This window comes from Blennius ocellaris, assembly GCF_963422515.1.
Source record: "Blennius ocellaris genome assembly, chromosome: 11".
NCBI classification, from domain to species: Eukaryota; Metazoa; Chordata; class Actinopteri; order Blenniiformes; family Blenniidae; genus Blennius; species Blennius ocellaris.
This window is the reverse complement of record NC_137660.1, coordinates 17,262,655-17,334,743: the sequence shown is the minus strand read 5'-3', so window position 1 is coordinate 17,334,743 and position 72,089 is coordinate 17,262,655. Positions and strand designations below refer to the sequence as shown.

General features: G+C 39.3%; 2 protein-coding genes across 3 annotated transcripts in view; both read left to right on the top strand.

Annotated features, from left to right (window-relative positions):
• The first annotated feature begins 16,637 nt into the window (after nucleotides 1-16,637).
• Nucleotides 16,638-41,330, top strand: sema3ab (sema domain, immunoglobulin domain (Ig), short basic domain, secreted, (semaphorin) 3Ab). The gene is made up of 17 exons (XM_080505070.1): nucleotides 16,638-17,145; nucleotides 25,693-25,853; nucleotides 26,293-26,355; nucleotides 29,052-29,171; nucleotides 30,950-31,040; nucleotides 31,776-31,895; nucleotides 32,761-32,903; nucleotides 34,534-34,648; nucleotides 34,745-34,814; nucleotides 34,917-35,061; nucleotides 35,163-35,382; nucleotides 35,526-35,617; nucleotides 35,709-35,750; nucleotides 36,304-36,461; nucleotides 37,588-37,655; nucleotides 38,569-38,714; nucleotides 38,903-41,330. Exons 1-17 carry the CDS (start codon nucleotides 17,028-17,030, stop codon nucleotides 39,434-39,436), a joined length of 2,406 nt encoding a protein of 801 aa, XP_080361196.1. The 5' UTR covers nucleotides 16,638-17,027; the 3' UTR covers nucleotides 39,437-41,330.
• Nucleotides 41,331-56,447: 15,117 nt separating this feature from the next.
• Nucleotides 56,448-72,089, top strand: part of sema3e (sema domain, immunoglobulin domain (Ig), short basic domain, secreted, (semaphorin) 3E) — a 21,375-nt gene continuing 5,733 nt past the window's right edge. The window contains exons 1-10 of one of the 2 annotated variants that reach the window (XM_080505066.1): nucleotides 56,448-57,423; nucleotides 66,885-67,045; nucleotides 67,369-67,428; nucleotides 67,710-67,829; nucleotides 69,519-69,612; nucleotides 69,814-69,930; nucleotides 70,732-70,874; nucleotides 70,968-71,082; nucleotides 71,876-71,945; nucleotides 72,024-72,089. The exon at nucleotides 72,024-72,089 is cut by the window's right edge and continues 79 nt beyond it. In XM_080505066.1, the coding sequence (XP_080361192.1) occupies nucleotides 57,291-57,423; nucleotides 66,885-67,045; nucleotides 67,369-67,428; nucleotides 67,710-67,829; nucleotides 69,519-69,612; nucleotides 69,814-69,930; nucleotides 70,732-70,874; nucleotides 70,968-71,082; nucleotides 71,876-71,945; nucleotides 72,024-72,089 (1,079 nt within the window). In that variant the 5' untranslated portion in view covers nucleotides 56,448-57,290. Of the gene's footprint in view, nucleotides 57,424-66,884; nucleotides 67,082-67,368; nucleotides 67,429-67,709; nucleotides 67,830-69,518; nucleotides 69,613-69,813; nucleotides 69,931-70,731; nucleotides 70,875-70,967; nucleotides 71,083-71,875; nucleotides 71,946-72,023 lie in introns of both variants that reach the window. The other variant, XM_080505065.1, reaches the window with a different exon arrangement.

Genomic DNA, 72,089 nt, shown 5'->3' with positions numbered 1-72,089 from the left:
ATCACGATACTTCCCCCTGTCTGTGTGTTTACATTGATCCTCTTAGCCTCTAATTAAAAGCTATGTTCAGCAATGTGTCTACACAAGTGAGTGGCTCTAAAGTATTTTAGGACTTATTTATTGCCATGTTGCACTGTGGTTCATAGTTAAACTTGCTGACAGCAGCTCAGGCTGGTCCAAATACTGTAACCCAAATGCACACGCTGTTCACCCCGCTGTAGAGAGATGCACACAGCTGCCCTGTCCCCGGGAGACACAGAGAGAGGATGAAGAGAGGCAGACTCCAGTCTCAACAAGACCACTAAGTACTGCATGTTCACACAGTTAAATGCAATTACAAACCACAATCAAGAGTCAAAGATGAAAAACAGAACCAAGACCTTGACAGACTTTCAGATTCCCTGTTACCTCAAAAGGCACATGCATGGACTGAACAAAGAAAACCATTATTAGTGTCCTCGCTCCTGCAAAGACGCAGATTGCTTTCTGGGATCCACAAAGTGCTGAATCTCAAGAAAATTGGGCCAGCTTGAACTGAAAAAGCATTGTCTCCTGGCATTTGGTCTAAATTTTCCCTACATGGTCAGCTGTTGCAAAGTCAGAACCATGCACATGGTTTCTGTTTCTCTGGGCACATTGCAGTAGAATAATATCCCATTAGGTATAGCTGACTGTTACCACATGAGGTTTAGGGAGGTTAGTATAACTTGTTTGCTACTGTGCAACCAGATCCTGTAAAATTTCAATGACTTCTAAAAATGTGGAGATGGATATGATTGGGCAACATGCAAGACATAAACTGTTACATTACAATGTGTTTTGAGGTTTTTGAACATAAAAAGTTCATCTGCAAATGCACCTCATTTGACAAACAGAAGGCATGGAGGCACTTATGCTATTTCCTCTTATTATAGCCTCTTTCCACATGGTGATGGGGTCAGTGAGCAGAGGGCTAATTGAGCCTTATGATAGTACTATTTAAATGTGCTACAAGTTTACTCCCACTGCAGTCTATCACCAGCAGGAATGCCAAGTCCTATGAGACCATTAGTTTTATCATGAAACGGGGAATTGTTGAATGTCTGTTGGCTGTCTGGCATTTTTTTTTAAACCAGAGACACTTTTGTTTTCCACTAAAAATGTGTTACCTCTTTAGGAAGTTTTGCCTTCACAGAACGTAATGACTTACGTTTAGAGTTTGACACTCAAGGCCTGTTTTCACATTATTCTGCTGCAGGTCAAAAGCTGTTCAGAGCTCACATGAAGTGTGAATTACAGGTATTTGTCTGCATGCAACACTCAGGACAAAGCCACTATTTGTAGTCTAAAATGTAACTTCAACAAGTAGAAGACATTTTAAAACAATGCATGAACAATGAAAATTTATTTTAGCTCACAATGCTACTTTAGTAATAGATCACATCCATTTTTTGAAAGACCAGGGTTTTATTGAAGGATCGTTAAGTTTTGACAATAATGTGATTCATTTGAGTTCATAAAGAATGTTATTTAATACATGATGAAACCAGTTTTAAGAGTGAAACTAACATGTGTGACTTACCGTACTAAGTCACACATTAGCTGATATAGTATTTGTGCTATTGAGAATCAATTTATATGTTTTATTTGAATAGAATTACCTCAAATATTATCAACAACTCATCTGGATTTTCTTTATTATCCAAGTGATCCAGAGCAAATATTGTTTCATGTAACAGAGTTTAGCAGAAATGCTTCAGGCAAAGCAAAGGAGGTGAAACACAGCAGTTTGTCTGATTATGAAAAATTCACAGCAGAAGGACCATTTTCATAAATTCTCAAAACTCCTGAGCTACACCCTGCTGTTTTTAATTTCCAACAAATATGAAGAAATGACAAAGTTGCAAAATATGATCACTTAGCCAATTAGGTATAAGGACCCACGAGGGCACACTCACAGTTAAAGTTCCCATATGTTTTTTTCTTTCTTAAAGATAAAAACAATACTTCTCAAATTATGTTTTATCATGCCACTCATAAAATTTGTTAATCACAATCACAGCCTTCTTTTAAGTACTATGTATCACTTTTACAATTCCCCAAATGTTATTAGTGGGGCAATGAAATGTTTCTTTATTAAATAAAGCCAATTCATATTTTTGAATATTTGCTAAACATTTTTTAGTGTTAAATAAAGTAAATATTCATCCATCTCATAACCTTCTTTATCCAATTTACGAATGCATACACTGGAACCAACCTCAACTGGGTTTGTGTGAAGGCCGGTTATGCCAAGGACATGCGAGAGACAGACCATCTAACACACTGCCACACTTTACATCTATGGGACATTTTACGGTTACAAATTAACCTCAAAAACATGATTTTGGAGTTTGGAAGGAAGGAGTTCTTGGACAAATCCCATACACAGGAAGAAGAAACATGTAAGCTTTAAACAGAAAGGTCCAAAATGGACTTCTCATCGAGGGGTGAAGGTGTGGCCCAGAGGCAAATGTTTCCAAGATACTGTATTCTTGAACATCATCCATCATCTACAATGGCTCCGGTTTGAATCAGGAGAAGCCTCTGATGTAAAAAAAAACAAAAAAACAATTTGTGGTCGAATCAATGCTGTGGATCGAAAGGTCGACGGTTGGTGACCCCAGAAGGACTGTGTGCAATGACACTGTATGGAGAAACTATTGCTGACACAATACATTCATCATTGCAGATTACTTCTAAAATAATGTTAAAGATACCAATAGGGATCCTTTAAAATCCAGAAGGAATCAGTTTTCTAGTTAGCTTTAAAAAGATGTGACTAGTGGACTCCCAAATTAATGTTTTGAGGCATCCCTTGCTGCTCTTAAGCTATATTCAACACATCTAATGGCTTTATTGTAACTAAAGTGTTTTCCGGGGACATTAAAATGACCCAAAATGTGAGTATATAATACCAGGGCAATGATATGATTCTATAATAAATTACAGAGGATTAGTTACATGCTGCGGATGCTAATTTTCAATAAATGTGTTTCATGAATCCATCTGATCAAAAATGTGTTCTTCGAGTCAGTCTGGTGAGCAAAAACACCAGACAGGTTGAGTTGTTGACATGTTAATAACAAAGGACCCTTTTTTGTATCCTGTAATACTGCCTTCGATAGATATTGGATCTTCAAACGTGACCTTCTTTTTAACTCAAATCATTGAAACAAATTATTCTAACTGTCTCCGTCTCTGACCTACTGACAGTTAATATCTCCAAGGTTATCCTAAAAAAAGCTCCTTAACCTCACACCAGCTCAGATTTCCTTTAAGTCACTTCCCAACTAATGGATCTGCCACAAACTGTGAGCAGCATACTTTTTTTTTTTTTACTGCAGCCTTTCATCTTGAAAACAACACCTGATTGATTTAGTAAAAACATGCTTGTTCAATTTAGTGATCCCTATCTTCACGAAACTAGACTCCTCAGACTTCTCCTTTTAATGCCAGTCTATTTCTCCTTTATGTCCTACATTTATTCACTGCGAAGATCTTTCTTTTTTGACCCCCTGGTTGTAAATTCCTTCATCCACCTCTTGGCCTGGTGCTCACTTTTTTTCCCCTCTTAGCCTTTCCATCTCCCAGTTCTTCCATCCTCCTGGTGCTGACATAGATGAGAGACTGGCTAATTCATGCTCACTAACCCATCAGGTGAACTCCTCTGCTTCACTGGATGCTTCGGTTTGCAAACTGTGACAAAGTCTCAGCTTTACCTTTTTTCTGTAGGCACAACCAGCGTGGAGGAACATGGGATGAAGGCATGCTCATGCCCATATTATCTTTTCACCACTGCCCAAATGCGCACACTGACTCATGCAGACAGGCATGGACATGCTCTGACAGATATTCATTGAACAAACCTCGAAATCCATCATGTTTTGACTGCTTGTCTAAATAAATGTAAAGTCATCTTGCGATATTGAAGGACAAAGGCTTATTCAATTAACTTATTATTAAAAAATGTTTTGGCACAAGTTGCTCTAAGGCAAAGGGTTCTAAGATACAGTCTGCTTCAGTCACACAAAGATCTCCTAATTAGCTAAATAAGGCATTAATTTTAGTGGGGCGTTATTAAGATAAAGTTAATGAAGTTTAAACTAATTAAGACATGATGAATTGACATGTCGGTTACACCCATTAACACGTTATCTATTGCTTCCGACTTATCTGCTTTTACTGCAGAGCGCCGCCTGCAAATTAGACATTAAAGTGTCATCCAGCTGGTTTATCTCTTGAGATTGACATTAGCAGCCAGTCTGAGCGAAGTTAATTTTCTTTTGCAGAGCTCAGGGATTTTGCAGATCACAATCGGTAGTACTTTGAGTGACATTGCGTAACACCTTCCTGAAAGAGGAGATATGACTGTATAGCTAATTTCTTATAGCAATTTTAGAACAGTAAGTTATGACAGCAAACACAAGGTAATGCATAGAACGCTAGAATTTCCAAATATTTGAGCAATCCCATTCAAGTAGACACTGTGGAATAAACAAACAATCTGTCCACCTTTTCGGGTGCTGGAGACAATCCCAGCTGACTGTGAGAGAAGACAAACAGAGAGATAGTAAGTGGCACAACTGACCTCAGATGTATATGTTTGGACTGTGAAATAATGAGTACCCATGCACACAGAGGTAGAACATGCAAAATCCACACAAAAAGCCTGTGTTGTTGACACAGCATCCCAATCCCAGCATTGAACTGTAGGGATGTACTGCTGTGTCAACACCACCAAGCAACCATAACTGTAATCCAGTACTGATCATTTTAGTATCGTTTTAGTAATACAAACTACTTAAGGAAGCTTTATCGTCATTGCAATTGGAAATCACAACAAAATTCAGTTGGTACGAAAAAGCAGCAAGGTAAAAACTTGCACAGTAACAGAATAGTAAAAAAAAATTAACTCAGTAAACAAAATATAATGCTGTGGGGAATTCTGGATTCTGGAAATATCATTAGCAAAATTAAATGTTTAGATATGTGAGTTGTCATATGGATTTAATTTGTTTAAAGTTTAAATAACTTTTTGTTATACTGTGTCTAAAGCACCAAGCAGCAAGCTGAGCCCTGCTGTTTCAGGTTTATTTATACAATTCAGTCAGTGTCAATAGAAGCAACAAATAAAGGTGATGCCTGTATTGTGACTGAACAACACCGTGTGAAGAAATGCACATTTTAATAGTGTCATTGTTGGCGCTAACGTGGCTTCAATAATGATATAAAAAAAAGCGTATACCTAGCTCAACTCGTCTTCCAAGCTAACATGCTGCTACTTGGCAGTGCAATGTGTTGGCCAATAAAATGTGAACAAGCACTTGTAGCCAATATTTTGAACAGTAGTTACGCAGCAGCATTGGAATCCATTTTCTATTTTTTTTGTTTTTTTAATTTGTTGGTTGTTTTTTTTTAACTGTTTTTCTCAGCCGCTGTTAAGCTTGGTAAGTCAAGGGAAACCTGGCTGGGTGAGCAGAAGCAGAGCACAACCATTGTAAATGTAGCTAATAAACAAAATACAAAAATAAAGAGGAATTTGAAAGATTAAAACTTTATTTTATCAAAACGTCCACAGAGGCACAGAGTCAGGTACACTTGGTTTTTAAAACACTGCTTAAGTGAACCCTTAATGTTCACTCCTCCGACTTATATTGTTCACCTTTACTTCCAATTGAAGTGAAGGGTGAATGGAGGGGGACGACTGTGAGTGTGAGCGGCAGCAGTCAAAGGTCAAGTGTGTCACAGAGAGCTCTGAGAATCGCCTTCCAGTCAAGTTAACTGGAACTGGCTCAAGCATGCAACCCTGAACTGGATAAAGTGGTAAATGAGATGGATGGATGGACACATTCCCACCACTTACATTGAAACCTGTGAACAATATGGAATAAAAGATCAAAACTCCAAATTATAGGTTTTACAAGCTCTATTTATGTTGACAACAATATTTTAGTTTTTTTTTGTAAATGTTGGGAATGTGTATACCATAAGCTTTACTTTAGATTTTCTTAGTGTCTTCTAGAGCCAAAACAACAAATATACAATGCCGCAGCAGGACACACCAGATACCACAGACATTCTGAGCCCAGGATTATAACACACTGTTGTGTAGTTGGTTAATGACACAGTTTAACAGTGTGGCTATCATTGTCTTCTCAATTATGCTTTGTTATAATAATAAATAAATATAAACAAGGCCTCATTAACAGACAGTTAGACCCATGTTTACAACACTCAGAGTAGCTTTTAATCAACCTACCATAACGACAAAAACAACTTCATCCCCTTATACAATGTTTCCTAATTAGACACATGAAAGATGCAGAACATTGTGTCATGATTGGAGATGGCAGCCTGGGCCTGTCACCCTGTGTGATCACGGCCAGCAGTGCGGCGCTATTGGATGTCAACGCCAAAGAGCTAAAAGCAAGGCGCTATACTGACTGCCCTTTTCAGGAGGGTTTTGCTGAGTTTCTTTGTTTGTGTTTGTATACAATGAGGATGTGTCCACTCACTGTAACAGTGGCTGCCTTCATCTTTGTCCTCCGATGGGTCACTTAAGATTGTACATCTATAGTAGCCACGGTGAGGCACCCAAGCAGAACAACATGGGGTTTGGATGAGAATGAGATAAAGGCATTATGGAGAGGAAGGGATAAATGAGATTTTAGACTTGGAGAGTATATGCTCTGTTGTGCTTGATGCCTTGGCAAACACTGGTTCCTGACTAATGTGGCGTGATTCACTGGGTACTGAAAGCAGGACCAAGGGTTTTTTCCTGGGCATAAATATCTAGGTTGGAGCTTAATTGGAGAGCTGAACCCTTTTCCTTGCAAATGTTCACTAAAGAGGATGCTGTACACTTCACTTTTCTCCTCCATTCTCATATGTAATGACCTTCCAAATGCCTCTTTACTCCTCTCTGAGTATTGACTTTGCCTCAGTGTCGAGTGCTTGTTATCAGTGCTGTAATCAGAGATCGAGAGATGGATATGTGATGTTTCACTGCTCCCTCCAGGTAACAGCATTTCTCACTTAGCTGTGACAAGCTCAGTAGTTACTGATACTTCAGTGACGTTGGGGGGGGTCTAATATCATACAGCAATATGGCTTTCTCTCTCTCACTGTATCTGAATGTTTGTAAGGGCTCACCCGACCTAATGTGGAGAAGAAGCTCTCCACAATCAGGGAGGGAGTGAATAACTTACTGGAATGCCGGCTGTCTTAGAAGTGAAACAAAGCATCGGGCTCTTTCATGATGACTTGTTTTTGTCTGCAGGGCACTGGTTCCGATAAATTCTTTTCATGAAATTTGATCAGCAGGCAACATGTTTTTGTATATATAGTCATTAAAAATAAATCAAATGATGAGATGTTGTAAGGTTTGATTGCGGTATAGTGTCATGGAATGGAATGTTATTTCTAAATGCTATGTGTGACATCATAAAAAAAAACATATTTATGAGGAGGATGTTTAAATAGCTTGTTAAATTTTTATAGTTGCACCTGGAAGACTGTAGTCAAAGTATCCATGTCCTGCAGGACATTTTTACATGGTTCCAGATAAAGGCAAGATGGAGCGAAACACCAAATCAGTTTTGTTGAGTTAATTTATTGTTTATATCTATGCATTTATTTAGATTAATAATGAAAAATACAGTTGAGAGGATTGTACCTTAGTGAACTGAGAGTCAACACCTGGACTGACAGGGCAAGATGAACGTCGACCGGCAACAGGTTGGAATGAGGGGCCATTTCCTCTCATATAATTAGTGCAGAATTGGTGCTGTTTTATCAACCTCCCTGAGGCTTTTCAGGAGTTTGCCACTTGTCTGAGCTGCAGCAGGACACAGGTAGTCGGTGTGAGAATAATATAGAAAAAGCAAAGGGACGGAGGACTGATGAAGACAGTGAGAGGAGACAGATTGTTTTACTGAAGAAGTGTGATAGGAACTGAAGAATAACTCACTTTGGTAAACCCATTGTTGTTAGAGCACCTCATTATATGTTAGAATTTTTGAACATTTATGCTGGAGAATAAACTGGTGTCTTTTTTATGTGTTTATATTCCATAAAATGACCATTGATGAGCTCTAAAAATCTTTTTTTAAATCTGCAATTGATGGAAGTCATTGATTGATTTTGAGCGATTTATTTTGTGAGGTAAAATTGTCTATAAAACCCATTAAAACGTTTTTTTTTATTCTATTTTCTGAATTATCAATATATAGGCTATCTTTAATATTTTTAATTCGAACTGAAACTGAAAATGACTCAAGCGTCATTAAAATGAACTTTTTATCCTGTTTGTTTTCCTTTTTTTCCTCATTCAGGTATCATCAGATATATTCTTTAATCTGATTTCAACTGATGTCTTCACTGATTTTGAGCCATTTATTTAACACCACAAAACTCATACAATGTGATGATTTTCAGGACTTGTTCTCACAACCCACCTCTTCCCCCTGTTGTCTTTCTAACCTGAACCACCAGTGATTTAAAGCTAGTATATCTTATACAGTAAGGCCAATCAAGTCCAAGGCTGTAGGAGAATCATGAGGTTTAAGTCAGAGCCAAGGTTCTCATTGAAAATATAAATCAGAGTAAAGTGACAGAGGCTCATAGATCCATTCAGTTTGACCTCCGCTCAACACTATAAACCTCATTAAAAGAGAAATCTCTGATGGATCTATCAAGGTCCTCCCTGGCATGGACTCTATTGCTATTGACAAGGTCAGCTAATCTGTTGTCAAATGTCACAACGGACAATGTTAATGACATCAATCGGTGCTGATGAAGTGCAGCTTCAGGGTTCTGTTGGGGAAAACAACTGGACAGAAACAATGCACACAAGCATCATTTGAATGTACAGCATGTAAGCGAAACACGTCAATGCTTGCTTGTATAATAACTAGTATGGAATACTTATCTGTAAGATATTGCCAAGGTATTGATGGTGCTTTCATGTGGCTGGAAACCCGGGAATTTACAAGTCAGGAAAGTCTAATTTCAGAGTGAGGGGTGTTGTCATGGCAACAAGAGTTAAACAACTAGTTGGCCTGCACACAATCTTCAGAAAATGGTAATGTTGTCAACACCCTTCAAAACCAGCACACAGTAAAATTGATAGTTGTAAGGTTGATAGATTTCTGCCCTTTAATTTATGCATTTTGAATTATTGCTGTTTTCATTTGCAGCCACTAAATGAAATCTCATAATATCTGGTTATTACATAGGGCATAATTAAGATTTGGCAATGATGTTGTGTTGAATGATTTCAAATATACTTCTGAGAACTCTCCCAAACTTTCCACTTTTACAGTAAAATGTTACATATTTGACATCATGAAAGTTTTTTCCACTCTCACAAGTTAAAACATTCCCATTATTCAGTTATTCATGAATACATCATTCACATAAATGTATTTAGGTGGGTTTATCATGTAGTAATATTTCATTTGAAAAGACCTACATTTGGTTCAATTCAAAATATACACACTTATGTTCACACATGTATCAAGTTGCCTCCAGAAATCAATGTTTGCACAAGCTTAAACTATCAGTGTTGTCATCTAGAGCTAAACAGAGATATCTGGCACGTATATAATGAAATAACTTACTCCTCCATGCAGTTAGTCACTTATTTTCCATACCGGCAACATACTTGCACAGAAAAGCCCCTGTCAGAAGGTTTGAACAAGGATTATTCTTGTTATGAGGTGGCAGTGCTCCTCACTATGCACCTTGTCATCCTCTGATAATAGTTTTCTTTTTCTTTTTGGATTCAACACACTTGAGCTCCAGACTTAGAACAGAAGTCGATCTCCTTTCTGTTCAGGGGTCATTTACAGTCTATTGTTCTCTAGTGGCCTGTATAATCACCTTTTGTTTAAAGTGTGAAGGGCAAAGAAAAGCTTGAAAAACATTATAAACAGTCTGGTCTATTAAGAAACACCATACATGGAGGAAATGAGTGCACTTAAACATGAACAAAATTAATGTTTTGAAGAAAAAGCTGTGCAATTTCATTAATATGCAAATCCAAAAGGACACGTCCAAGTGCAAAACCTGTGAAATATCCAAAAGCTATGTATTTGGGTTGTATATCTCAACTTTGAATTGCATTGCATCTAATAATGTTTAAAATAGCTTTGACCCTAATGCTCCTTCAATAGCAATAAGGTAGTGAGCTTTCACTGTTGCACCAGTCTTCTCTCGGCTTGTTCCTCGAATCTCACTGTAATGTTATTTTTGCTACTACTATTGAAAATAAGGCTGGAATGGACCCATTTGTGGGCTGGTTGCTTGACACCCATGACTTCTGGGCTATGTTCTAACCTTGAATGACACATTCTCCAGCTGACTCCTCTCTTTTCTGATGAAAGCCTCAGCAGGAGTATAATCCTGTGTTTCATACTGGATTGTGATCAAATCTAACCTTTCACCACCTAAACCTCATTATACCACGACAACGGGAGAAATAATTGAGCATGTCTCTGATGCAAAGATGTATCTTGAGATTGAAAGCAGATAACTGTCATTTAACAACCCCCCCCCCCCCTTTTTGTGCCTTGTGAATCAAAAACCATTACAGGATTTTGAATGTTGATTATTATTCCTACACTGTATGAGTTGGCTGAGTTGAGTGAGTGGGGGAAGATGCCTCAGTCCTATGAGTATCAGCAGGTTGGAACTTTTTTAAACCAGAGGAACAGAAGTGCCTGTGTGTTTCGCCAACCACATCGCTACTGGCACTACCCGCAATGAGTGGGGAAAAAGAAGTTTGAGTCCACCAAATATTTGCCTAGAAGAAGTTATTGTTATGTCTACTTCCACAAGGTATACCATTACATGCTGGGCTACGGCTTAGTGCCTTATGGTTCCTTTTCTTTCATTCTTCCCTAAACTTTTCCTATTCACACCTGGAGCTGCATGGAGCTTACTGTGTTAACAACCATCACTGTGACAGAGACCAAGAAGTGAAGTGTATGTTTGTGTCGGTTCAGGTTGAAGCGTGGAGGAAGTGAGTTTTGCGATGTCTAGACTGCTGTCACTCTGAGCAAAATCAATAAACAGCATCAGTGATGAGCATCAGCTTGACTGTCTCCTCCCCACCATACAAACATGCACACACATTGTGAATCATTCTCTTGTCTGTCTTTCCATTTCACATTTGCTAATGATAAAAGTGAGACTCCACTTTCACACATCAGCTTTGTTAAGTTAGGTGTCTTTATTCACAACTGATTTATATGTTTGTAAGGTAAGTCTGCAAAGACAGCTGGTTTCATTTATCTGACAGAAGTAAAATTTATTGATGAACTAAAATAGACCAGAAAACATCCATCCATCCATCCATCTTCTTTACTGCTTTATACTGTGGAGGGTCGGGGGACAGGGTACACCCTGGACAGGTCGCCAGTCCATCGACCCAAAAAAATGCGTTACTAAAATATTCCAGGTTCAGAAAATGCAGATGTGTTTGATTTTGGATGATATAGATGTTTTCCAATTTCCCTTTCGATTATTATATGTAATTTTTCCCCCCACAAAGTTCTTTCTGGTTGAAGGGAAAACATTGCATTTATGATTATTCTAATTCTGTTTGATAAATCTACAGACGTCCGAACGTTTTGTTCTTAGAAACGCATTTTTGTGTTTGGATCAGTCCTGATAATCATCAGCCAGCTACTGATTCGGTCGAACAGTTTACACTTTCCCAGCTGAGCTAAGCTAAAACTTGCAGTAAGGTGATTTTTTTTTTTTCAACCTGAAAAAGCAAACGCACACTAATATTATTCTCTAGATAATGCAGTAATAGATGGCTGAGACTGAATTTTTGGTACACTTAGGCCACAATATGTGCCTGATTTGTATCTCCAAACTTTAGGAAGTGAACACAGCTCATAACAGAAGTAACAAATTACAATGAAAAGAGGATCCCTGGAAGTCCAAGTCTGTTTAGGAAATTAAATGTGTCTGCCAAGTGGAGCTGCACAGTTTCACCCAGTGGCTAAGTGGAAATGTTGTGATGTTAAACACCTCTGCATATCTTCATGTATCAATAATATCTCTGAGAATGTTGTACTTAGAAGTAGAAACGTCTTTGGGATTTCTTTCTGCAATGCTGGAAATTAAGAAAATCCTCAAAACTCTACCAGGTCCAGGGGCTTTGTACTGCATGTGACCCTAAAAAGTGAACAAATAAAAAGGATCATGTTACGGTAAAGCTGTGTGGCACCAAAACTCCTGCTCAAAAATGTTACGAGACTCCCTATGACTTATATAACATCCACTCCACTCTGTTAACCTACATAATGGGCAATCTTACACACAATGTGGTGACAATATATACCATGTTTTGTCCACCAATTTGGTTTTCCTGAATTTTCTGAAGCTCATACCTCATGATGTGTTCATACATGTTTCAGAAGTGTGACCAGTTTCTGCATAGTGAGGGTGTCTTAGCTCTGAACCTTTACCATTGTCTGTGTAATCAGTGGGTGTAGGTGCATGTGAGTCAAGGGGAGGCTGTGTGTTTTTGTTTTACCCTCTGGACCTGAGATGCAGGTAGCTTAAAGGCTGAAATATTGATGGATGATGATAAATTTATGTTGCTGGTGAACCAGTGAAGCACATCCAAACAGACACTGTATCTACTGATCCTAGTGTTAATGCTCAGCTGACAATTGGTATAGCATTATAGAAAACCATTCTTTTGGCTGAGCGGGAGTTCAGATTAATGTTATTATGTGAAGGAATCCAGGAAAAATTTGATGTTGATAAAACCTGTACTTTCTTTTAAAAAAAAGATATGTTAAATGCACACATTTAAATGTGCCTTAGTGAACTGTGTTTGCAACAATTATGGTGTGGTTTCTTCCATTTTGAAGATTATACGCTGCTACCAGTAATTTATTCATAGCCCAGAGTTTTTTTCTCTCTCAATTTTTCATCCATATTTCATCAAGAAAGAGTAAATCACCAACAGCATGTGGTTTATTCACTCATGAATAGTGCATTGCATGTCTATTTATGCCATAATGAGGTTGCTTACATGGAAGGAGTTTTTCCACATTTTGTATGATGACTGACAAGTATAACTGTACTGACCCAACTGGTGATCTAAACAGTACCGCTGGTGAACGATGTTGTTCAGGTCGGACATGTTATTCCTAAATATTTTATTCCCAAATAGTCATTGGGTGAACTGGTGAGGGCTTGAGCTGACCCCACTCCCTCAGAAGCTCTTGCGATCAGATTTTCTCTTCGAAACTAAACTGCTGGCTCACACAGCTGGCTTCCATCACTGCATGTTTGTGTCTGTGTTTTATGCCTATAATAACCACAACGTTAATACATCAGGCCTGTCAAATGGAGCAACCCAATATGTATGGCAGTGGGGCAAAGTGCGTCACCGCATGTCCTCATCTCATCTGGGGCATGGACTTATGAAGAATATCACACTACATATTGTATTTCATTGTGTTTTATTATTATGACAATTGGGGGAACTGAAAATAAAAAGAATATAAATAAATGAATCATCTCCAAAAATGTGTAGTGTCTTTTTTTTTCTTCAAAAATGTAAACTTATTTATTTTCCCAAAATAGTACTTTTCCCATGTCCCTTTATCGTTGAGTGCCTGCTGTGAAGCTAATCTTAATTCTACCCTTGTGGGTGGAGACGGGGTGGACCATGGCTGGGATTGTAAAGAGTAGGTGGGTGGCACATGTGGTTAATTTGCTTGTGTTGGACTTGTGGTCCATTTTGCTGAGCCAAATCCTTTCATTTGGGAGACTGCATTCCCAAGTTTGTAGAGAGTCAGTGGGGGCCAGAGGGATGAACCAGAAAGGAGAAAAATGGACCAACTATTGAGAATAATGTTGGAGATGTTTTTGTGGGTGTAGAAAGATAGGCAACGAGAAAGCAAATGGGGGTTAATGTATGTACTGAGGCAGAATGGGGGGGGGGGGGGGGGGGGGGGGGTAATTTTCTGAAAAAAGCAAAATAGGTTTCAGTGTGGTGAGGTATGAGGGCTGGGGGTGTAATCTATAAGTGTGAGGTGGGCTGAGGTGGTGAGTGTTATTTCAGTAAGTGAACATTGAAGCGGGTGCATTTGAGTGTGTGGGGGGGGGTTCCAGGTTTCAAGGGGGTATTGACTGATTTCCTTTACTGCTGTCCCTACTTTACAGGCCTCATCAGTCCCACTTCCAAACATACTATACCTCTCCACAAGTTAAAGACACCCCCCTCTCCTGCTTTACTCACAGCCATATGAGATGATGAATTCTGAGATGGTCATAGCACTGTGGGCTCTCTGTCGAAGTGAATGGAAGAGTTTAGACCATGCTGAATTGGTACTTCAGAGAGGGGCCTTCTCCTTGAACCCACGACTCCTTTCGGCTTTGGAAAACCTATGCGTAGTCAACAACAGGACACTCTCTCTGTTAAAAAAAAGTGTTATCTGGGACTTTTCTAGGATACTGCTTGGAGGAAGAGGGCATAGAATTAAACAATTTGACAATGTTTGGAAAAAATATTTTTGATAGAAATCCATCAGTATACCTTACATAGATGTAACTCAATTAGATATACAAATAAGAAAACACCAAAGCATGTGATAAACAAACAGCCCCCTATCACTGAACAAGAAAGCTGAATTGCCAAAAGAAGTGTGGAGTAACACTCTTAAGAGGATCATTCACTGCTAATTCATCTCAAACAATCAGCCTTTCTGGTCTTAGATATGGCAGATTGGGTTACATGATCCTTGGAATAAAGAACTAGTACGTCAACATTGCCAATCCCTGCATGGCAAAGAAAAGGATCTTCCTGTTCCAGTTCCTAATCCTGTCTATTTGTGAGGCACAGACTTTGGCGTGACACTTGTTCCCCATAGACTTCAATGTTCTCACTGGAACGTCCAAGCGCCAGTTTACATTAGCATAACCGTGAGGCCCATCCCTCCACTACAGGATTAGTTCAGCTCTCCTCCCACTGTCTGATGGCTCTTTATCCAGATGGATACAGCCTGTTAGAGGTCTTAACCACACCATTGGCACTAAAGTCATTATCATTCACCACGAGAAGGAATCAGCTTACTGAGGGTCTGCTGTTTAGAGGGAGATTGACATCTCATTTGGGATGGCAAAAGCAGAAAAGACAGGGAACTCCCCTCCAGACTCTAAACGAGTAAAATGCCCAATCAATCCATCATTGTCTGCAAGTGACTATTAAAGATGGCTAACTGCGTCTTTAATGGTTTGGATTGCAGTAACTTTGGAAATTATAAAATACATTGTAAGTTACACAAAGGTTTTCCTTTTCTTTTGCAGTTCAGTCTTGACACGGAGTGTGTTTTTAATCTCCATCTACAGTCGCGACACTCTTGGTATCTCATTCTGGGAATGATGATATCTATTGCTTATCACTGAAACTTTACACAGAATACAATTGGTCACACTTTTGCCGAGAATGCAGTTTTGCTTGGAAAATAAGCTTGAAAAAAAAAAAAAAAAAAACTTCCTGGAAGATTTGTGTTCACTCATGTGATTGTTGAAACAAAAGTGGCGCTTTCACCAAACAGAATATTTTGATCTGTGTTTGTCTGCCCATTCAAACCATGAGCTTCTGCGGTGTGATGACGTCTGCATCCCTAATCGCTTAGACCTAAGTAGAGATACATTCCTGATGCTTTACAATTGAAGCATGTGTTGATGGTACAATGTCTTGTTGCAGTTTCATAATGTAGATTTTTATTTCCCCAGTAAGACAACGTCAGTTTGTAGGGATACGGGTATTTCTTGCTTACAGTGGATTAAAATAAGTGCATTTATAAGGAATCATCAGCTATTTTGTCTTTCAGTCAAACATTACAAACAGGGGATTCCATTGATTTCCCCCTAAAAAACACTTATGCAACAGCAATCAATGTCATATTTATGGCAATTGTGATGTTCTTTTTTCCTTTTTCTTTTTTTGCAATGGAAAAGCAATGGGAAAAAAACTAGAGTAACTCAGAAAATTTCCTTGCCAATGATTTTCCTTAAAATGTTCCAATCTCATATTCAGCTGTGTTTTCCTGTTTCAACACTCTTTCTAACCTTTCGCCTTGCCCTAACCCTCTCTCCTATACAACTCACAGTTTTCTTTTCTCTCATGTTTTCTCTGCTCACTTTCACTACTCCCGCCTACACTGCACTCGCTTTATTTCTCAATCTCTCTCTCTCTCTCTGCCCCCCCCCCTCTCTCTCTCTCTCTCTCTCTCTCTCTCTCTCTCTCTGTGTGTGTGACTATGCTGTCTGCCTCAGCTGTTCTCAGTTGCACTGTGTGCCTTGTGCTGTGGGGACAGGGTTGCGCTGAGTGGGGCTGAACTAGTTCAGAGGAGAGTTAAGTAGAGACAGAGAGGTAGATAGAGACACAGAGTGGAAGAGGTGGGGAAAGAAAGAGCGTGAGTGAATATTGTGCTCACAAGGCAGACTGGACTCCCAGCTGAAACAAACGGGACCTGTTTTCTTTCCTTTAGCCAAAGGTAGAGACTCAGTGATGATATAGATAGCCTCTGAACATGCTGGAAAGCTGCTGGATATGAAATTATGGCAGTTCTACCAGGACTTCCTTGCACTTCATAGCATATAGAGGCAAACTCTTCCATGTGTTTAGTTTGTTGAGTTTGCCATTGATTCTTTGGTGTGGGAGGATCACTTGCAGTGACATTGACCCATAACCCCAACTCTGCTTTGCAGGTTCTGTCTCCCGTTGAGTTGGACTCTAATTTTTCCTTTTGAACCCTGGAAAAGAAAAGGGTTTTTGATCTGACAGGGGACAAGACCTGCTGTGAACCACCTTGGACAGACCCAGCAGCATTTTTTTTTTTTTTTTTGGTGAGCTTGGAAAACAGGAACATTTCTACTGCCAGTGTTTCTACTGAACCTGATCCGAGACTATCCGCACCGGAGTCATATATTTAAAGGATCTCTATAGCTCCTCTTGGCCCAGGACCATGGGTTTTCTCTGTGGTAGCATTATGCTGCTGTGTGGGGTGGCTCTGCTCAGGACGGAGGGCAGCGGAGTTCAACAGACCAAGAACAACGTTCCCCGGCTAAAACTCTCCTATAAAGGTGCGTTTCTGAGTTTGAATTCAGGCTTTATCTTGTTTTAAGTTTTTAGCTTTTGTCTAAGTATCATCTCTCCTTTCACAAGCAGGTTTAAGTGTCAGAACCATTATTTCTTTTTATATTGATGAAATTATTGTTGGAAAAGCTATGCATCTTGAAGTTTTAGTACTTGTGTGATTTTAAAGTTACCAATGATCATTTTTCTATGAGTATTTGGAAATTACCAATGATGTGACTTGAGTCTCAACAAGTAAATAAATTCTTTACGACATTGTTAAACTTTATGGCATATCAAGTTTATATCTCGGAGGACGCCAGGGTGATGCATCATTGCGCAGCATGGTTTCTTTCAGGTTAGAAACTAAACTAGTCACTGATACTATACATCATTCTCAGAATATTCAGACAATTTTAATTTTGAGTATTTACATTAAGGTATATTGACTTTACTGGGAAATTAAAATTGTTGTATTGTAATGGAACCACTGTGGTAGTATTAGAAATGTAGGTGCAGAAATGTATAAATCAGAAAGGACTAAAAAGCATGGTATATTGGGCACAATTAATTCTATCTGGTGATATACCCACAGGAATAGAGGCAGTTTAATGGAATTAGTCGAAAAATCTTAATTTGGCTTAATGTGGAAAGTGTTTTGAAATAATGTAACACAACTGTAAATATGAGACCATTTCTGATGCCTTTCCTCCTCCTGTCTCTTCCTTCATTTTTTGATGGACTGCTGTTGTCAGATTTGCAAGGAGATGTAGAGTCAGATTTGGACACCCAAGCCGCTCAGCATCATTTATATGTCTCTCCCTTTTTTTTTTTTTTCTTTCTCCTCTGGATGTCATTTTTCCACTTCGTTCTCTCCTGCATGGTAATTATACTCAGGATGAATGGTGCAGGTCTGTTTCAGCAGATGGCTCTCCTAAAGTGAAATGCTTCTTGCTCAGCACTGGGGGATCCATAATTACACACACACACACACACACACACACACACACACACACACACACACACACACACACACACACACATAAATGCATGGCCATCTGTAGATAGCAAATGATACCTGTGAGGATATCAGTCTTTTAAAACCACATGCTGTCGGTTTTGGGAAACACGCCCATACAGTGATATCTCTATCAGAAGTTAAGCCTCCAGGTAGCAGTTTAGACAGCTTGGTTATTTGGCTGCATTCACCGCTTACAATATTTTCATTAGTTCTCATTTGGATAATGGCTGATGGCAACATCATTTGGAAATGTCAATTAATAAGTTATATCCCAAACATACTAGGGAGGTATAATTTTTATGCCTGCAATGTGGTGGAAATATTATTCACACGATATTGCAGAATCTCAAATATTATCCACTGTTGGTCCCATTAGGCAATTGACAGGGGATTATTGCATTATGAATCATTTATATTGTCGTATAAATTATTTATTACCCCTGTGAAGGTGAAGTAGATTTACTCATGAAGGAAATCAGATGCTTAACTGTGGTGAGTTACAGAGTAACACCTGCATAGTTTAAGGAGTTGTCCAGAGATGATGAAACAATGTGTGATCAGTAACTCATGGGACTACGCAGCGAATGAACTGTGACCCACTGGGATCCCCACAAATACTTCGACCTTATTGCTAGATGAGCCGACAGATTCCAAGGCTCTGCATAGTTCTACCTTTTCTTTTTTTTTTACTCTACTACAGACTTCAATCACAGGAGCACAGCAGGGCAATGTTTACCTCGAATGTGTTAACCTGTGCAGCAGCTTACTCCAACATGAACTCCCCAGAGAAAAACCAATAGACTCTTCACTGAGCAACCCACACACACTTCAGGGGGACATTACATTGACATTACATTACATTCTCTCCATAATTGCTTGAAAGTGATAAGCCACGACTTCTTGCTTTACCCTCAATCTCACCTTAATGTAAAACTGTATAACATGGGATAACTTTTAAATAATTGGGATTTAGGTCCCCACAACAACAATTTAACACACACACACACACACACACACACACACACACACACACACACACACACACACACACACACACACACACACACACACACACACACACACACACACACACACACACAATTGAACCTCTCAAGATTCCAACAGATCTTTGAAAGTGACGGCTGAGGAGCAGGAGGGCAGTGGAGTAGGGGGAACGATAACAGTGGTACCCCATGGCTACATAAACAAGAGCTAAGATCCAACTGTATCAACAACTAAGTGTCTGGGTGTTGATGAGGAAATAGGTGGAGGCCCTGGACTTACACCGCACAGCCTCATGACTGCTTCACATTTGTTATTTATTTGGCATAAACTGGAATGAGATCGACTCGCATCCCCTGGATAAACAGGTTCTCTCGGGAGTGAACATGGACCCATATGGTTCTCAAGTTTATGGGTCACAACAAGCAGAGCACGTGCTGTTGCTGTCCAGAGCAGAAAAGAGAAGGTACTTGAGTTTTATAGGATGTGGATGTACTGCCAAAACTACTCCTTTTCTCTGACCTGTCCACCCCTTTCCTCAGCGAAGCCAAGACCTTGCACAAAAGCACATACACATATTCACAGACATATTCACAGTAGCACAACCTAAGTAACACTTCTGAATACCAAGAAGGAAAAAAGAAAGAACAAGGAAATTATTATAGAAATCAGTAGGTTTCACTGGCTACATAATACTTTTTAGTAGTACGTCATATTTCATCCTCTTTGTGTTCCAGTGTCATTCTCGTAACGACTGTCTAAAATATAAGTTACAGGTGGAGAGTGGAGAAGTTCTCATGAAAACCTTTAATCCATAAGCACGTTAAGAATCTCCAGAGAGGAGTTGGGTTTCGGGGTGTTTACAGTATAAACTTTGAATGGTCATGGGAAGGTACCCTCTACACTCGGGTAGATGTATGTTTTTAAGGTTTATCAAGTTCTGAATACTGTTGACTGATCAAACTCCAGTTCTTATTCTACATGTTTCTGAAGAAACCCTAAAAATAATCATCATGTCAGTGACCTTAAACATAATCACTGACAGCAAAGCCAAAAGATAAATTGACATTGTTGTCTTCTCACACAGCAACTTTTCAACACAGTTGGCCCATCACACACTTAATGAACTGGAATTAACACAAACTATAAGGAGACAAATGCTTCAACAAAATATACATTAAATACAATTTACCTATGGATTTATTAAACATGAGTTATCATAATAATACTAATAATAGATTCACAGTTAAGTTTATTTTTATTTTTGCTATAAAGTCATACAAATACTGAAATGTTCATGTACTTTATGTTTTTTATACATACATTAAAAAAAACAAGTCTATTTTGTTTTATCCTTTTTTCATTCAGTCATGCAAATGAAAGGTCTAATATCTCAAAATAGAAAAAAAGATTTTTTTAAACAGAGGCCATAATCCATCGAGCCATCCATCCACCCATGGTGTTAACATAGTTAACTTGTTATTAGCATGGAGTGTTTGTACAAAACCATTAACCTTTACACACTTTGAGATGTACCTGCATTTTTATATTGTGTGTATGTGTTGCTAAAGATTTTGAGAAGCTTTTGAGTCTTAAAAAGGTAGACCTATTTGGAATGTGCCTGTGATTGAGGCAAACACAGATAAGTAAGGTTGATTAGCAATATGAACACGAACTTGCGGAGGTGTTTGCTCGTAAATCTGCTTGACACTGAACAAATTACTTGACAGAGGCTTTGTGTCATTTTCCCTCAGGCACGGTTGAATCAACAGCTGTATACCCTTCAAAAGATGCAGCGATATGTTCGGTTTTGTCAGTGTGCAATCACACACTCGGCCATGTGAACGGTGAAGGGCAGCTCAGCTATTGAACTCGAGCCAAACATCAGTGTTCCCATATACTGTACTGCCACGCGTGGGTTATTATTGCAAAGTGTATGTGCTTTTTCTCAGGAAGCACTTAGATAACACTCCCTGTGCCCTCCAGTTGAGAAAGAGAAAGAGAAAGAGGGAGAAAATGTAGGGTAAAAGAGTTTATTTTTATCAGTCTCACATGGGACTGTTGATTCTTTGCATCCATTCCATCTGCCCCTTTATCTCTCTCCTTCCGTTGTTTTTGTATGTTGCGTTCACTTTCTCCCTCTCACTCTCTCTCGCTCTCTCTCTCTTCTCTCCTTGCCCCTCACTCTTCTGAGAATGGTTGGTGAATTTGGCTTTTACTGAACTAAGGTTAAGGAGGTAGGGGATTGTGAAAACAGTGTAAATAAAAATAGAAACTAGTGGCTACATCTGATCAAATAAGGTTGGATGGCTTTTTGGCAGAGTCATGTTGGAGAGTGAAACTGAAAAATAATCAAATATGGCAAGGCAGCAGCTGACACCAGTCACAGGCCACACATTTCCCCTTACACCTGTTTGTCTGTCTGTCTGTCTGTCTGCATGTCTGCCTTTCTGCCTGTCTGCCTGTCTGTGTGTCTGTGTGTCTGGGTGTCTGTGTGTCTGTGTGTCTGTGTGTCTGTCTGTCTCAGGCCTCTGTCTGGTTTGTTTGCAGGAAACCAGAACAAAGTCAGCCAGATTAAAATGCCTTAATTAGCAATAATAATTGTACTGACACACTGGTACAGTTACAGGTATTGAGTCGCATGATGAACATTAAAAAAAAAGAAACAAACAAAAAAATTCAACCCCAACGATAATGTAGCGCCACTTGATGTATGCATATATCAGTCAGCTATATTTAACCAGAGGGGATACCAGTTCAGACATGTATAGGCCACTGCCTCTGGTGCTGTGCGGAAACATCCTGTTTCTTTCCAATAACATCAACACAGCTTGCTCCAAAAACACACACACACACACACACACACACACACACACACACACACACACACACACACACACACACACACACACACACACACACACACACACACACACACACACACACACACACACACACACACACACACACACACACACAAAACACATGCACCTACACACAAACACAGTGTTCCTCAAATATTTCGTCAGTGTCAGTGCAAAGCAGTGCTACTGACCAATACATATTTACTGGCCATATTTAGAAGATATCTATGAGGGGGTATGTGAGTGCAATACCAGTGTCCCATCTACAAGGAAGTGGGCAACATGTTTGATCCTTGCCTATGAAAACACAGGTCCACACATAATACCCGTAGAGAGTGTGTCTCTAGATGATTGGCTTTTAATAACTGAAATCTAGTCTCCAATGAATGGTCTGTGTTACCATGGTCACTGCTCTCATAAACAATTTTTGCTGGAGTTTTGTGTGTGTGTGTGTGTGTGTGGTGTGTGTGTGTGTGTGTGTGTGTGTGTGTGTGTGTGTGTGTGTGTGTGTGTGTGTGTGTGTGTGTGTGTGTGTGTGTGTGTGTGTGTGTGTGGGTGTGTGGGTGCGTGCGTGCGTGCGTGCGTGCGTGCGTCCGTTATAGAGCTGTAATTCTCTTTTTGTCCGACATGGATGTGGTTTCTGAATGCCTCTGCAGTTTCCCCACACTTACCCAACAAATTATGTTTTATGAAACACGTGTCTTAATCTATTGGCAATTATTTTTGTGAGAGGAAGTACATTAAGTATATAAAACACAGACGCACTTATTAGTTAGGTTATAATTGATTTTATTTGAATTATAAACCACTATGTGTTACTTTATTAACTAATTCTGATTGCTTTGCTGTTTGTCAGTTTGTTGGAAACATTTCCCACAGTATTCAGCACCATTTGTGATTCCCTTTTATATTGAAGCTCTGTAAAAACAGGCACATGGCTTCTTTATCTTCATTGTTCACTCCCACACATACGAATCCAGCCGTGGTGCAGGTGAAAAGGGGTCAGGGGCAGCAGGCGCATTGCTATTGTACTGTCAGTGCTGAGCATGCAGTGGATCTACTAATGATTGATCACTATAGTTACAGAGGAAGTTCACCTTCACTTTCAAAACTTAAATTCAAGTTTCAACCTCTTTCTGTTCTTAGAAAAGAAATGTATTATGAGACCCCCAGTGCTCCAGTTAAGAAATCAGTCAAGCAGACACTTAATACAATTTAAATCTATAAGAGTCTGGAAGTACTTATTTAATCGTTATTTTCAGTTGTGCGATGCACTCATGGATAAAACCACTCTGGTTTGAATGGCTGCTTTATGTCTTAACCACCTTTCTGGTCTGGAAACATTCCCATTATGCATGTGAATGCTTGAGACCAGATCTGTTTTCTTCCTCAGTGCATCAAGTACAATTCAATATCCTTGTGTGCTTAATGTGGCAGGTTTTAGGTTTTCAATAGACTTCTGATAGAGGGATTCAGGGAGTTGCATGGCTGGGTCACACAGTTTTATACTTCAGGACCATTATATTGTCTTTACATCAACATGAACGCACAGGAAATCAATTAAATCACCAAGACCATAACAATGACAGAGGGTGCTTCCATTGTTTGTGACCATCCTGTTTGTGTCCTGCATGTGTAGACGGTAGTGGAATATTTTTTTAACTCAATACCAATGACAAATTAAGGAAAATAAAACCAAGTTTATACTTTGGATCAGTTTTTCTTTCTCTCGAGCTGCTGTTTGCATAGCTTGCAAAATTTAAATTAATTGATATGACACCATGTTTTTTTTAAATATTTCAGTTCATGTCAACATTTTATCGTTTTGATGACTTGTGTATATCATTAAGTTTTCTTCTAAATTAACATTGGTAATGGAAGAAAATAATATATTATAGAACACAATAATCATGCAAATTTTAGATAAGTGTTATTTGTGTAGTATTTATTATATAAACACCATGATTTTTTTTTACCCTTTGGCTTATGAAAGCATCTCCTATGAACACTGGTTAGTAAACCTGATTAATGCATTTATTAAAAAATAAGAAATTAAATAAAATGGCTGAAACATACACAGCACAAAATGTAACTTCACATGACAACATCCATTTTAAAAAACAGACCTCTTGAGTCTGCCTTTTTTGTCAATAACTCATTATATTGGAGGATATAATGCTCATTACTGTAAGGGCTATATTTTGGTCAATTTTGAGAGATTTCGTCATATATCTGTCATCTAATACTGATTTTAAAATCTTGAAGTATATAAATACTTTCAAGAAGACCTAATGGTTGGATTTCCTTGTATATTTTAGTGGGTTCCTTATAAATCTCAGGTAAGCTGACTCAATACAGTCCCTTTATTCGAACACAACTGAGTAACACAATAACAAGCGGATTCACATTTATCAATCAAAATTATTAAAAATGTTGTTTGTGTAAGGTTATAGTTAAATGTTTAAAACAATAAGCACCACACAAGTATTTCCGAGATTTTAATCTTCATTATATGATACGTGCATGACAAAATACAACTTTTGTGCAGCTCAACAAATGTACTCACTTTAGCTACCAGAGTTAAATCACTCATTGTTAGCAACTTACGTTGTAAAAAACAAAAAACCAACAAAAAAACAGGAGACTTGATGATTGCGAAAGTCAAATGTTGTCTATTCTCTGATGTTCTTTTCTCTTTTACCCGTTCTCATCTTGCTTGTGTCTTCTCACTCTCTCGGGTTCTGACATACTTGAGAGAGGGGCATTTTCCCTGCTAAAACATTCATGACTGTTTTTTGTTTTTTGTTCTCTCACTGGACAGAGAGCGAGCAAGAGAGAGAGAGAGAGAGAGAGAGAGTGAGAGAGAGGGAGAGAATCAAAGAAACCATGTCTCCACTGTTCCATAACTCTTTGCTCCTTTGTGTGGGTGGTCAATAGGAGGGGGTCATAGTGTGGTTACACTTTGTTGGCGAGTACAAACTGTGAGAAGAGGAGAGAATTATTGTGTATGCATGTTTGTGTGTTTCTACACGTTACACGAAAGGTGTTATACTACCATAATGCCACCTTTAGAGGTCGTTACGGTAATTAGATCCTCATTGTCTGTGACAAGTTGAGCTTTCTGCTGGGAAAGCAAATGTCACTACTTTGCCAGACTTGGCGGGTCATTGTATAAAGTTGTGGTGCAGGAGCTTTAGAAGCAGCACAATGTGATAGTTGATGTAGTTGAGTGTATTTCTGCAGTTTGGAATTTCCAATATTAGCAGATCGTCTAATTCCCTTCAAGTTGTACTTTGCAGTAAATTTGCAGAGCTCAGCAATTTCAAGCTGTTAGAAAATATAATATTTGAGTGGTGGGAAACATTGAAATGTATCCATAAAAAGGTTGTAACGGGGAGCCAAGTACAAGTTAAGCAAAGTGTTATCCTTTATTCCATTCAGTACACTACTTAAGGCACACAGCGGGATAGCTGACTCAAAGCAAGAGCACAGAAGCCCTGCGTGAATTGAAGAGGTGAACTTGTGGTCACAGAGGCAGTCCCTGAATATTTAATCAAACAATAGAAATAAAATTGGACTTGATGGATTCTATTGGACTTGCATGCAACCTTTTATTTTGATATGTACATTATGCTAATTGCTCTTCAACTTTCCATATATATCTGCAGAAATGTTGGAGTCTAACAACCTTGTGACATTCGAAGGCCTGCCTAATAGCTCGGCTTACCACACTTTCCTGCTGGATGAGGAGAAAGGAAGACTGGTGGTGGGAGCCAAAGACCATATCTTCTCCTTCAATCTCCTCAATATCAGCAAAGACTTTACACAGGTAAAATAAATGATTTGCAGCATGTGTGTCCAGTGGGTCCGTCCCTTCAGACTCCAGGTGTGTTTGCATATTCGACCGACTTATTACCTTCCTTGTGTCTGTGCATCTCCTTCCGAACTGCCACACATTAGCTCAGGTATCTGGGGACTTTTCTTTCTGTTTCTTCAGAAAAGTGGCTCATGAATGTTTTAGACCAGGGCTGTCTCACATGATCACACGCTGTGCCAGGCATGTTAGATGCTCTCTGCACACCTGGATGAATAATGGAGTAAACTGAAACAAAGTGAAGAACAAATCGCAATGTGACCCCTTCGACTCATGTATACACATCCAAGTACACCAGCTGCAGTTCTATTGACTGACTGAAATTCACTCTATGTAATAGGTACTCTGGGTGATACTGTTTTGACATACACCGGCCCTTTGATTGATATTGCAGATTCCTTGGACAGCATCTCCCACCAGAAGAGATGAATGCAAGTGGGCAGGAAAAGATATTTCGGTAAGAGCTAAAAAGATCCACCTTTCAAGTGAATGTCAGTATTTTAGCCCCCCCTTCTCTTATACAGTGAACAATCTGCAACCGTGCAGGTCTAAGAACTAATCTCTTTTATAGCTGCACCAGGCTTTAACATGCTGTTCATATGTAAGACTGTTTAATCGTGGACAATATGAGGGGTTTCTTTCTCTCTTTTTCAGTGTGTTTATACTTCTGCGTTGAAAATCTGTCATGTGGACAGCACATGGCCTACATCATCATAGGTCTGATCATAATCTCAGTGCCATGATTGAGACTCACATTTGACCTTAATCACATATGAAGCCTCCAGGCACTCGACTTAATAGAGGGAAGCACAGAACATGACAGGGTTTACTTTCTGACTTATTGCATTACATTACAGTATGAATAGTACCTTATTCTATAGACTCAGCTGCATTAGGATTTCTATACCCTGAGGTCTTTATGTTTCTGCAATAATATTGAAATTAATTTGTGACTCATTTTGGGAACTTTTGTTTAACCGAACCTCTCAAATCAGGGGTGGAGATACATGTTGAGAAGCATGTTCTCATTGTGTCTACATAGGTTTGCTCTGGATACTCTTGCTTGCACACTTATGGTCCAAAGATGTGTCTCTTAAGTCAGGGTGAAATTGGTGATCGAACTGTTAACCTTGGATTGGAAGACAAGCCACGCTACAAACTGCTCAACAACCTCCAGAGGGACTGGTTTATTTTAAGAAGACCATTTGACCTCTTTTAGATCGGACAGATTTGCACCACGCAGGCTTTTGATAGACTGTTTACCTGCTCACAATTTAGAATGTGATGAGCTATGTTCTATGACATAATGATTAATGGTGCCATGAGGCCTTGGTACATTGTTGTGGTTAATAAGGCATATTATAACTGTTGTCTTAAACCACCTTAAAACTCCAGGAACAATGATGACCATTCATATCTCAAAGTACAAAGTTTCTACCTTACAAAATACAATCAATTTCAAATTACAAACATGCGCAGCATGTTAGTTTGTCTCAAATCAAAAACGTATGTATATTTCAAAAGATTTTTGTTATCTTAAAACAAATAATGAATGAAATGCGACATTAACATTTACAGGCTTTTTTTCAGACTTCTTACCTCATTCAACCCTTGCATGACAATCCAAGCATCACATCTCCTGGTATCAGGCCAAGTGCAGTTTTAGAGCATCTTGTGTGGTGTCGTGAAATTGTGTAAACACACTGAGAGGTTGTCTCTGCTCCCTGAAAGCTGTGTTATGAATTCTAGCTTCAATGCAGCCTGAGGCAAAGTACTGGAATGTAAAGTCATAGTGATGCTTTGTGGCTCAGCTCACTGGCCAGAACAGGGCAAGCGTCCCATGCCTTTAACCCTTTGGTGCACATGATGCGAAGTGCCACAAAGTCTTTTGTGTATTGACTGTAAACATCATGGCATAGAAGAAAAAGGCAACCCCAAGGGGTGGTCGTTCTGCTATGGTTGTCGAGGAGAGTGAGAATTAAAGGGAGGCGCTGAGATAAGGAGAGTCAATTGACTAATGCCCCATGATGCACTCTAAACAAGCAATTCTGAAGACGAAATGAAATGAAAATATAAAATAGATGAGTGGTAAAAGTGTGAGAGAACACCCAAGAGAGAAAACGGAAAGCTGTGGCATAGCTTTCCAAATGGTGACGCTTTTGATTGTGCAGGGAGATTTTTGAGTCTTGTGGGCATTTTCATGACAAATATCTAGTACTGCAGCAGGGAAAGATCAAGCACTTATCATAATGTATTATTCCTAGTAACTACACCAATCAGCTATATGATTATAGGCACTAACAGGTGAAGTAATACTGATAATCTCTTTCTCACTGCATTGATGTGCGAGAAGCAGGAAAAAGGAAATGTGTTTATAGACCAAATTGTGATAACTGGGTCAGAGCCTTCCCATAACTATAGCTTTTGTGAACGGTTTGCAGCGGTCAGGATCTAATAAAAATAGCCCAAGAAAAGACAAGAACTGCTGAAAGGATAAAGAAAAACCAAAGCTCTCTGAAGTGTGTGAAATACAAGGACCTTCTGCGAAACTCTTGTTGCCAGAAACAAAACTCCCTCCATGAGTTTCTAGCAGAGTCCATGCTTGATGTGGCATTTTTTTTTTTATAACAGATCGAATATTAGACAGGTGGGCATAATGTTATGGCTGATTGGTGTATAACACTCAGAAAAATAACCCACATATAGCTAAATCCACAGAAAACAGCTGTTTGGATGAAAACAAAAGCTTATAAAACCAGGCATTGCTGCCAGTAAAGCCAGATAAACTAAATCATAGTTCATCAAGTTTATGGTCATAGCACTTATGTAGATTTGCGTGTGTGTGTGTGTGTGTGTGTGTGTGTGTGTGTGTGTGTGTGTGTGTGTGTGTGTGTGTGTGTGTGAATTTGATGAAACATTAAGTTATATTTGAGGTCAATGTAGCTCAGGCACGTGCTGTTCAAACATGAGGAAATATAGCATACGGCTTCTTTGTGTGACCTGTCCTCTTAGTGGTGACTGACCTGTTTATTTGTAAAGCAGTTTAACCACAGTTTTCACTGATCCACATCTCCGGGACCAACTGTGACCAACCTTAACATCTATTCATCCTCTTCAAGGCTTAATGTCTTCTCATTTTTTTCTCCACCCCAGAGAGAGTGCTCCAATTTCATAAAGGTGTTGCAGCCTTTCAACCAGACCCATATCTATGTGTGTGGAACCGGAGCCTTCCACCCTGTGTGTTCCTACCTGGAAGTTGGCAAGAAACTGGAGGTACGAAGACATGCTACATTTCCAGTGCTGTCTACACTGATTGTCAAAGGGAATAATGGATGTGCAGATTGAGATTTAAATGCTAAACAGGGCTCCAAGAAAAATTAAGTTTAAATATATAAAGCTCTGAATCACCATGGGAAGTAGAGGGTGAGTGCATTTTCTTCCTTATAAATGATTTGATAAGTGCATAAAACATGATTTCATTCAGTAAAGTGAGGTGGAAAATTAAACAGAGGGGTCTCATAGTCTGCAGGATTCTCAATGCATCACCTTAATGTGGAACTGCTGGTCTCGTGCGCGCGTGCATGCGCGCGCGCGTGTGTGTGTATGTGTGTGCACTATTTACACAGTCACACAATGGAAGGTGTCCTCATTATTGGTACATTAAACCAACCAGACAACAATACCAGTGAAAACGTGTTGGAAGGTTATGGCAAGGTTATGTTTAACCTCCAGGTAATGAAACCCATTGTAATGTCCTCTACAGTCTCAGAGACATGAATGTATGTGTGTGTGTGTGTGTGTGTGTGTGTGTGTGTGTGTGTGTGTGTGTGTGTGTGTGTGTGTGTGTGTGTGTGTGTGCATGCGTGCGTGCATACTGTGTTTGGCATTTATTTGACTATAAGAGAGTGAAATTGCTCTCTTCTCCTCCAAATGTCACTGAGTCAGACTTATAAATGTGAGTTTCCTACTCATTAAACGGCTATTTGCAGACGGTTAGAGGCATAATATATCTCTGAGAAAATCTATCCTCTATGTACAGATCATTACCTAGTGATGTCATTCATGTGATGGGTTTTCTATGAGAGCTAAGGTCAAAAAGTGAGAGTGATAAAATGTATTATCATTTCCACGTCTGTTCCATTACAATATACACTTGCCAGCTACTTCATTAAGTATATTTGTACAATTTAATGAGACCCAGTACAACAGTTCTGCCATAAAATCAGCCTTTTAAAAGGTACAAATTTGTCATTGTATATAATGTGTTCAGTTTGTGAATGTAGCATACTGAGGTATTTAGCCAGACTGTAATTAAACTGATTGCCAATTTTACTATTTTCCATGTGCTATTTGTCACGGAGTGAACACTATTTTCTTCATATATGTTTATTATATGTAGCATAAATCAATCCCACACATAATAGCATTCATAACCTGAGGTAATTTCCCATGTTCGTGGCTGGACATTAAGGTACAAAACCTCAAATTATGTTCAAAATGCACCACGATAGCAATTAAAGTAGTTTCAATACTTGATCAAATGCTACTAAAATGACCCCTGAGTTCAAGGATTATGCTAATTTCAATACCTGCAGAACTATACACACTTTTAAGATTCATTGGGTGATGTTAGTAACGAACAGTATGATGGTGGTTCGCACTCTTGCCTATCAGCTAAAATGTTTCTGGTTGGAATCTGGGTTTACAGACATTTTGAGTAAAATAAAAGTACATCAGTTTTCTTCAGGTACTTCCTTCAACAGGTCCTTTCAAGTTTTGGATGGATGGAAATTAGCAACATCTTGATTCAGGATAAAATTGTACATTTATTGTATGAGTTTCTGCTCATAAGCATGTGAAAAGTAGTAGTACATTTCTCCATTGTGAGATCAATAAAGGCTTTTCTTATCTTATCTTATCTTATCTTAAAAAGAAAAGAAAACAAATACACGCATATGCTGAAGCAAAGATTTCTTTCCTTTTCCTAATAACATTTCTAGTTTTGGATTGTATGTAAAACTGCTCATGGCTTTCTGTCTCTTTGCATACAGGATAACGTGTTCAGACTGGAGCCTCATGTAGAAAATGGTCGTGGGAAGAGTCCCTATGATCCCAAGTTGCTCACTGCATCCATGCTAATTGGTGAGTTTAAGTCTGGATGCAATGTGTAGTAGAGTGGGGTCATATAAATCTGTGTGAATCCAGAAACACCCTCTCACTCTGTCATTGCAGCAGATATACACCATGGGAGCATTCCTGTCAGTCATTAAATGTTGACCTGCTTTGGGAACCTATAATTGGCAAGATTGTAAACTCTATTTCAATCTGACTGCACCTAATCTAAGTGGTGGGTGTGTGTGCCCAATGCCATTTATTTCTTTTTACTAAATCACAATATTTTGGCAAATAGAGTGGGTCTATGTAAGCAAGTCTTTTGCTTCTACCCCCAATTATTGCCAGTCACATTGTATTATATCTCACCGTTTAACCTAGCAGATGGCCATTTTCCAGCCCATCACCCCTCATCTCCTTTCTCTTGTCTTTCTCCTTTCTCACCAGCATTATTATGTACTCCCCCTGTCTCACACCTCTCTGCTGTCCCTCCTCATTTGATCCACCATCCGTTCATTTCTCCCTTGCCCCCATCTTTTGTGGGGCCTACTATGTTAATGTGAATTTCACACTCCTGATGTTCATCACGTCTGTCACTGTCTGTGTTCTCTCATGACTCCAAGTATACCTGTGCTGTTAAGCCCCTGAACAATCCCTCTGGCTTTTACACCTACGCTACATCACTGAGGGAGGGAATAAACTGCAAACATGGCCTTCCCTTCCGGTGTTACTAAAGCTAACTCAATTTATTCCTTGTATTCTCAGATGGTGAACTGTATGCAGGGACTTCAGCTGACTTCATGGGGCGGGACTTTGCCATTTTTCGCACACTGGGAAAGCATCATCCTATCAGGACGGAGCAACATGACTCCAGGTGGCTAAATGGTAAGAGAAAAAAAGGAAAGCCAATCTGTTTAAACCATACAGTGTGTTTTGAGCGCTTATTTGGTTGTGCGAGTTGTCGCTCGAGCCATGCATATATATTATAGTTTTATATGAATCAGTAGATTTGACCACAGACCATCATTTTGATTGTATGACCATGCTGAGACATCAACTGGCTAAGTCTGAAGTATGAAGTCTTCACTTGGGACTGTTGGTTTATGTATTATCTCTGTTGGACTGTTTGCACTTGTATCAGCATTTTTTATTGTAACAAATCTGACAAATTCAACAATCCTTGAAAACAAACAGTCCTACAGCTCCGTCCACCCTTTATGATAAATTATCCAAATCCATTCAGAAAAACTTCCAGGTTACTAATCAAAATAGGTTATGTCAGTCATTTGGAGCTCAAATGTAGCGTAGACAAGGGACTGATATTTCCAGACATTTTAATGCATGAATGGTTGCAATTCTTCCAAAAGATTAACCAACATTTTCTTGCCACTGTATATTGTTGAAATTTATTAGACAGCTGCTTCAGCCAAAGAGCTGGAGCTTGTCTGCGCATAGCTAGAAATATTGCTGTCTAAACACTGTGCACATTATTCATTTGTTGACCTCTCTCCAGTGGAATTTAGAATTCAATATAAAACTTCTGTTATTACCTAAGAGGGTCCACATAGTGAGGCCCTGGAGTATGTCTGCAGTGTTCACTTTTCATAACTTCTATGTTTCTTACATTGTGTGATATACTTTCAGCTGTTACCAGTGCCTGGATGAAGTCAAGAGTTAGAGTTCCTTTTTGAAGGGAAAGTCACTTGATTCATGTCAAATGTGTGTGTCTGTGTTTGTGTGTATCTTACAGATCCTAGATTTTTGGGTGTTCATCTGATTCCAGAGAGTGACAACCCAGAAGACGATAAAATCTACCTATTTTTCCGAGAGAATGCCATCGACGGAGAACATGCTGGAAAGGCCACGCATGCTCGCATTGGGCAGCTCTGCAAAGTATGCATCCACACACATGCAGGACACACCCTGTGTATGTAGTCACAAAGGAAATTTCAAACCAACACAATAGAAGAGAGAGCGAGAGAGGGGGAGAGAGAGAAAGATACACACACACACACACAATATCTCTCGCCAGCATGATGTGAAATAGCTTCTCTATCTGGAAAAACACTTGACGGGCGTCTGAGTGGCTTTCATAATGGCAGCTTTCAGGAGCTGTTATCTGTGATTATTTTTAGCCTGGAGAGAAGGATGGGCTTTGTTGTGTGTGGTGCAATTGCCCCTAAAGACAGAAACCTGAGAGAAATGTTAAATGTCGCCAGAACCTAAGAGGCAAAAACGCTGTCAATGGCAGCACTGTTATCCTAATGTCAGACTTTGGCACTTATTGGGTCTGCTGTGCATGCAGCTCCATGGAATGGTTATTTTAAATCACTGGCCTTGTGTCAGTTTCACATTCCTGGCCCTGTTCATATCCATTAAGCAGGGAGTCCGTAAACTGACAGCAAATGAGGTAAAGATGTTCAGCTGTTTTTCCTGACTTGTTCCACAACAGTGTGAAAACACGGAATGTCAGGAATCTGCTATCCTCAATACAAGACAAAGCTACCAATTCACACAATGTGGTATTCATTTGGACCTCTGCATATTTAGATACTTACTAATTTACTGTCCTTAATCAACATTAAGTGAAAGTCCTTGCATGTGCCAGCAGTTTGTGCATCTCTATTTGTGAGCTGTGTTCTGGAAAAAAAAAACACCACCCTCTGAGGCACAGAAACATGTGCTTTTTGGATGTGTACTGGAACACACGGAAAGTCAACACAGTGTTCTTTCAACAACATCTAAAAACCCGTAATTCATCAGCTAAAATGTCTTTTGCACAGATGAATGTGGACATTGTACGACTGGAAGTCGTGGTAAATATGAAAATACATTTCCAATATGAATCATTATATCAGGATAAAGCAAATGTGTTTTAAATTGCAGTTATTAGTTATATGCCATACAGCGAGGGGAAGCAGACATTATCATTAGTCATTTAAATGGGTAACTTTCCAAAATGTTTAGTCTAAAGAAAAAGCCTTTGAGACAGTTTGGTTCTGAATGCTGAAATGGTAATGTAAATCATTTATCATTGCACAATATTCATCCATAGCATTAGGACCACCTCCCTTTGCTGCCCCGTTCAACAAATTGTAATATACTGTGTATACTGATACCTTCTCATCAGAACAAATGTGCATTTATGCAGTAATTTCAGCTTACAGGAGCCTGTTTGGACAGCCTTCATCTCCCTCATGTCTCAATGAGTCTGTTGTCTGGTTGTCTCTTTCGATTCCTTGGAGCAATTGCAATAGCTACTGACGACTGCAGACCCCACTGGAGCTGCAGTTTAACCAAACTCAAAAGTTGCCCTTGTCCATTGTTCCAGCTTCTAACATTACAGCTTTGAAGACAAAATGTTGCTGTGTGATATTTCTCCACCACATGTACTTACATGTACAATCATACACATATAATCTATGTTTTCATAATGATACAGAAAGTCATTTGCCAGAATTCATGACATTTTAATATGAGAAACTCTCAAACTGATGAACTCTACATGTCATCTGTTCAACAGAATGACATGGGAGGTCACAGGAGTCTGGTGAATAAGTGGACCACCTTCTTGAAAGCTCGACTAGTTTGCTCTGTGCCTGGCAGTAATGGAATAGACACACACTTTGATGAACTACGTGAGTAACTTCTCCAGTAACTAAAAACATTAATTTTTGAAGTTGAAATACTGTGAGAAAGCCTAAAACATGTTGCAACTTCCTGATGGTTTTCAGAGGATGTTTTTCTCATGAGCACAAAGGATCCCAAGAGCCCGATTATCTACGCGGTTTTTACTACTTCCAGGTATTGTGACTTACATTAGAAAAGTTTTTTTTTTTTTTTACAACTACTGATCGCACAAAAACAACCTCTGTCTTATGCTGAATATTTTTCTTTTCCCATTAGCAACATCTTTAAAGGTTCAGCTGTGTGTATGTACAGCATGACAGATATCAGAAGAGTGTTCCTCGGCCCTTATGCTCACAGAGATGGACCTAACTATCAGTGGGTGCCCTTCCAGGGCCGTGTCCCCTACCCAAGGCCTGGCACAGTGAGTACAATCTCCCCTTCACAGCTGCGCATACAAAGAGCTTAAAATGTGTGCTAGGGACAGATTGTAAAAGTTGTTATGGTTTTCCTTTTTGTGCACAGTGCCCAGGCAAGACTTTTGGTGGATTTGATACAACCAAAGATCTTCCAGATGAAGTTGTAACGTTCGCCAGAAGCCACCCAGCCATGTTCAACCCTGTCTACCCTATTAACAATCGGCCAATCATCGTGAAGACAGATGTGGACTACCAGTTCACACAGATAGTGGTGGATAAAGTGGAAGCAGAGGATGGCCAATATGATGTTATGTTCATAGGCACAGGTAATAGAAAAATAGTATTGCATTCATTCTGTATTGTTAATAACAATGCAGCCTCAGTAAATTACTTACTGAAAAAGATGAAGAGCAAGTAGATGAGTTATATCGTCTCAGTATGTTTGTGTTTCATTTTAATTGTATCCTAGACATGGGAACGATTTTGAAAGTGGTGTCCATCCCCAGAGGCTCCTGGCATGACTTGGAAGAAGTACTATTGGAAGAAATGACTGTGTTCAGAGTGAGCTATGATCCCATCATCTGCATTTGGAAAGGAGAAATCTGCAAAAACTGGCCTCTAATCATAGTCTTTCTATATCGTATTGTTACAGGAACCAACAGCCATTACTGCCATGGAACTTTCAACAAAACAGGTAAAGTTTGAAGTAGTTATACAATTATTCACGACGATGACTTGTAATTTAAGGGAAGTAAAGTTTAAATACTGACCATTGGGCAGCGTTAAAAAAGACTGATGCATTTTTGTGCAGGGAAACATGGGCATTGATAACTGCACGATAAAAAAAAAAAAAAAAAAAAAAAAATGTTTCTGATGAGTTCTCTTCAGACACACATGTCCTTGAGAAACCAGCCTGAAAAAGCTTTTCTTGACGGGTGACACACCTTCCTTGAGGGAAGAAAGGCAGAACAAAAGCGTGTTTGTCTGCTCTTGGTACACACCGCCAGGCCAACGTGTTATCACACAAAGATCTTAATTGTTTGCTTTTCAGCAACAGTCCGCTTGTCAACTTAAATGACAGGCAGAGACATAATGAGTCTGCTAATTGACACGTAGGAGCTTTTTGAGCAGTTGGGCAATCTGCATGCTTTACTTACACAACTCTCTGAAGCACATTTCCCATCTAATTTTATATGTAAATGAAATATAATACATAATTGTAAATATTATATTTTCTTCTTTTATAGCAACAACTGTACCTGGGATCAGAAATGGGTGTTTCCCAGATGCCTCTGCATCGCTGTGAAGTTTATGGGAAGGCCTGTGCTGAATGTTGCCTGGCAAGGGACCCTTACTGTGCATGGGATGGCACAGAGTGCTCCAGATACTTCCCCATGGCTAAAAGGTAGTGAATTTCAGGAAACGAATGCTTCTCATTAAATGCTAAATGTAGAGTGCATCCAAATCATGCTTGCAAAAGAATCATGTTTATTTTAACACACTGTCAACAGTAAAGTGACACCTTATAATATAAAGGATGTATTATACATACATTGAGGACATGTGCTGTCAGGTTATAATTCTGGACACACTTATAGAGCAGGCTTTGTATGTTTGGCAAACTCCCCTAAAGGTATGGTATCATATTTCTACCAGAAAATATAGCTGGCCTCATGTGTTTACTATAAATGAGAAGCAAAGTCAGTGAAGTATGGAGGCTGCCTGGGTGAACCAGGGGTGAGGTAGGTGCTACAGGTTCAGTGGCAGCGTGTTTATAGTAGTGGATACATTTATATGTGTTTCTGTGTGTGTGTGTGTGTGTGTGTGTGTGTGTGTGTGTGTGTGTGTGTGTGTGTGTGTGTGTGTGTGTGTGTGTGTGTGTGTGTGTGTGTGTGTGTGTGTGTGTGTGTGTGTGTGTGTGTGTGTGTGTATGTGTGTGTGTTCTGTGTTCTTTGAGTGCAGCCTCCCACTCAGAGCTTCATGGGACTTATTGATTTAAACACAAGTAGCACAGTACCCTGTTCTCAATAGTAGTTGAACTCCTGACTCCCATGTTCCAATTTAAGCCAGCCTGAACAAACTCTCACCTCATGCTACTAACCCACAAGGTCTGGGTTACAACAATGGAACGCAAAGGGGGACAAATTACCTGTTTGCTTTTGTGTCTCCATAGCTGCTTCACATATTGTTTGTGCAAAATATCCTGAGGGAAGAGTGTTTGACACCAAGCATGAAACTGTATCTCCTCTGCAGTTGGTGTTCCTGTTAGACTAACCCTGACAGATAACAGGCTGAAGTGATTGATTCCTTTTGAGGTTTTCCCATTATGCACACCCTATAATTAAAATATCTCTGCTGAATCACTAATGTTCGACTGCTATGTGTCTGTTTGTTTTGGAATCCAAGTATTTCTAAAGATCCAAAAACTCTTCGGATACACACACCTACACATCCATCTTTTTCCTGTCACTTATTTTCCTTTGAATCAACTCTATTGACTCACTGAGGTGTCTATCTTTGTGTTTCTGCAGGCGAACAAGGAGGCAAGATATCAGGAATGGAGACCCGCTCACACAGTGTTCAGATCTGCAACACCATGGTACATGAACTATTTAACTAAGCACAAATGGCACACAAATGCAAATAGCACAGATCTAATTATACTATATGAGTATCGTAAAAGGACTTTTGATTGTTCATAGTTTCATTTAATACACTGCTCAAAAACAGCTGTCGGCCTTTTCTGGTGCTGTCAAAGGACTGAATAAGTCATTTCACTGTGTGTGGTGTTGTTTCTGTGTGTTTTATATGTTTTCTGGTGGTGTGACGATTAGGGTCGGTCCATGTGAAGCTTATAATTAGCATGGTCAGAATTCCTCTGAGCCTCCTCTCTGTCGCCAAGCCCTCTGGTTTAAAACTCTGTTTGTGCTTTTAGACCAAATACAGGAATGTTACTGTGGTCTAATGTAATGACTTTTTTCATTTAACTTGAAAAATAAAATAGCAATTATTCATATATGGTTACATTTACAATATAAAGTACTAAACAACACTTTTATATACAATTCGGGGAGAAATATACCTCATGATCAGTTCTCTTTAGTTTAATTGTTACAGGCTTCACTGGAGTCTAGATTTAGGAGATAACATGATACATGCTGCTTGATCACATGGAGAATTGAGATTTCAGTGAGGATCCAGTTCTACATATTACTACTGCTGCGTGCTGCCAATGTAGCACACAATCGAGTGTCATCTAGAGGATGGCAGGGTATTTTTGACAGACTAATATCATACACAGTCCATCAACAGGCAGTAGGTTTTGTTGTCACTGAGAAAAGTACAAAAGCAGAGAGGATTGTAAAAGTTGCAGAAGTTGGATCTCGTGTCTTGCCTGTAAAACTATTCACTTGATGTCCATCCATCACCACAATCAGAATTACCTGCAACAAAGTACAGAAAACATTTACTTACAAACTTTTGTCACGAGATTACATGATTATTTTTTTCAGATGAACTCAATGGGCAGGCAACACTCCAGGATAAAACTGTGTATGGTGTGGAGAACAGCAGCACTTTCCTTGAGTGTAGTCCCAAATCCCAGAGAGCCATGACTTATTGGCAGTACCAGCGATCCACTGACGACCGCAAACAAGAGGTTGGCCATATTTCCACACACACCAACATAAACTGAGTTGTGATCTATCTTAAAGGTGATAAATTACAAATAATAGAATCATCCGAATGCAGTAGTTCACTGAATTAAAATAAATTAACATACTATAGAAGAGGACTTTTCTTATGTTTTAACTTTGTTGTATCATCTCTGCTTCCTTCACTCCCTAGATCAAATCAGAAGAACGTTTCATCCGAACAGACCAAGGCCTGCTGATTCGTACTCTCAACCGGAAGGACTCAGGCATCTATCTGTGCCAGGCAGTGGAGCACGGCTTCATGCAGACAGTTTTAAAGGTTAACTTAGAGGTCATTGACACGGAGCGGCTAGAGGATCTCCTACATCGTGATGAAAACATAGCCACGAGTACTCCTTCCCAGGATATTCCTTCAGCTAGGGAACCTCCCAATCAAAAACTTTGGTACAGAGACTTCCTGTCTTTGGTCAATCATCCCACGCTGAATAGCGTGGATGAGTTCTGTGAGCAGGTTTGGAAAAGGGAGCGGAAGCACAGAAAGCAGAAAGCTCAGCTGGTGCAGCAAGTACAATTACACCAGCAGCAGCAGCAGCAGAAGGTTGTGATAAACCCTCACAACCACATGCATGCACAAGGGCTGGCAGCCAAGTGGAAACACCTGCAAGAGAGGCAGAAGGGACGCAACCGCAGGACCCATGAACTGGAGAGGGCCCCCCGCAGTGTCTGAGCTATAAACCTATGGCTTTTTAGCACTGAGACTTGAAACCACAGCCAGTTCTCATTGTGTAAACCTGATTAACTTATCATGCTTCTCTCCTTCATTCTGAGATTTCGTCCACAGAGACTGGATCGAAAAGTCGAACCTTATAAGTAAAATATAACCCTGACTTACCAGCTGGTGCGTTCTGTGCGTGGGCAGCCATGTTTACCGTAAGGAGGACTGCAGGAGCCAGGATGTTGTATCACACCAGACCAAGGGGGCATATTATCTCAGCTGGCCTCTGTGGCCTGGACTCTACAGAGAGACAGCATCCACCAGCACACAAAATGGATGCACATACCCTCCCTATAGACACGACTGACTCTAAAGGGAAGATGGCTATGGCAATGGTGTTGTGTCATAGTAGACTAGCTAACGTCTTTGTCAATGTGAAAATAAGTAGATGATTATCTGATAAATTGTTTTCTACCACACATATGAAAGAAGAATAAGTGAGGTTGTATTAGATAACTAAATAGAAAACTTGCAGTGGAACTACAGGAACAAAAATGTATGGAAAAGATTACATGAACTATTTGGTGATTTTGATAAATCAGTCAGCATGAGTACAGATAATTGCCCAAGCACTGCAAGATGGAGAGACTGTCACCATATGTTCAGCAAATCTAATAATGTAACTATGATGTGTGAATGATGTACTCTATGAAGTCTGTTCATACTAAAGGGAATGGCTTACAGTCATCTAGTTGCTTCATGTTGTTTTCTTTTCCACATAGAAAATTATTTAAGAGAGTCTGCCTGAAGCTGTTGGAAACAGAGAGAGTTTGTACTAATCTATGTGTGTCTATTTTTTTTTTTTAATTTCTGTTCAATATTTTTAATCGGCATATTTTTTTACTCATCTAAAAAAAAAAAAAAATCTCAATTGTTATACTGCGTTCTTCCAAGTTTATTTAATGACATGTTGTATCCACTTTGTTTCTACCACTAGTGTATTTATTGATATGCCATTGTGTGCATTGTCAAAATAATTTCCAATGTGCAGGTGTTTCATTTCCTTGAGTTTATCAATGAGTGTGATTGATTGCTTTTCAGGACCAATCTCATAAAAACAATAATATAATCACAAATACTGTAGTAAGGCTGGAGTTTTTGGTCAATATCACTTACATTATATTTCAAATGCACTGAGGAATAAGCCAGTATCTATACTGTAGTTTTCTTCCACATTCATTGCCTCATAATATTGTTCTTGGTGGTGCAGTGTGAGACTGAATTTCACTGCATGTAACGTAACAGCACATATTTTGAGAACATGAAACAACACACAAACACAACCCTGGAATGTAGCTGTGAACATTGTGTAAATATAAATACTATGGTTTGTGTTTGACAAATATGACACTACTTACAAGTGCATGTGAATACTAGTGTTGTGTTTTTGCAATAGCAATGATATACTACTCCAATGTTGTCACTGTTAAGTTGTTTGCATATGCAGTACAGTACACAATAGGACTTTTTCAAAGATGTACATATGTCTGTTAGAACATTGTCTACTCGATATAAACAAGACGTGTACAGGATCTCTCCATGGACTGCAATGTCCACAAACCCATTATCAACAATGAACACTTGAGCTTTGCAGCATGACATGATGCAAGATGACCTTGTGTAATGACTGTTTGCAAGCTCCATCTGCATTTAGAAGCAGAAGAGAATCAGAAACAGCTGGAGTCAACATCGTGAAAATACAGGCTAACAAGACGAGCTCAACTCTAGATCTGTGGATGTGCATATAATAAGATCATCACTGCTGAGAATAAATGTACAGGACCTGTCTTCGACTTGGATTGGAAGTTAGGAAATGAAGTGCTGCTGTTGCTGCTTTATTGGCATAAAGATGATGATGGTAATGTATTCTACTGATCTAATAAATGTCTCTCCATAAAGTGCTGGTTTTTATTAAATCTTTTTTCAGTCCTGCCGACATCACGGTTAATGGTGATTTCCTGTTGCGTACATTATGAGCTTAGATTCTGGACTGTGTAGCACATGTTTCCATAAGTTAATCATGAAAAAAAAAATGTTTTATTCACCTCTATAACTTTTTCATTAATGTTGGTGTTTAATTTAGGCTGTACTTGTCTATACTGGGTCCAGATAAGAGCTGTCAATCCATGCAGAAAAGTAGCTCAACAAAAATTTTATTGACTGAGGTGAATAAATTAACCAGTGATATATATATATATATATATAAAAATGAAGTTATTGGAAAGGACTTTATCCAAGTACCTGTTATATTGGATCTTGATGTGCTTCAGCCAGGAGAGGAATTACTGTAAGGTAATATCAAGACCCCGATGCATGATGTGAGGTGAATAATACATGAGATGCCTACAGTTCTGAGCTGAACCCTAGCTGTTGCATTTGCATATAGGGCAGTGATTAAAGGTACAGCATGCTATGTAATATTGTTTTTAACTTTAAAAAGACAAGGTAATAACAGAAAAATAAGTCCAAGAGATCCACACCACAGCTCATATTTAAGTTCTTCAATAACAAGTGGCAATAACAACAGTGGCAAAATTTCTGTTCTCTTTCTTATTTGATCTTAACAGTGCATTTGACATGGTTGATCGGGACATATTGACTGGAACATTGGAGAGTATCTCTGGAGTATTACTAAACAATGTTGAATCTTATTTAAACGTTTCAGTTAGTAACTTAATCTTGAGCTGAACAGAATAACATGTGGAGATTCACAAGGCTCCATCCTCAGCCCACTAACATTTACATGCTTCTACTTGCTCATAAATAAATACAAAATGTGTTACTGTGCCTATGTTGATGATACACATATTTATTTGTGATTTTGGTCCAAATGGAAACCATAAAATTATAGTAGGATGATGAGGACACACACAGAGTTATCGCACTTTTACATCTTCAGTTTTATTTTAATGAAGATAAAACTGAAGTTGTTGGCTTATGAAGCTGAGTGAAAAGTGAGTGTTCACCGTCAGTCTGTTTGTTTACGGTGTAAAGAAGTAATACACTTTTGTGTGGTCATGGAATCTGACCTGAGTCTGACCAGTCATTTTAAGACAACGTCAAAGAGAGCTGAATAATATACCAACAATTAAAGGGCCAATGTCTCAGCAGGAGTTTGAAAGGCTAACCCATCAGTAGACTGAAATACTGTAATGTACTCACTGGTGTTCCCAAAAAAAAAAAAAAAAAAATGTATTGGACAGCTGCAGCTCATTCAGAACTCTGCTGGAGTCCTCACAAAGGTGTTCAGGTCTTTGCACCAGGCTCATAACTCTCAAAGAATTTACTTCATGTTAATATTACTGCTCTACAAGCCTCCGAATCATTTAAGCCCAGTATACATCCAGTATACACTTTGAGTCACTTGTCATGTTATGCTGTGTTATGGTATGCTATGGACCATCCTGATCTCTCAGGTCATCTGGATCAAATCTGCTACTGTTCTCAACCAAAGTCACAACCAAACATGCTTAGTCTGCTTATACTTTTCATGTGTCAAATATATGGAATAAACTCTGGAAAACAAAAAATTATACAAACTTTCAATTGTGTTGTTGTTATAATGTATTATTGTGTTATCCTTTCATGGATGTCATATGTGTTGATTTTAGTGTGGGCACGAACGCCAATCACCTACCCCAGCCTGCCCAGTCTTGTAAATCCTGCTTCTAGTGTGAATAGTAAGTCAAACTCTCTGAAATTACAAAAAAATAAATAAAATGCCCACAATAATTGTATCAGTGTGACTTACAATTGCCACTTTTCGATAGCTGCAAGTGAAGAAGTGGTAGAGCTAATTGAGTTGTATAGGATCAGGCACCTCCATACTGCAACAAAATATGAACTGTACTGTGCTACTACTGCCCTCTGGTGGTAAATTTGAAAAAGAATTTAAATTTAAAAAAAATCAAACACGATTTCACATTATTCTTTCTGTTGGTATGCATAAAGTGACTTTGCAGAAGCATGGAGGTCTTGAAGCTGCAGTTCAAAAAACACCAGACTTGTTTTGCCAAAATAGGGCTTGTGTTGACACCTTTGGTCCAAGGCCATAGGTCAGTCGGAGTATGTCTCACCTGGGCTTTGACCTTGACCTTTGCAGTTAATTCAACTGCCGCTGTGGGACCTCATCAGTTTCAGTCCAAACAGCTTCAGTCACTTCAAAAGGAACTTTATTAAGGGTCTTTTGTGTGTTTTGGTGTCAGCAGGGAGAATGCACACGCTTTCATCAGACGAGAGATGAGATGTTTATTATAGACAAAGACAGACGCCTAGCAGCATGATTGCTATATGAGCATGAAGAAATTACTATGAGTAATAGTGTATCCACTGTTATTTGAAATGAGGCGCTGTGCCACAGCTGTTATAAGAGCCGACTGATATATTGTATATGAGTTGAGTGCATTTGTGAGCATGTCTGTGTGGCTCAGACAGAAATACTGTATGAGAGACAACTCGAGTTACACATGGCTGAGTATAATGATCTGGCGCTACGCAATCCTTTTTTTGACCCTGATCTCAGACTTTTTAAGCATGGGTAAATCCACCTTTATGTTTAAAAGCATACTACATCATGCAAGAAATGTACAGCACTGTACTGGATTATTAGATTAGTGGAATATTAGATTATACTGTGGTAGCAGTAGCCCTCCACAGACCTACATAAATAGCATACATTTTAATGTATGCCTTTGAAACTGCATTCAGGCACACAGCGCTCTATTTAGTAAGGTTCTATGGCCCATGCCGCTTCATAATGCAATGCTTTCACTAATGCTCAAAGGTCTTTGGCGGGATTTACTCTTGGCATTGCAGTCATTCCTTTAACATAGTGCTTGACTGCCCTCCGGTGGCTGAAGGCTCCTCTTTCAGTACAGGTCAGCTCCATGTTTCCACTCTGCTTAATGGAAAATAACAACTCCCTTTGACTCCCAGCCAAGGCCATGGATGAGTGAGAGGGACTGCACTGACTACCCACACAAAGGAGCTCCAGACGAAATGGAAAAACTGACACTCTGTTGAAGACTGAGACAGAGAGAATTAGTTTAAAATAGAAGTTAATAACCATATTCATGCTGCTGCTGCTGCTGCTGCTTTGAGACTGTCTGGGTGGGGCTTTTGGTGTTGGGGCATAGACAGTACCAAGAGTTAGATCTTAAACTTTGAAAGTGATATAAACAAAAATAAACATTTCAATGTTGTTGTTCAACTTTTGATGACTGAGTTGTTTCTCTTTGAGGCTAAATTGTGACCTCTTCATTTTTAACTTTTGAAATTAGTTTTCATTCATTTTAATAAGTGCATCTTCAGTGGAGTTTGTAAGCTATTCAAGCGAATCCTAAAACTTTCAAAATTAATGTGTATTTCCAATAATCACACAGTGTTTTTCTTTCTATTTTCAGTTCAAGCTGAAGTCCAGGACACAGTGAATATAGTCCTACAGTGTCTGTACAAATTCATGGTTAATTTATGAGTTTGGTTTATTCTGTTTTTCAGAACAATGATGAAAAGGTTTGCACAATAATTGACATCGCTTGAAACCTATGATAGTTATAAGTGCACAAGGAATGGTAATTTAGATTACAATGCCCCCATTGACGCTTCCCCTCCTAGTACGTATTGAAATAATTTTATTTCAGGGATAGAAAAAAATGGGTATGATGCAACAAATGGAAAAACTAAAGGAATAATGTGTTCGCTCAACCCGTCAAGTTCTTCACCTGGGGAAAGTGTAGATGAGAGGTCACCAGGGATGTGCGAGTGAATATGTAAGAGCACATGTCAGCATGCAGACACGAAACATTCAACTCTTTTCCTCGGACAGTAATCATCTTTTACTGCTGCTGCATCATTTTACTGCAGCTGTGGGGAAGAGGCATCATGGTATTCCCTCCCATCTTTAGTCATGGGAAAAGTGAAATGGAGCAGAGATAGTCATTTATTTTACACTAGTGATAATACACTGGCTTGATGCTTCACTAGGCCCAGTAGGGTTTGGCCGAAGGCATGTACACACATGTACGGATCATCGACGCACTCCAGCTGGTCGGTTCTGGGTCACCTTGACAGACCATACACACTGGTTTGTCTGGAAAATCAATGGGAAATTTTCAAAAACTAAATGTTCAGCACGCTTTAAACAAACAAATGTGGCATTTAGTTTATATGCATAACCAAATAGTATTCAGTTAGTTGATTTGCTGATGTGTGGATCTTCAATCCAAGCCAATGGGAACTGCAAATGTTTGACTATTTCCATAAAAGAGAACATGGTACTCAGCTGGAAGCTGTGGAAAGAGTGGCGCTACCCACAGAGCACCAGTGTGGCCAAATGCAACCCACTCAGCCACAACATGTCTGACATTTACTCAACCAAAGAATGACCCCTGACAGCATTGAACTAATTAGACAGGCTGTCATATTTCACTATGCTTAAAGCAGGTCAGCCACCACACAGGAGAGTATGCTGCTTTCTCAGTGAGGTAATAATCTTTTCTTTTCTCTCCAGCTGTCACCTACTGAGGATTTGCAGTTTTCAGAAAATACCCCTTGTACTCTTCACGGTACCAATCCTTCAGGATCATTGGACAGACATTGATAGCATATTAGCTTCATGTTAGCATGGAGCAGAATATCCCTTCCCTGGGGTAAAACAAGGGACAGCTGCAGCAATTTGGCAGCAATAAGGGCTTTAGTTTGCAGTACAGTTGGCGGCAGTTTTGAGAGCCTCACGTCTCTGACTGACAGCGCCGGACAGAAGGTTTGGATTGGATGTATGACAAAAACCCTCTAGCTCATTTCCTATGTGGAAAAGATATAGTTTACATATTTTTTTTATGACTAAAAGGATTTTACTCTTGTGGAAAGTTTATTGGATGAACAAAAAAAAAAGTGACACTGTCTACACAAAACTGCATTTGGTGGATACAAGTAGAAACTAATTAACATTGCTCATGCTAATTTAGATGTATAACTGTGGGTGGTTTATGAAGTGGCTTAGGTATGTTGTAACTGGTGGGGTGTTGCGAGTCTGCATTGGTCAATAGCGATCAATGGTGGTCCAAATTGCGGGGGTGGGGTGTAAAGACAAAATGGTGTATCTGAGAAAGACAACCAGTTTGAGCGTTTTGAGATGTCAATTCAATTGAGCATCAGTGGGATATGCCAGACAAACCAATCTGATTAAGGCTGCACTTCACAACTTCCAGAACTTAAATGATCACATGCAAACATATTGGTGGAAGATACTAGATACATAACACCTTTACAGATTAAGCTTAGTCCATGCTTTAAAGGTTTATTGTTGTTTTGACAGAAAATGGAGGGCCTACAGAATATGAGGCAGATGGTAAGCCATAATGTCATGGCTGAGCTACATACAATATTTTTTTTTCTCTATGACACAAGAACTCATAGCTTTATCTTCATATAACTGTGTGTAATTACACTGTCAGCTGCGGTCACCTAAAGTGCTGCCCATACAGAAAACCTGCGTTTGAATCAGGAAGTGAGTTGTTTCTCTCCAGACTAGTGTTTACAAACAGAGTAAACAAAAGAAGAGTGATGGCCTGCCTGTTCATACTTTGATGTTTATACTTGACTCATGGACATCACTGTTAAGACTACAATTGCACTGGAACAAACATCACGATGAATAGTAAATTATGCTAACTCTGTTTGTAAACTACTTGAATTGTTTAGCCAGTGTCAATTATGTATATGCACATTAAATCAGTGTATGTGTACTGCTATAGACAGCCCAATATTATTACTGGCAAGAGCATGAGTCTGGGTGAATCTGAACGGTTTGGGAATGTGAGTGGTTCAACAATGTGGACTACATTTATGAGGGAGTTTACAACACAAACAATTCCCAAACAAAATCTTGTTTCTTACTCTCATTTGCACATGTTTGAGAAAATTCTGTTGTGAGTTAGAAGTTGCAATAATCAGTGATCCCAGTCTGTGAAGAAGGGATACACGGTACTACAAGATGGGTGCTTATGTGTTGAACTTTCAAAGAAAAGTGTGTTGACAAAACTCAAAAACAGAATGAAATTATGAGATAAAAAAAAAATAAAAAAAGATACAAGAGTAAAGGCTGCTGAAAAGGGCGGATGAGATAGAATCAGATGTGGCTTGAGTGAAGCCTCTGGCTTGACCCCAGCCAACCTCAGAATGGGTCAAAGGTGCACTGGAGAGTGAAGGTTAATTTATCTTGAGAAATATGTCTTGGTAGCCTGCCATGTGTCTGACTGTTGTCTGACTGCTCCCTTCCACACTTCTAATCTGTAACTGATTGAGGTCTGCTTAAACCAGGCTTAACTGGGACTCCTGGAACACATCACCATATGGGGGGCTTAGTTGTGTGACATCGTGGGTGGAAACCAGGCACTGCTTAGTCAATTTGACACAGATAAAAAATTAAAATCACAAAGTCCTTATATGATTGTGCCTCATGGGCAATTATTTAATGAGTCTGATGTCCATTCCCTTTAAGTTAATATTCTATGGAGTAGTTTCAAGAGGGTTACCACGCTCTCCAAGCTTTTTCATGAATACACAAATATATCCCCTTCTTCATCACTGCTGGGAAAAAAAGATATACTTTTTTTTTCTTGAAAAAAGTATGGTTGTCTAAACATACAACAACTTCAATCCAACAAAATCCATCTGTGCCAACATTGACAGTTATAACAGCCACTTATAGTCATTACAAGAGCACGTGAGACTGCTCACGTTGACTTTGCTTCATTCACCTTGAACAGACTTTATCTCGGCTGTGCATGAACCATGAAGCGGAAACACAACTTTAAAGACATTGTGCATTCGACTATTGTTCAAATAATGTGATTAAAGGATTCACAAAGTTTATTCATGGAGCACCATCCAGGCACAACCCAATTAAAATAGCTTTATTTGGAAATATGTACCTTAAAATAAGACATTAAAGCAGTATTCAATATTTAAAATGGCTCCTATTGAAATATATGGGATTTCCATTTTGCAAAATGTAAATGTTATTGAAGAACATTTTAATAATAATGATGATATATTTACAAGGTTAATTTAATACAAGTTCACTGCATATAATAAATATGTTAAAATAATGTGATTTAAGATTTTCTTACCATAGTCAGTTTAAATAAACACAATTGCCATTTATGTGTATTAAAATGACTTGAAAGTTTAAAACTGAGCAAAATGCTTCACAATGTATACTGTAGCTTCAAACAATCTGCAAATAAAATACATCTCTAATCTTAATTATCTGGAAAGAAATTGTGTTACCATCCTACAAAAGATGTTATGTTACATTCAATTTGTTACAAATTCCATATATGTTGTATGAGCAAATCCTAATATAACAGCTATCAAATCAAGTATGCTGCCATCATGAATTTTCTTTAAGAATTTTGAAAAAACAGGAACATTAAGTTAATTAAGTTACCATCTGCTTGATTAAATGATCAAACACAAAAACTAAAAGCTAAAATGATTTAAAACACTACAGAAATAGCATTTATAAAGCAAACATAATGTGGGAGAAACAGCAGATGAGTCAATTCAAATGTGTTTATATTGAATACAACAGTCATTTCACTTTTAAGGAGAAAACCCAAATAATTCTACATGAGCAAATATAAGCAACGTTGGAAAGGAAAAACTCCCTTTTGACAGGAAGAAACCTGCAGAGAGGTGGCAGCTTTCTGCTGTTCTGTTTAGATTTAGGGGCGAGATGATCGAACATACAGGTATGTTACATTAAGAAAATATTAAGAATTTATTGCTTGCCGGGATTGACGAATCTGCATACATTTGTAGCCACAGCAGTAGTTACAAGAAAGAGTAATAAAGAAAGTTGACATGCTGCCACGCCCTGCTGTTAAAATATAGGTGGCACAGGATTACTTTGATAACCTGATTGCTGTCATGACAAGAAGATTACTTGTCACAAATGATAATGCAGGTGTGAGCTTCAGGATGTTTTCTTGTCTAAATTTAGCCATTAACTGACCTTTTCATGTGGGGAACATGTGAAAATAGCACATCTGTTTTGTGCTGTCACCACATTATCCAATTAGTGGTTGAGGAAAGAAATTGTCTAAGTTACCACATAATCTTCTCTTCAGAGTTCGAGCTGCTAGTGTGAGGCCGTGCTGATGAGTATGACATCGGCGGCTTAAAACGGGGCCCAAAACAAGTGTGCTTTGTTCCAGGAAGAGTGATGACTTTATTGACTCTGAAAACCTCAGTGTTTACTTCCTGTTGTCTCGGTTTGGTCAAAGCGGATCTTTGTTGGTTTTTGTGGAATTGTAAGTCTAGTATTTATGGACACTTGAGGTGACAATCAGAGCTGGTGAAATGGCATAAAACAGGCCGGGAATACAGACACAAGCTTTACTGGCATCACTGCCACACTGGCGTCAGTCTGAAACTGTAACATGTTAATAGATGCAGGCATTGGGTTTTTTTTTTATTTCTAAGGATTCATTGATGTGGAACTTTATTAGACTGTTAAAACTGAATGGTTTAGTTAAAGGGGAGGGGGGGGGGGTATGTAAATGTTAAAGCACTAGCCCAACATTTTGGAAAAAGTATATCACACAACTTGCCCATTAGTATATAACAAAATCCCCAAAATGTGTTGTTTTAATATTTTAATTTAAACATGGGCTGAACAAACACAAAAGAAGAATAGTTTTGTTTTTGTAGGGAGTTTGTTTGGAACCTTAGAAATACTTTTCATAAGATTCATAACATTCATCTGATTACCAGTCCAGCATTTTTATTTATTAATGATCGACAGCACACACTTAATGATATATGGCCAAATGTCCATATAACCAGCCTTTAAATCCTTGTTTAAACAACAATGTTTTTAAGTGTAAACAGGACACTTTCGTTGTGCTTTGGGTGTCTGTCATAACAATGGTGCTTGGAGCCACTGAAACTTTTAGAAAACGGCTCCCATAGCACACATTTCTGAAATTGCTCTAAATCCATGTAAACAGGGGTAAAAACATAACATTTTTTAAATGCTTTGCATGTACACCACCACCATCATAAATAGTTATTCTGCACATGGGCAGGTAAATGTATAATAACAACAGTGGCAGCCTCCATATTCTTCATATTCTTCTGGGATTTGGTAGTTTTATAGTAGAGAGAATTCCCGTGTACTCTCCATTGTTAATGTTTATAGTGTATTGTTCTCTGCACTTGTGTATGTAGTTTCATTACAAAGACAACCAACAACACCCACTAGTGGCCCAAGATGACGGCCACTTCTTTTTCAGTGTTTCTGCTGTTTCCATGCAAACGGACATCATTTTCAAAATGTTGCTTTTTTTAGTACTGAGTTACTTTAGTAAACAGTAAACACCTTGTAACACAATCTGACATTAATGTAACACAATCTCAGCTAAAAGCAGCTCAGAAGTACAAATAACCAAATGCCCACTCACACACAGGGACAATATGCAAACTCTACACAGTAAGGTCATCCACAGTGGACTTGAACAAAGACCTTCTTGCTTTGAAGTGAGACAGCTAACCAATACACAGTAGTGTGCCCAGACAACTGCTTGGTATTGTAACAGTAACTATGCTATAAGAAACAATACAAATACATTTGCATTACATTTAATAATGATGAATGAATGAATTATCTTTGCTTCCTAAAGGTGCCTCTGCAATATGCCTCACTCTCCTCTGGCGAACCACTGAAGGATATAAATCATCTGTTTGAGAGAAATGTAAACTCTTTGACTTCTATAGATGGATCAACAAGAGATTCTGACAGAGGTCACTGATAGTGTCATTCCAAGCAATCAGAATGATGTAGTGAAGGTTAACAGGTTAACTAATTGCTCTGTTTTGCACGAGCAACACTGACCCCATTCCGTCCACTAAATCCTCATCTTCCCACTCGTGTTTTCCAACGACAGATGCATACTCCTTGTCAGTGAGTGCTGAAACACAGTAAAACTTGTTCGTAGTGAAGGGTCGTCTCACACTGTTGCTCTCTGATAAAGCAAGGCTGGAATTTAGACAAGGACGACGTGTTGATTTGAAGGGTGCCTGGTATTTGTAGGTGGCAAAAATGCAGGAAACAAGCAAGACGGTTATTTACGAAAAGACAACTTTAAAGATACACCCACACTATGACTCATTCTCTTTATTCAGGGATGTGGATGCAAAACTTTTTTTCAAAGCATTTGGTTTCAATGATACAGGGAATTTGGTTTCAACATCAGACAAGCTTCTTTTTTAATATGGGTGATTTCTTTTTTTTTCTTCTTTAGTCTGATGCAGTGCATGGTGGTCCTGCCCAGGAGCAGAGTGGGGGTATTGATTAAATTTACGTGTCAGAATTCATATTTCATTTAAACTTGGGTGTGTGCACATGCACAGTATCTTGTGCACACAGAGATCCTACAGTCGCACAGACTCAGGGCATGCACACATAGTTTGGTTTGTTTCGTGCAAAGAATTTCCATCAGTGAAACCAAAAATATTGTCTGTTTTGTTGTTTCTACTGCCTTCAAATATATCCAGCCTTATCTTTTAGTTTTAGTGCTGTATAAAATGTGTCTCACATGAATTGATTACCAGTGAGGTAAAAAAAAAAAACAGCAACAAAAAACAACCAAAAATAAATGCTGAGGGCAGATGTTTAGTCTGCTCTTGATCTCCTATCATATTTACTATGTCTATTTTGTGTGCCAACAGTGATTACAGTTAAGTGTGTCTCACACAAAGAGTCAAAACTAGACACCAGACCACATTAAAGAAACCTTTATAAGTGGGCTGTTTTTTCAATCTGTATCATTTCAACATGAATACAGTCATGTCGCTGTGGGAACCATGAAAAATGACAATGCACTGGAGGATGAATAGGTACATCAGCACGTGTGTTTGCTTAATGTTGCCTACATGTACCAGTATCTGCCGATAGCTCTATGGGAGCACAAGCATAGACACAACTACACATGTATTTGCAAAGATACACCCAAAACCACTGTCACCTGTAGATGACAAGACGGTTGCCATGATGATGAATAAGAACATACACATGAGGCCAGATGGTCACTTCCACATATCACTCATATAACCCATTCCTCCTCTTCACCATCTGTGACTGCAGAGCGCTGCGCCTGGGCTGGGTTTCCCATTACTAACCCCATAACTAAGAAATATGTCCTGAAAACCGAATCACAGGAAGCAAGGGAAGCTGATAGTAGTGGCCTCATAGCTTCTTTGATAGTAGTTCTGAAACTACCTGAGCTGTGGATTAGCAGGCTTTCTATTTGGCAAGAATATTTACGACACTCTGATGCCACCTACACTCAACCGAGGCCTGGACTCACCCAAGGGGTTAGCAACACTCAGCTGGACAGATTTTAGGAAACGAAGGGCTGTGGTAGGATATGTGCCGACAGATTTTCACTCATCTAAAGACACATGTTAAAAGTGGTTACGGGAAGAAATTCAAATGCATGAAGGTGTTCACAATGCATTTCATACTGTAATGTTAGCACTCAGCAGATACCGCCAAGCATAACACACCTGGCTTCCAAGTCAGAGTAAGCTACTGCCTTCTCTCTCTCTCTCTCTCTCTCTCTCTCTCTCTCTCTCTCTCTCTCTCTCTCTCTCTCTCTCTCTCTCTCTCTCTCTCTCTCTCTCTCTCTCTCTCTCTCTGCATGGGATCACACACAATGCAACACGAGTCCTTTGGCAGAATCAGAATACAAAGATAAACATTTGTGCCTTGGTGAGGTTATTTAACCTACCCATTTAAATTATATTATGGTGTGTAATCAGCGCTGTGTTGCGAGGACTGTGACCTTCCTTCACGTTCTGACAGATGTCTCTGTAGTGCGGGTGAGCACTTACTGGCCATATGATAGCCACCTGTGTAAACGGCTGGGATATATCATGGCTCGGGAACACTGGATCTTCAGAGTGCTGCTGCTGCTGCTGTGGGAGAGCAGAGACATGACCTCTCTTTAGCAGAGGGGAGCCCTGCAGGGGGTCGACAGCAGACATACAATGACAAACCCACAGTGCACCGACTGAGTCTATCTTGCTTTTAATCTCCAAATTTATTTTCTGTTTTACCCTCATTCATTGCGGCATACTACAGTTTAATGCAATATTACAAATGTAAAACGGTGTGCATGTGTGTTTGTGTGTGCGTTCGGAGCAAAGGAGGGGTGTTTGTGTTTGTTTTTGCAGGTCAAACAGAAGGCGAAAGAGGCTCCTGTTGAACAGAGTGAATATTGACACAGCATTACCATGAATGAAAATATTTTCTGTGTTCAGAGAGCATGAAAGGAACGACACCAGACATTTGGACATGACTTATTCAAACAAACAGTAGGCATCAGCACTCAATCAAACACACGTTCACACACTCAGGTTACTCAAATCAGCAGCAGGAGAAAAAACCCCAAACAAAAGGTATTTAGTGCCGTGGCAAGATACAGGTAAAATCTTGTGACCGTGCAGTTCACCCCATTTGCAATTTGATGCATTTATAAAGCACAGACATTGTAGCGCCACCGTCTCTGCAATGAAATACACACTGAATAAAAATTGCAAGTATTGGTGGAATCCCAGGGACGTGAGTAAGAGCACAGAATGTTAATGGTGGTGGTAAGAAAGTGAGTGTGTGGCTGCTGTCAGGAATGCTGCATGGGAGGGCCCACTGCACAAGCTCCTAATTCACCCAGAATCAGACTAATGGAAACATCAAGGGTTGGAATTACACAAACTAATCAAAAAAAAAGATGGGATGAGTTTGAAGAATGATAAAACAGAAGTGGTGAGGTGGAGAATTGAGCTGTTTTTGTTTCTGTTCTGAGGCATTATTCTGACTGATTACTGCCGGTAGATGGGTGAAGGAATTAAACAGTCAGTCAGTGTGGGCAAGGGAATGTGGCGCCCACTGGTCTATGTGCATTAGTCTCTTAAAATGGCTATTAATCTGGGGCAGTGGCTTAAGAGATCGGAAACGAAAGTCTCCTGGAGAAGCTTTCATCGGGACGCAGAGTTGAAATATGTTCGTATGCGAATGCCTGGGTCGAAACTGATGAAACTGTGTGTCACAGCCATCCTGATAGTGTCAGCTTCAGGGAAGCTGAGGCTGAACAGTTGTCTCACTCTCAACAACAGATGAAAGTCTATAATTGCACCAAGCAATGGAATAACAGGGATCGTGTATGTTACAAGACCTCCATACACAAAGTCCTTCTGTTCTGGCAGGGAACAGGTGCAATGTGGGAGTTGCAGTCATCAGATCCAAGGGTGTTGCAGAGGCATGGGGGTGGAGGTGCAGCTGCTAGAGCCAGAAATTATAATTTCCAGTTCTAGATTACTATACTTTGATATTTTATAGATTGCAATTCATAGATGAGAGCACATTCATACTGAGTGCATATCTCTCTTGTTTACTTTCCACTGATTTTCTTTCCCACAGCTCACAATTCAGTCTGTCCAGCTTTATTTGTTTGCTTTGTCTTTGGTTTAGTTTTTTTGTGTGTGCTAATAATAAGACGCAGAGTTCTCAATTATGAATGAAGATTACCATGGGGAAATGTTCTCAATAAATCCCTGTTTTGCAAAGAAACTAATTATTTCACTATGTGAACCAGATTTGAAACAACAAAACAGAACTTTTGTTTTGGTTTTTTTTCTGTATGGACTTATAGAATATGTCCATGTTCAGCCCAGATCAGCATGACTAAATAGTTATGTCAATAAACATGCAAGCATAAGAAAGACTAAAACAGCCATGAAGGGAAAAAGAGATGTTTGAGAGAGACTTTCATGAATTTGTTGAAGTAAATACAGATATGTGAGACCTATGTTTTGGAGTATGTGCGTATTGGATATAACATCTTGAAGGACTTGTGCATTTTTCAATGCATGTGTGTGTTGATCAGATTCAGAGAACTGTGGGACAAAATGAAAGACTGTGACAACAAAACTGAATATCAGTCTGTTCAGTATTTATAAGAAAAACACAGTCAGTCTTTTAATATGAAATTACAAAAAAAAGTCCTTGTGTGGGACATATTATGTCGGTCTTTATGTTTATGGCTTGATTTTCACTCATAGTACTGTACATGCGATTGCGATAACATTCCTGCTTCACTTGGATTTTTAAATATAATTGTATAACGATTATTGTCTGCTCTGCTGGTGAAGAAGCTGTCAAATTGTGATTGAGCAAGATTTGATTCCTTCCTACGTGTTAACCAGACAACATTAGATCTCCCCACATCCTCCCAGCAAATAGCACATATAAAAGAAAATAGACACATACTGACTAATTACCACAGCAAATAGTGACACATAAACAGACAGAAATCATGCAGTGGAAAATGAAAGCAGAATGTGCAGGACACACAGCAAAACTAATAACTAGGTTTTAGACAGCTGACAAGTGTGAGAGATGGGTTAGACGATAAACAGAGGGAGAGTCTCATAGGCACGGAGACAAAAACCTCAATGAATGAAACCTTGTACATGAAAATCCATGGTAACAGTGATAATAACTATCCACATGGAAACAAGCACAAAGAGGGGAATAACTGAAATTGAAAGAAGTGCTAGTTAGCCTTGGCTGAGCTCTGTGGTATTGCAGCAAGGGTGGGAGCAAAAGGAAGGTGAAAGAAGGAGAGCAAGGGGAGCTCAGGAGCAGGGGGTGGTCTGTAGAGTGACATGAGAGGCAGTATTTCTTAGAGGAGGGGAAAGTCTTACAGAGTCCGCCTGTGAGACACAGCACACTCAAACCAACTGCCTGGGAGGGAGGGAGAGGGAGAGAGAGAGAGAGATCTCAAGACAATCTAGAGGAAGCAGCAAGCAATTTTCAGCCCTTCTGACTGATACCCACATTTACCAACCACACACTCAGGCTTTTACTCACTCACACCACACACACCGTAGCAGGTGGCCTCTGCCCAGATCAGTAGCTGTGGTAGGAGCAATCGTAAGTGACTGACAGAGGTTTAAGCTGAGGTTTGGATCCTCCCTGACTGTTGGAGCGTGAGCGGAGTTTGGAGAGCTTCACTTTCTTCCCCAGTGGAGAGAGACTGCACGCCAGGCACGAGGCTCCCCACTCCTCCCCTCTTCCACTCTGCCTTTTCTCTGGGCTCTCGTCCAGAGAATGACTGGCTCCAGTGGACCCAAGAGGAGCAACACTGACTGAAGATACAGTACAGCAGCTCCACACTGCCTGCCTGCCTGCCTGTTGGGACAGACTGAAGCATTGAGGTTTTACAGATTAGCAGCTCCAATACCTTTGTGGGATTCATAGATCCGATTTTTTTTCTTCTTTTTTTGTTATTTATGTGATCAGAAATTGAGAATCTGAGAGCTGTGTATATAGACAGATAAACAGACGGACAGACATATGGACACAGAGCAGTGAGCACTGCGGCGTGAATGTAGCAACTGGACTTCTTCTCCCTGGTTACTAAGACCAAACAGGGATAATAGCCAAAGCACTCACTATCCTGTCCACCGAGGTAGTGGGTGGATGCAGCTTTCAGCAGATCGTTATAGAGGAAAGTATAGACTCTATAGAGGCTGCAGATACACATTTATTGAATCCATGGTGATCATTAGAAAATGCACTCTTACCTAAAAGGAGACTCCTGGTGGATTGGTATATTGAAGACTGTCTCGTGTTAAACATTGTTTGGAAGAAGTTACCGAGCAAACCTGTGGACTTTTTCTGCTTTTTGGAGGACTTGCTGAGTGGACTTACAAGATTTCCTAACTAGATGCATATCAAATGTGCGTCTCACTGACGATGGCTGAATGCATAAAGACTGTGAATCTGTCACTGATGCTGCTGTATCTTGTTCTGCTGGGCTTGACTTATTCAGCACACAGCATCTACCCAAGGATACGGCTCTCCCACAAAGGTAAGAATTACCAAGAGTGTGTTCCTCACAAATACACATGCTCTGTTTTGCTGCATGAATGTGAAGGCAAATGCAGAGTGTGTTCAGAATAGTCAATTGTCCAAAATAGTGAAAGCAGTTCCAGTTGAAACTAGCTTTTCTCTGCTTAGACCATTTATTGCAGCTTGAGAATGAGACAGGTGTAATAAAGCAGTTTCACATTATAATTGGCTCTTGATCTTAATTAAAGGCAGAATTGATGGCATCATCATTCCTAATGCCATCTTAAATCAAACAAAAGATGCATTATCTTCATTTATCTCTAAATTGCTTAGATACTTCATCATTGTCTTCGTTGGTATGAACGCCATAAGACTACAACATATCTGCACGGAATGACATGGACTGCAAAAACGTGTGCAACAGACGTGGTATGCTCTGTGAACGAAAAAAAGCTGAAAGTTATCATTACCACATAATGAGATGGTCATTGAAGATTTATGCTTAGCCTGGGAGAAAAAGTCACCATGCAGTGTGCTGGATTCATTGAAGGCAAACTGCTGCTCTACCTTGAAGTGAAGTACATGCATTTTTTTTTTCACCCAGTGTTCATATTCAAGGAGCCTCTTTTTGATTTGTTTTGGTCCTTCGGTCATGGTGGTTGCAAATCCACAATGTGGCTTTCTCCCATGCAATAGTGGCAGGGTGATGGCGTAGGCTTTTTCTTTCCCCGTGCATTTGGCATGGGAATGTGCTCGTGAAGAAGAGGGAGAGGCAGAGAAAAGTGTTTGTATGTGTGCGCCTGTTTACGTGTGTGTGTGGGAGTGTGTGATATGGATGTGCATGCGGACTGGTATGTGGACTGATTGTGGTGTATCTCTTGGACAATAATGAGGGTTTTATCTTTAGAGATAAAAGACTTGAGTAAACATTGGCTCTTTCTCAGAGTTTCTTTGATCTCTATAGCAACAGAAGGTGACGATTCCACATAAGCCTGTTAGTCATGGTCGGAAATAGGTGTGGAATTTGGATGGTCGATAACTCATAAATACGTGCTTAGGGTCTGTTATGAGAGGTGACAAATATGGTTCATCACTGGCAGGATTTGCTGTTTTGCACAATGTTTTATTTTCTTTGTCTTTCCCTTTTGTGTCTCGTGGAATTTTAATAAAAGAACAAATTGAAGCAATTGGAATTGAAAAGTCAATGGATCAGTGGAAGTGCCTTTTACACTACTGATTTGTTTAGTCATATAAGTACCTGTTATGGTGATGCCTTTCATATATCTTCTAATTTAATGACCACCTGAGGGGAGAGCTGTTGAAGTGATTGACATCCCACTTCTATCTATCTTTCTCCCTCTGTCTGTCTTTCCCTTGCTCTCTCTTTCACTCTGCTCATACATGTTCTGACTGGTATACTGCTGCACTTGGATCCTATCATTATGGAATGAAAAACATCTAAGTCCTAATATATGCCTTGTGGCCTCTGCCGGTGATTTTACACACACAAACTCACACACATGTAGATCTACGCATGCACATGCGGAATAGTGTGAATTCTTTGCAGTTCAGTGAGGTGGAGAAAGAGATGTGATTTTACTATTCACCCTCAGGACTATGAAAATATTACCATAACATCTGGTGTCAAAGCAGTGAGCCAAAACAAAATTCTCCTCTTTGAGATAAAGAATGAGAATAAGGGGGGGAAAAAGTTAATAAATCATGGATGAAATATTTTTAACCTGCTTCTGGTCAAATGGGTGGATACAGAGGGTGGGATCAATTGGATGTTCAATAAAATACCAGATCATCTTTCTCATAGTTTCTGAGGGTGAAATCGTTGGGGCACATTATCATGTGTTTCGTGGATGACCTAACTGCCATACAGTATGGATTTCTGCATGCTTTGATGAGAGCCACACTTTGCCCCATGTTGTGAAAGTATTATTCAGTGTTTCTTTTTCATCTCTTCCCCGTGCTCTGGTCTAGACTTCTGAACCAGTGAAGATTTTTTTTCTAAATACACCTAATTCACTTTCATCTTAGTCATCCTTTCATTTTGTTACACCCCCAGTTAACTCTAATCTGTTACCCAAATCACACGGAGTATTAGATTACAAACGCTGGCTCGGTGCTGCCTTCAGGAAGAATTGACCCTAATCTCTGGCTGCACAGCATCGCAGAGCTTTAAACACATGCTAAAGACATTAATTCAATGCAATTGCTCCAACGTTTGGCCAATCGGCCTCTCTAAGTCCAGGATTACTGAGACATTCCCTGGCAGTGAGACAGTTTAAAACAGAAGTAAAATCAAAATCACAGCTCGATATTATTGTATTCTTCTGTCACACGTGTGTAGTCCAGATGTTTGAACAGCCATGCCATTAAACATATAGTGAGAATTGGAACAATACAAAATACCTAGTATCGCTTACATAATATAAAATTGATGGCTAAAAATGTCAACATAACACGTTTCAGGACATTTACTGAAATAGCATGTTTGAAAGAGTGAGAGTTGCTTTTTCAGGGGTTCATTGATTCAAGACTTTATTAACGTCACTACAAATAATACATTCAGCAAAATGTCATGTTTAATTACAAACACTTTAAAAATGCTCTATATCCAATTACATTCACTTAGATAGTGTCTATAGTTACTTTAATTAAATTTAAATTTATCTCATACAGCTACTATGTGTCTCAATGTCAGGAGGCTATAGGTAGGTGGCTTGGCTTAGACTTATTTTGCTTTTTCTAGAGAACTGTCATCATGGTTGGCTTAAGCTGCGATGAGTGTGATACAGCACTTTTCATAATGCTGATGACCTAATGTGGCCAGAAACCTTAAAAAAAATAACTCTACACTTTAAGATAATTTGGTATAGTGGCTAATTTACTCAGCTGAGATGTTTTTTTTTTAAAGAAGCAAACTCACCATGACAAATTATCAGTTTGTGTTGATTCGCACATTTGAAATATTTAAGATGAAACATGCATTCCTGCTTTAATGAAGTTTTAAAAAAGGCCTCCAGCCACACAATAGATACCTGTCCAGGTTTGCTTCAGCAATAATCTTCTTTAAAAATCAACACGTGTGACAGAAAAATAAAAAAGCTGTTTGTTTGCAGGAAAAATAGAACCTAATACAACTCGTGAGTTGCGAGATTACTTTGACATATCAAAAATGTGTATTAAAAAATATACACGATGAGTGCCACATTGGAAAACACATGGAATTAAGCTGGACCTTTCTAAAATAATTATGTTGACCAGGCGGCCCCTCAGCAGTCTGCCAAGGACATTTTCCTTCAAAAGATACAATCATTTAGTAACATAAATATTTTTTTTCCACAACAGGTCTGCGAAGGTGAATAAAGTTATCTGATGATGTTAAGTTTGTCTGGCAGGATTACGATCATACAGTACAGTTCTCTTACATAAATAAACACAAGTACTTTCTAAGTTTCAGGCGAACATTTCCCTCATGGAGAATTCAAACATAAGATGTCTGATGCATAAGAGGGCACACTATGTGTTTATAAAGTACGAGTGGGAGAAGGAAATGCTTAAAAAAAATTCAGAAATGATAGATTAGTAGATGTGCAGTGTGAAAACAAATGGAATTTCTTTGGACATTTTCCTTTTCCAGCACAGTGCAGCTGCGCGAGTTAAACATGAGGGGAACTGAGATACATGCATGTGTGAACACAGAAATTACTCAGGTAGCAATTACTGATGTATGAAAACCCCCTTTGAACTGTAATTTTAAACCTTCCTCTCCAGACAAGAAAAAGCCCTCTAAATGTATTTTACAACCTTTAAATGATGAGGCTGTAGGTGAATGTCTACTGAGGATAAAATGGGGAATACCAGCATGACCCAAGGTTGAGTCTGCCTGAATTGAAGGGGGAATTTCATTTCTACTTTTTTTTTTCCCTACCTTAAACTAATATGGTAAGTGAGGAGTCTCATTAACTCTCTTCCGCCTACATGTGAAGAGGCCTGTAATGAAGATTTACCACATTGGACCGTGGCCATAGGGCAGTCACACTGCAGTCCTTAAATCAAACCAGAGTAAAATGGAAGGTATATGGTGTGGTTTAGATAAATCGCACCTTTTAGGTCAGAAAAGTAGAGAGGGTCATTTTTCATTTTCTCCCCTCTCTCACCTTTCTCGCATTCGGTCTGTGTACATCTCGGTGTCAGTCCCATTGTGTTATGTGTGTGCTCTACAGTTCATTAACGAGATGTCCAGAGGCGAAGGCAGCTGGTGAAACTCTAATATCCTTTCTGACCTTTTCCCTGTGTAGGGACCAGAGAGAAGAGATGAGTTAAGTTTGCAGCACGGGGAACGAGAGGGGACAGGGATTGTTTGAGTCTTCAGAGATGTGCTGCAATAAAATTACACAAGGAAAAAAAAGAGGATGGAAGATGGCAAGAAGGAGTGCTTTAACACACAAAGCTGCCGAGTGGATATTGTGTGTTGAAGGCTGGTGTATGTGAGAGTAAATAAAGCAAAAGGTCTTTTTTTTTTTTTTCTTCTCCCTGCCAGTTCCTGGGGAATTACAGTGACAGAAGTTTTTGGTTGTGGAAATTGTGGATATTTCACGCAGATGAAAGTTCATGTGAATGTCAGCTTACACTATAAGAGGCTTTGATGTAGTTATAGGCACCAACATATAGAGAGCCAAGTAAATAATCTTGTTTCCATGACCATTACAGATGTGGAGACCAAAACAGAAACTTATTATATGTCAATCAAATATCAAACACTCATTTATCTGGAAAGTATATTATTGAACGACATACAGTTAATGATTGCACTTTCTGAATAAAATGGGCCATTAAATATATGTTGTCGCACATTTAGCACTTATACCAATATGTTAAAAGAAGATCTCCATCTATCTCTCGCTCCCTCTGTGGATACCCCATGTGGATTTAATTTCCCTCTGTGACATCATTCCTCTTCAGACACCAGGGATACAGGAGCACATGGCCATATATCGATGATGGCATAAAACCCCAGAGCTCCAACTCATGCTCCCAACCCCCCCCCCCCCCAAGAGTTCTACAGTCCCTTTCAGGCCTTGGGCGCACGAGGAGAACAGACCATCCCCTCATCTGTGTCCCCTTTAACTCATATTCACTCCAATAACTCTTTAAGTTCCTGTGCTCAGAATCTAAACATATGCATATTTTGTTGGAAATATGAGCCTTTCAACCATGCCTTTAATTTATAACGTAAAACTTGTGTTTGGTCCTGGCAATAGATCAACTTGTGATTGCAAACTTAATTTGTGTTTATACATTTCTTGTGGAATGACTTATTATGATCTCCTGAGTGCATTAACTAAGGCCTTTTTTTTTTTCTTTTCTGGCCAAACATGAAATGCTGCTAAAGGACCTATAAAACCAAAATAGCTCTACTGCATACACTCAGAGACACACATTCAGATATTGTACTCTCTAGTGCAATAAAACAGTGTTTCCATACATAAAGATAAGGAGGAGATCCCATGGTTTATTTTGATTTCACTTCACCAAATCTTCTTAGGCATCTCTCAGCACTCCTCAGACAGCTGATGAAAGTGTCTGTCTTGAGGGAATCCGTTCCCTCTGTGTTTTTCATTTGAAGTGGAATCACAGTGGGACCATGTGTCTCTCTGGCCCAGATGCCGGTGGAGGAACACCCTCCTCCTCGTTCAGCTCCTTAGCTGAATGTTAAGGAGCCTCTTGCTGGCAGCAAACGGTGAGAGACAGCAAAAGCAATCGGGAAATGTGGAAATACCCTCTTTCTCTCATTCTGTCTAAGCAGTGGCTGGCACACATAATGACAGAGGAAGAACCACTAAAATACTACTCAGAGGAGACTTTCAGTGTGTCCATGTAATCAGGAGATTCACCAATTGTTTTTCAGTAACTTTAATTACCTGTAATTATTATAATCAACACATTTTTTGTAAATTCTAGAGAAGTTTTGTTGTCGCCTGTATTTGTGGGTCCACTTGTGTAGTCTCTTTCTTTCTTTCTTTCTTTATTACAAATAGGCACGTAGACACAGTGTATAAGATTGAGTAATGAATTGTAAGGTACTGTTGAGCACTATTAAATGGTTTGAATTGCACAATTAATTGAATGAAAATAGTGGCTCGGTCTCCACATTATACATACTGGTTGGTCACTGTTCCAAAACGTGGTTGAAAAACGATCTTGAGCAGTTTTACAGAACAGTGGCTTAAGTCAAATTCCACAAGTTATTTGATTCTCGGAGTCTTTTAAGTTTATGTCACTACTCGCTAAATCAACACCCAAGAATAATAATGTTTCTGAAAGTAGACAAATAAAGCCAACTAAGAATTCAATTCAATTTTGGCATGAACGTTGACAAAGAATGTGGGTGTGATGTCATGCTTCATATCTTTTGGAGTCCCAACTTGGTGCAGCACTGGTGTTGCATTGTTTTTTTTTGTTGTTGCACATCTAATGGTTATTAGTGGCTGAATGCTGTAGCAAATAACAAATAATTCCTTAATTAAACTCTCATTCAAAACCCTTTGTCTACTTCCGAAAGCCAAACATGGCTTACTATCAGAGCCTGATAGTAACCTCTTGAGATCTAGTTCCACCGTTTCCACTTTTATTCAGTGCGGTCTTCAGGGCGAACAGGGAGTTAAGAAATGTTTCACTTTCCAGACTGAAAAATGTATCTGAATTCCATCTAACTGAAAGAGTGAGCTCCAGGAATAAGTAGTGTAATTCAATATGACAGTGGTGTTGGTGATGTTAAGAAATATACTTATTTTGCTGATGCAAAAATCACAGATTAACTACTACAATTATTGAAACATACTTTTAATGTTTTAAAAATGTTTTAGCAGCAAATATTTGATATGAATAACGATGTGCATGGCTCTTTTCTGTCTGTACTTTGATAGTAACAATAGAGCAGCGCTGCTTGTTACTGTCAGTTGAACTCTGTGAAATGTTAAATAAAAAAAAAAAATCTGAGCTGGATGACAGAAGCACTGGAGATCAGAGCCCCACTCCTCCGTTTTTTCTTGTTGAACCAAGTAGACAGCATAAAATTCCACCATTGTGTGGTAAAACATGGTCTCTTGAGAAGCTACCTCCAAGTGCTTTTTTTTTTAGCTGCATATATATGATGTGATAAGTATATGCTGTTGCTTTCACATTCCATTGATTGATTGATGTAATTTCAGGTTATTTGTTAATATTCTATTAGAAAAATTCTATATATCTCACACACATGACCTGACGTTTTGCAAGATAACATTTTTATTACTTCACACTAGTTCTCATCTGCTTTCGGTTTTATATGGGACATGAACACTGGTCTGCTGGGTCTCTTGTTTTTCTTGTTTTGCCTCCATCAAGGGTTTCTTAGTTTGCTTCATATGTCTTGTTGAATAAAATTGATAAATTCTGACTGCCTTAGATTTTACAATGGATTAGCTCTCTGTCGAAACCATTATCAGGTTTGATTGGGTTAACATGTCTCAAAACAAGTACACTAAAATCTATGTGTATTTGCACGTGTGTTAATTGCAATTGGTCTGTCATTCAGTTTGATTGGCAAAGACAAATGAGTGGAAAATGAAAATAAAAAGCTCTGACTTATGCATGTTTTTTCCATCACTTTAAATACCCATTCAAGCGTTATCTAAATAAGTGTTAGCAAATTTGACTTCACATAAAGAAGGCGCTGATTGTTTAAGAGCCAGTGATGGAGCACTTCCCTTCATCCCAGTTCAGCTCAGCTTGTGGGGAACTTGGAGACTGAGACATCTGTGCATGAGAAAGGCAGAGGAATTGAAAGCGCTCCAAGTGTGTGTGTGTGTGTGTGTGTGTGTGTGTGTGTGTGTGTGTGTGTGTGTGTGTGTGTGTGTGTGTGTGTGTGTGTGTGTGTGTGTGTGTGTGTGTGTGTGTGTGTGTGTGTGTGTGTGTGTGTGTGTGTGTGTGTGTGTGTTTGTGTGTGTGTGGATTAGATAATTACAGGAAGCGTGTCTGTGCCCTGGCAGAACACTACTGCCACATCTCTTCAGCTTCCACTGCCTAACCACCCGAGTTATAATGCAACTCAAACAAACAGTTGCCTGTCTCCAACACAGAACTCTTAATGGCGAAGTAATATACACAGTCACCTATTCCTACGTGGATACCTAATTCCATTTCAAACAAATAAAACTTCCTGCAGAGAAGAGTGCTGTTACTATGAGTGATGTACAAAAATGGGATAAACACCTTTATCTTAGAGATCAAGTATCAGAGAAAACCTATACATGCAAGAAAAACAAACCACATAATTATCTTCTGCAAGAGCATGGAGAGACACTTCAGTGTTTTATAAAAACACTAACAGGTTGGTTATTGTGATATCATCAAGTGTGCAACACTGATGGCTCTTCACTTCTTGTGTGAGATTACACATAAATGACAGATTTAACCACAGCAGTACCAGTACTATGTGTTCAGTCACACCCTGGCGTGTCTGATATAATTTACCCCAGGTTTCAAAGGCGAACACATACCAGATCCAAATGTCTTATTTCACCTCGGCACTCATGTGTTAATCAAAGGCTTTTCAGGCCAGTGCAACCTAAATGAAGCACACATTTCTTGAGGCTCAGATCCTTTGCCCTCCATTTCTTCAGGAGCTTACAGAAGACATGTATGGACGAGAAAACTGTCAAGTTCAATCAGGTCAATGACATAAATGGTGCATGTCCATGGTAGAAGTGACTGCAAACTATTTGTGTGTACTTACAGTTTTTTTTCTGATTTATGCTTAATGACATATCAGTTGTGGTCGTCTGCTTACTTTTTAACGAGGAAGTTCAAATCACGTAAAGCAAGACTGACAGGGATTGTCTGGGCTGATCATGTATTAAAAAAAAAAGAAAAAAGAAAAAGCATTCTGCAGTTTCCTGTATGATAAATTTCAGTAAATAAACACCATATTAATAAAACTGTAAAAAACTACAGCCCCCTCCGATGAATCACAACTCTTGTCCCAGAACCTCACATGCTTTTACGAAGTCTCTTTTCATGGTTGAGTAGTGACAAGGGTTAGTCTTCATCTTCTCAGAAATCTATTCACTCTTAACTGATTCAGTTGATGTGCACTCTTAGGGATGATAATCCCTATAGAATTAGGACAAAAAAGTCAAAGGTGCCACACTGAAGGGAGAGATGAGATGGAAAGATAACCCTGAAGTTGCTGTCTGATACTCTCTGGAGAACCGCCGAGAATCAGAAACACATGCTGCAATGTGCCTTTGGCCACTGAAGCAACTGGGAGTCAGGAACTGGTTACTGGAGTGGTTGGAAATCCCGAGAGGGAGGCCTCTGGTTAAATTTGATTTTTTGCTGGCAAGAAGCAAGATCAGAGTTGACGAGTGTTGCATTGCGATAATTCCTTTGTCTCATCTGATCCATGCTTTGTTGTCTACACAGACCTTTGGCAGCTGAACAGAACGTGGGTGTTCCAGGGACATGGGGCATCTCTTCAACCCCAAACCATGCTGCTGGATGAGGGCCACGAGAGGCTTTATGTTGGAGCCAAGAATACTCTGTTTTCTCTTAGCCTGGACCGGGTTAACACGCACCACAGAGAGGTAGGCCTGGATTCATCCCTGCCTGCCTGTCAGGAAGTGAGACATTTGAACTTATGGGGCCACAGGTTAGCCAAACTGGGGTTGCATATGTGTGACTTTAGACGTCTGTGTTCGGTAAAATGAGTTACTCAATGGGAATGGGAATGCAGGCACAATACAATGCGGCTTTATGTACTGTGTGCTCATCACACGCCAGTCTCTTATTCTCTCAAGAATGATTATTGAATACAATACCAATTTGACCACATTTTTACTAGATTTTATAGGTATCAATAATATTTCACAACATATTTTTGATCTACAAAAACTGTGCTTCCTTTCAGATCCAGTGGGCCAGTACAGAATCTCAGATAGAGGAGTGTATGATGAAGGGGAGGGAAAAGGTAAGATGATATTACTGACTTAACTTTATTCTGCAATATTGTTTACTTCAACTTTTCTTCTATTCATATAAATCCATTATTAGCCTCAATAATTTCAGAAGCAATTATGTATTATGATTTAATTATTGCAAAGATGTATACGTCTGACATCTTGCATGAATTGATTTGTTTATCTTGCAGTTTTAAAATGTTATTGATGAGGTGTTTCACAAGACCTTTTTTTTTTTCCATCCATGACACTCTACCTAAAATCTGCTTTCTATCTATATCTCTTCCAACAGCCAGAGTGTGCTAACTACATCAAGATTTTGCAGCAGTACAACCAGACCCATCTGTTGGCCTGTGGGACGGGAGCTTTTAACCCTGTCTGTGCTCTGCTCCGAGTGGGACACACTGGGCAGGTGAGCCCCACATATGGAAACAACAACCTGCCTGAGAAGATAAATATCACATCTTTAATAGTTTAACAAGGCGGGAGTGTTTATCAGTTTTGGGTATTTAACTTTGTCCTCTTCTGTTTACCAGTTTTGTAAACTGTTGTTGATTTTCACTGCAAAGAACTGGCAGCAAAACTGACAACTCTGTTGTTATGCTGTCACGTTTTTTTCCCCCCCACAATCCCCTATTCCTCGCTCTCCCTTTTAGATGTACACAGCCAAAATCTTCTTCACTGTTTTGTTAATGTTTCAGCCAGGAACTCTGAGAACTGTTGGTACAGCTTGGAACGGTGAGGTTAAAACTCTATCTATTGATACCACCTACAGACAAGGACTGATATGTAATAGAGATGGAACTGGCAGATTAGGGAGTTTTGTTGGAGTCGGAGGGAGAGAAGTATGTGGCTGCTACTTTGTTTCTGATTTAAATTCCATAAAGTTGGCACTGACACTCTTTTGTTGAGACAACCAAACATTTTAAAGTCTTAATTAAGGGTCTGCTCTAAAGTGCATGCATCAGCAGCGTGGCTGCATACATCACTGCAAACATGTTTGGGCACAATGCATATCTCCCAGATGTCAAACACATACGTAACAGCTCTCGATGTATGTGTGTCTGGGGTGTTTCCAACCAGAGGAGAAAGGTTTCCACCCTGCATTCCTGCGGTGGTCCTGCAGGTCAATCAGTCCAGTGACAGCTTTTAAGCAGGAACCACACTCACATAATTGGAATGCTCATAGTTGAACCAAACTGTACCAGCAGCAGTAGCTGATTTACTTTAACGTAGATGGCCTCTTTACCAAATTGTCTCACACAAATCACGAATGTCATATAACATTACATTTAGGCTACGTTTACCATTGAGCTGGGGTGATTTCATATTTACACTTCAATAAACTGTGATTAAATGATATTATTTTCATCCATCTTGCCAACCACTGGCTCATGAATCAAGTAATAATACACCAGTGACACGGGTGTTTTAATAAACTCACTATATTTCGGGGTACTGCTTCTCAACTATTGATTTACCCTATATTGCCTATTTTCCATTCGATTTTGATGCATCGCTTCATATGATGAATGAGTTTCACCCTAAAACTGACTTCTGTTACCGTCATATGTAGAGCGGTAGTCACAGCACAGTAGGATTCTGTGGTTTCCCATAAATCAATGCAGCACATGACATCCCCTCTGAACTGCCACAGACTGTCAGGAAAGACTCTGGTGGCCCACAACATATGAGCTGTGGTTCTTCCGAGAGTTCAGGTTTGTATATGTCGGTGTGAGTGTATGTGTTGTGTGTGTGTATGTGTATATGCACATGTCTTAGACTCCCACTGTGCAGGGCAGCAACATCAGACGAGCAGAAGTTGTGATCTTATAATGATATAAGAGCAGAGCAAAGTTGGTTTTACACGTCCAGGCAGCAGTCCTTCACTTGGCCATCCATCACTCCTTGTCTCATCTATCTCCTCTCTCTCTCTCATCCATCACTCTCTGATCTTTTCTCCTGCTAATTCATTTCTATCCAGTTCTTCACCTCCTGGGGTTTGTCTGGATGTGGTTAAAGGTTCTCCATGGGCACAGTTGTAGGTCAGTGTTTATGCATTTTAGTGCATTAAACCTGTGTGTTTACACCTTGTTTGCAGGACAAGCTCTTCTCTTTGGAAGAGGAGAGTGTGATGAGTGGAAGAGGACGTTGTCCGTATGACCCCAACAGTCCATGCACATCTACGCTCTCCAGTAAGATTCCTACTTCATTCCTTACCGCTTGTGAAACTTCTATGTATATTTACAGGCATGTTTTTACAGGTCAATATGATTCATGCGTTAGATGTGGTTCTGCACAGGTTTGACTTCATATCAGTCAACAGTGCCATCTTGTGGTCTTTTCATGTCAGCTGTTTTCAGTGCCAATTTTTGCCTTTTTTATGTGTATATTAGGAGGAGAACTCTACATCGGGTTGTACACTGACTACTGGGAGAACGATGGTGCTTTGTGCCGACTTAACAACCAGACCTACACACGAACTGAAAGAAACGACAGGCAGCAACTCAATGGTTTGTGAACATCCCTGCAAAAATGATCATGTCCATATATGAATCCTTTTATAAACTCAAGGAAATGCTTAAAGATACATATGAGTATTTTATAGCAAAGGTGGATTCAGGTTTTCAGTTTTTTTAGTCAGTGAATGTATTCCTTCCTTTTGCTTTTGTCAATTAGTTAATTATTTCACTTTGTAAAGAGAGTACATTGAACTTTAAATCGTTTTACTGTCAACATGAATATTAGGTTCAGATGTCTCCTTGGTTGCATTGTTCTCTGTTTTATAATATAATATAATATAATATAAAATAATATAATATAATATAATATAATATAATATAATATAATATAATATAATATAATATAATATAATAATGAATGGACATTTTAGACAATGATTGACATCATTAAGAATTCTTGAAAATATTGGAGCCCACATTTTATTTGAGCCCATATTTGTTTTTTATGACTCATAACAATGGGAATTCAGTTGGTTTTTAAACATGAAAATGGTCCGCAAGTTTATGGCAATCTATATTTAGTTGAGGTTTCTTGTCTTATTCAAAATGATTTAAAAAACACGTTATTTAACTATTTATTTGGTTACATGCTTTTTTCTCAGATTCAGTTTGACAAATTAAAATGATTCACAAATAAAATGCAAGTATTTGAAGTAAACAATATGTGAGTAACCAAGCATCTAAATTGAATTTACTTTCCATTTATTCCATTGCTCAAATCACCTCCACCAACCATCACTCGATCTGCGTTCTGTTTGAATCCTTATATTATTCATTTTTTTCTTCCCACAGAACCTACATTTGTGGGCTCTGCAGTTATCCCTGACAATGATGACAGAGATGATGACAAAGTTTACTTCTTCTTCACTGAGCAAGAAGTGGATCCTGAGGGAGTGAACAAGGCCGTCTATACGCGCATTGGCAGAGTCTGTGCGGTGAGCTGCCTGTAGAAAGTTGTCTTGGCATAATCCAGCCTCTGAAAACCACTGAAAATGCCGTCATAATCCATATTTGCCTTCATCTCTCAGAATGACCAGGGAGGGCAGAGAATGTTGGTGAACAGATGGAGCTCCTTCCTGAAGACGCGTCTCATCTGCTCTGTGGCGGGGCCAAATGGCATCGACACACACTTTGATAACCTTGGTAGGTCAACAGGAACATATTATTATTATTATTATTATTATTTGTTACAGAGCAATACACTAAGCACAAATTGAATATCATTGACATGTATCAATAATTTTACAGTAATTTTATCAATATTGCAAAATATTTCTTGAAATATAACCTCTTTTTGGAGGGCATCTTGTCAAGAGGCACATCAGTCTAATACATAGGAGCAAGCAGAGAAGTGCAGTTAAGTCAAGACAAAAACATCTCGCTCAAAGAATGGGAATTGCATTGGACAATTAAACACTTTGTTAAAAGTGTTATGATACTGAAAGCGGTGCTAAACTCAAAAATGTTATTTTGTTGGCTATGTGACCTCCTGCTCACACTATATGACAAGTATACTAAATCGCTGCCAGCCTGGTACAATGCCTCATGTATAATAATAATTATATTTCTTATTCATCATGGTAGAGCAAAGGGATGAGCAGACAAATAACTAATCTAAACATTAAAAAACTTGAAGAGTGCAATGATTAAATAGATGACAGATGATAGTCATCATGTTTATCATTACACTCATTGCAGCACAGTGTTGTTTGGTGGTAGGTTTGCTGACTGTTTTTACAAGATAGCGACGAGAACATAGGGAACTGTTGAGTTCAGCATGCTAACAAGCAATATTGACACTGTTACGACGCTGATGTTCAAAGAGGGATGTCGGCCCATATTGGTCTCACACTCGCAACAGTTCGGAAAAAGAAATGTACATTTCAAACTTTGATCGTCATTGCGCTTGGACCAAACTCTGCTTTCTGCATTCCAGAGGATGTGTTTGTGCTCAATAGCAAGGATGCGAAAAACCCAGAAATCTTTGGCCTGTTCAGCACAACAAGGTGAGCGGAGGGTGACATCAGCATTTCCCTGCAGGGTTTTGCTATTCATCCAACCACTAATGAACCCTTGTTTTGCAGTGTGGTGTTTAAAGGCTATGCAGTGTGCGTCTATCACATGGATGACATCAGGGCAGCCTTCAACGG

What these genes read in the sequence shown, in the direction of transcription:
- sema3ab (XM_080505070.1), top strand. Translation starts at nt 17,028, where the DNA reads ATGGGTTTTCTCTGTGGTAGCATTATGCTGCTGTGTGGGGTGGCTCTG. An exon ending in GCATTGGGCAGCTCTGCAAA is followed by an intron (nt 32,904 to 34,533) that starts GTATGCATCCAC and finishes TCTGTTCAACAG; the next exon opens with AATGACATGGGAGGTCACAG. An exon ending in AAGAAATGACTGTGTTCAGA is followed by an intron (nt 35,618 to 35,708) that starts GTGAGCTATGAT and finishes GTATTGTTACAG; the next exon opens with GAACCAACAGCCATTACTGC.